Raw genomic sequence first — 61,220 nt, 5'->3', positions numbered from 1 at the left:
TCAAATTACTAATCACTTCTACATTTGATTGGGAATAGATTAATTGAGGGGAATGGTCAAAATCAAGCTTGAAAAGCTTCTTGTTTGAGGTATTAAGTTCTAAAATTTTTCTTTTCATTTCTTCTTTTTAATAATGTTTTAATCTATTTTCTTACTTTGTTTATGTTTTATAATGTCTGTTTAGTTTAGGTTTATGTGTTTTTTATGTTTTAAAGCATGATAGGTTGTTAGATTTACAGTTTTGAAGCTTTGCTTTGTTTTGCTGCGTTTCTGTTTTAGGTTAGGGTTTTTAAGTGTGCCTACATACGTAGGCCAAAAACCCTAATTCAGGTTTTTTGCTTCAGCTTCTTTGTTTCTTTCACTTAATATACCTCTGTTTTGTTCCTTTTTTATGCTTTTTAAGTCTTTGTTCCTCTATTTAAATGCTTGTTTGCTTTAACATGCTAGATTAGGGTTTCGTTCATTTTCTTATTTTAATACCATGAAGATGCATATAACATGATTATGCATTTATGCCATGGGTGCTGAGATGCAACAAGGTGAGTAACATAAAACATGCATTCACATGAACATGCATTTGTTTGTTATAAGAGCTTTATCTTCTTTTGATGAACATGTATATGCAAGTCTATATGCCATGCTTTGAATGATAATATGATTTGTTTGCTGCCCATTTTTTCTTCTTTGATTTGACATGTACATGTTTCTACCTTGGATAGAATAATATGATATATATCAGATGTATGCTAGGGTTTGGGATATGATGGAATGCCATGATAGATGTATGTTAGGGTTTGGGATGAAATGCCATGTTGTATGCTTAGATGTATGCTAGTGTGTGCGTGTGTTTAAAATGCAATGTTGAATATGCATTTAATAGGATTAAGATGTCGGACATAATGAGTGGAAGCCGACCCACGGATCAGGCAGTTTTAGGTGCCTAACAACTTCCCAAAATTGTACCTAAGCTCTGAACCCATACTTTGGTAGCAAGATTGTCCTTCCATGTAAGAGCGCTATATTCATGTTTCCTAGACCATAAAACTAGGTGGCGACTCCTTGTTTCTCCGCCCCAGTCCACTCGGCCGAGGCATACTCGCCAAACCATGTGTTGCGCCCATAGTGGCGACTCCACTGGGGATAGAAAGTTTGATTCCAATATGTCCTATTTCTTAATCTTAATAAAGACTTGTTCAATACTTGTTTGCACACACTTCGTTTGGCTCTTTTGTCCCTTTACCTCGGTTGGTGATGAATGGGAAGATAAGTGCGCTCCATTCAGGCCAAAATCTTTCGAAGTTCATCCTACCAATTCACAATGTGTCATTGCCTATGATGGGCTTTGAGTACGTTGATGGTTTGCCACCAATCCACGAAGGTCCACTTAGGCCCTTGGTTGAAATCATGGCCCACCTAGTTGTGAGTGACCTACTTATCTATCCTTTTAGCTCTTAGGAGCCTACCCACACTTAGAGAGGTCCTAGATCCAATCAAAAAAGTGTACCCTTAACATCTTTTTTTTGTTTAACCATATATCTTAGGCTCACCTAATTCTAAAGGAAAAATAAAAGGTATAAAATTGAAGGATGACCCAAAAGTTATGGCATACCCTAAGATATTTGGGATAAAAGAAAAGAAGTTATCACATATAAGAAACTTATCCCAAAGTCCAACGGTATATCTTAACTTGAAAGGTTCATAAGACCATAACCTAATTGCTAGCATAAGCTCAAATCAAAAGGCCTTTCGGAAAAAAGGGACCTTAGGCTTATGGTAACAAGTATGCTATGGACTTAACATCCAACATCCTACAAAGTCAAAATGAAATTCCCTAATCTTGGGCCTCCTTGTTGTATGCCTAGGCACGAAATGATGAGAAATTCATGGATTTTGAAGGAAAGGCTACAATATATTCTAGCTAGAATGCTACTTTAAAAAAAGTGTTGATAATAAATGAAAAGAGAAAAGCCCAAAGGTGATGAATACATTGTAGACCCATATTTGAGACAAAGGGTTGAAAATCTCTAAGTACATTCTAATGAAAGCCCACGAAAGTAAGATGAGAGGATTATTGTAAATGGACTAAAGCCTAAATGAAACAAAGGGGCAAGGTTCGTAAGAGGAAAGGGAGTGATTTTGTAATTGGGCTTTCATTAAAATGGACTTAAAAAATTTCTAAGAATATCTAAAGTTGAAAACCTTTTAATTGGGGGATGTACTTATTAAAATTTCATTAAGCCTACCCAGTTTTCCATGTGCCATGATGTCTAATAATCTGACCCAAGAGGATGTCAATCGAATGATGATTGAAGGGAAAGTCTGCCTTCTCCTACTAGAATTCTTGCCGCAACTGAGGAGCACTCCCGGACCATGGACTTTTAAGAGGGCCCATGTTAACAATTTCTTTGAATTAGGAAATGCAGGATTGTGGGAGAATCATGACTGGACGGAATGGACCTCAATGGTAAGGACAACTCAGGTCACCCTAGCTCACTTCTTGCTCGAACACGACATGGAATGATTATTTTTTGGAGTGAAGATAATGGCGACTAGTTTTTCGATGAGGCAGGAAGAGATTTCACTAAACAAAGGTGAAATTCTATATGGCATAACTGAGGCTATATGCATGTGAGGGCCACTAAAAGATAAGGACTAGTATGCAAAGTTGAAAACTTTGTTTGAAAAGGAAGACGAGAAGGAAAGCGACATGCCTTGAAGAAGAAGAAGGACAAAGTTCACTAAGGGGCACCCCAATAAATGGACTTGGGTTGGGTTTTCTAAGAATGATGGAAAGAATTTTGTAATGCAAGTTCCAATGTACTTTTCAACATTTTCAATAAGATGAATTCTAATTTAGCTTATTTTGATGTGTCTCATAATATTGAAATTCTGTACTTAAATGATTCTAATGAATTTGAAAATGAAATTAATAAACAATTGGAGAAGAAAATTGAACCTATGGAACCAAATTTTGAAACTCTTAATTTGGGCAATGATGAGAGTCCATGCTTAATTAAAATTAGCTCAACCCTAATTGAAAAAGAAAGGAAAGATCTCAAAAAGCTTCTCACAAAATTTCAAGAAGTGTTTGTATGGTCCTATGAATATATGCTCGACATCAATCCTGAGATGGCTCAACACCACATTGATACTCATGCTCACATGGTACTTATTAAGCAAAATTTAAGGCATATGAGAACCGAATGGCTTTTAAAAATCAAAGAAGAGGTAAAGTGCAGCAAGAAGCTTGAATACCCTATCTGCATAACATTCCTTCTCCCCATGCTCTCCATCTTCAAATGTACAAATATTAATATCTGCATGAACTAAGTAATCTAGTTCTTTAAGGAAAATGATATCGCCCAAATGACCATTAAACTGAAAGTACTCAATAGCTGGGGCGTGTATCTCAAGTTTGTAATTAAGTTCATTGTCTGGGTTTATCTCATTATCGTAGTCAAATTGTACAAAATCATATTGAGATATACTTAAACTTTTCAGCGTAGGTACGCATATTTTGTAATTGTTAACACCCTCTGAATATTCTCTTTCAAATGACAAATCTTCAAGTACAGGGCAGCCAGAGAGGAGCCTAAAAAATGAGTCGGATTTATAAGCAAGACGGAATAGACCAAGTTTCTTTAGGCTTGGGAATTGAAACGACGGAGGAGGATCAATCATAATTCTGCCTAGTAACTTCAGAACCACTAATGTCTTGCAATAATAAACTCTATGAGGCAACTCCAAAGGTTTCCATTCGTCATTGTCACGGTTAATCACAAGATCGAGTTCTTCCACTTCACGCGCAGCAACATTGTTAACCCATGTATCAACAAGATCGGAACAGCAATCAGCAAAGTCGTATGTAATGTGACAAGTCCGGAGGTACGGTGCTTTGTGTAGATCCAAAAATCTGGAAAAATGATCTGCAGATTCACACAACAATTCTAATTTGTTGATTTCGAGTTTTGGTACCAGACTCCAAAGGAGCTTCCACCTCTTTGACAAGATGCTAGTGGCCATTGACTCTTTGGTTGAAAGGAAATATAGGATGTGAATGAGAAGACATTCTGGAAGATTACTGATCCTGTCCAACACTGCGTCATTTTCAGCAGAAAGTTTCTGGCGCTTTGATTTTGATTCAGCCATCAAAGGCTAGTGTTTGTTAGAGGTAATGGTTTGAACTTTGAAGTAAGATTTTGCTAAGATTGAAGAGAGTTGGGTTTTGATTTATAACCGGGTCGTTTCATCGTGTGTCAAGGTAGAATTTAACAGGGGAGCCGAACCACTTTTTCAACATTTAAGCCTTTTAACTCTCGCTATTTTTCAATGAAGGTGGAATCCCTTTCAGCTTTCTAGTCTCTTTAACTTACTTTTATAGGAAGCTGAAACACTCTCTCATCATTTATGCCTATATCTCTATTTTTTGTTATTTTTCAACGCAGGTGGTCTTCCTTTGAAGTCCCGAGACAAAAGCCTTTATAACATACTAGATTTTTGTTTTTCAAGTGATAATGCCTTTTCTCAAAATAATGATAATAAATCTATAGTTGCAATAAATAATAGAGAAGAAGTGATTCAAACAAGACATGGCAAAACGGGTAGGTCGGGTCAAGTTGGGTTAATCGGGTTGCGGGTCAAAAACAGGTCATTTTAGGTAGGTTAAAAATGGGTTCGGGTCAATCAGGTTGCGGGTCAGATTGACCAGTATTTTTCAGATGATTTTTTATTTTTATTTTTTATATATATAAAGAAAACAACATGTTTTTGCCATTTAAAAAGTCATGCAACAAATTACTTAATGTAAAATGCATTACTTTGAATTCACTACTTATATCAAGAATGAACTCAGATAAATTTATTCATACTTATTCAATAATTTTAAAATTATACAAATCCTAACATTACAATCTAAAACAAAATAACACAAAGATAAGTGAAACAAATACACAAGTTTTATTTCTACACAAAATATAAAACAAAATTACAAATGACTTATTGGATTACTCATTTGACAAAGAATAAAAACATATAAGAAATTTACAATCTTGAAAATTAATTTTATAATCTTTTATCAATTGTGGTTAGCATTTTATTTCAATATGAGATTTATATTAAAATTTGATTGTTTACTTATTCATACATGGTTTCTTTTATGAATATCATATCATTGTTAAGCAACACACATTCTAGGTAATATAATAATTTATTTTGAAAAACCATTTATTTTGGACATAAATTGTTAAAAAATAGGTCTAAACATTCATAATTTATACTAATTTGATATTTTGGCTTCATTATTTTCTTATTTGTGAATATTTCTCACACATGTCCACAATTTTAAATCTATGTTTTTAACTCTACTATAACCAAATTATCTTGGCATATATTTTGCTATTTATATCTAAAAATCTTTACTTGTTACAGAATGCTCAACCTTCATCTTTTAATTAATTTGCATGCAGTTATGTAAATGTCTCAATTATTTCCTTAAAGCTCACAACAAACAATTAAACCAATATTGTCTTAATTTTATTATTGGATAACTCATTTGACAAAGAATAAAAACATATAAAAAATTTACAATCTTGAAAATTAATTTTATAATCTATTATTAATTATGGCTAGCACTCTATTTCAATTTAAGATATGTATTAAAATTTGATTGTTTATTTATTTATATATGGTCTCTTTTATGAATATCATATCATTGTTAAGCAACACACACTTTAGGAAATATCATAATTTATTTTGAAAAACCATTTATTTTGGACATAAATTGTTAAAAATTAGGTCTAAACATTCATAATTTATACTAATTTGATACTTTAGCTTCACTATTTTCACACTTGTGAATGTTTCTCACACATGTCCACAATTTTAAATTTATGGTTTTAACTCTACTGTAACCAAATTATCTTGGCATGTATTTTGTTATTTGATATTTAAAAATATTTACTCATTACAAAATGCTCAACCATTTATCTTTTAATTAATTTGCATGCAGTTATGTAAATGTCTCAATTGTTTCCTTAAAACTCACAACAAACAATCAAACCAATATTGTTTTAATTTTATCATTTTTTTTTACCAAAAAAAGGTTTTAAAAAATGGTTCAGGTTTGCATAGGGTCGGGTTAACCTGTAAAAAACATGGGTCAAGTCACAGGTCAACTCGTTTTTACTTCGGGTTAAAAAAATCGGGTTTGGGTCGGGTATTTTTAAGATTGGGTTGGTTGGGTCAGAAAAATTCTGACCCATTTTGCCATGTATAATTCAAACCCTAGTAGGAGAACATGCAATACTCAGGGCCCGTTTGGTTGGACGGGTGGAAACATGAGATGATAGAAAATTGGGAAAGAATAGAAAAATTGGAGGATATAAAAGATGTACTTTCTCTCATATTTGTTTGGTTGGGAGGATGAAAAAGTGGAGAGATGGAAAACTATAAAAATGAAATTGGTATAAATTTACAATTATGCCCCTATTAAATAAAACAATTGGCAATACAATTTCTTATACACATTTATTTATTTAAAAAATTATGTATGGACATTTCACTTTTAGTTTTTTATTTTTTTTTTAGTTTCAAATGCACAGGCCAGATCCAAAAGCTAGCGAGAAAAAAACAACAAGAAAGGAAATATCAGATGAAAAAAAAAAACCCCAAAATAATATGAACGCTTGCATATTAGTAACAGAGAAAAGAAAAAAATGGAGAAAGGAACTATGGAAGAAAGTAATAAAAACAAAAGAAAGAAGAAGAAAAGAAAAGTGAGATAAAACAAGAAATCCAAAACAACGTGAATGTGCATAGAATAGTAATAGAGTAGAAACAAAAAATGTTAGCAAAGAAGAATGTGCAAGGACATTTTGGGCAGCTCATGTTAGTGAGCTTCTCTCCCTAGTTTTCTTTATATTTTGGGGAGAAAACTTTTTGGTGGGCCTGGGAAGAAACAACTTATGCTCCACCACATTTGTTTCCAGTCCCCTTCCCAACCAAACACCCATTAAAATTTCTCTCTCCACTTTTCTCTCCTAAATTTTCCACCCTCCCTAAAATCTCTCTAAACAAGCAAACCCTAAGGTTCCATTCGATTGGAGGGGTGGAAAAATGAGAGGATAGAAAATGGTGAGAGGATAAAAAAGTGGGAGGATAGAAAATATTTTAATTTCCCTCCTTTTTGTTTGGTTGGGAGTGGAAAAATGAAGGATTACGCATATACCCTTATTAAAAAATGATGCCCAATTAAAAAAAAAGTGATAAACAACCAAAAAAAAAATTTATCACCGAAATTTATTAAAAAATAAAAATCATGTCCATAAAAAAAAAATCACAGCTAAACCAAAAAAAAAAAAAAAAAAAAAAATATGAAGAAGAGGTCGGGGACGTCTAGAGGAGGAAAAAGAAAATGAAAAAAAAAAAAAAAAAAGGGCAAGCAACATCCAAAGGAAAAAAAGAAAGAAAAAAAAAAAGTGAAGAAAAGTAACGTAGATGAAGCCCATGTGCAATTGCACATCGGCATTTTTGTCCAAAAATGATACTCAATTTTTTCTCATTTTTCTCTGTATTTTGGGGAGAAAACTTTTTGGTAGGTCCAGGGAGAAAATACCTGAACCCCAACATTTATTTTCCTTCGTCTCCACCCAACCAAATACACTCTTGAAAAGTTTTCCTTCCCATTTTTACTTTAAAGTTTTCCTTCCACTTTAATTATTTCACCTCTAAACAAATACACCCTAAAGGAGCTTTTGATCTCTTCAATGTTTAACTTAATGACTAATGCAGTGTGATAGAGGAGTTCCGAATTACAATTTATGTTCCATTTCGATTGGCTTTATCAATGCTAGTTGAGTTGCATATGCTTCGGCTTCCATTGAGCATTGCCCTATAATCATTAAGGTCCACGCGAAAATGACGTTCCTTTTATCTTTTCTTCCAACAATAAAATTAGATATAAAAATGACGTTTGACATAAACTACAAGCACTTCAGAGACACTTGCCATCAGGATATTTGTGGCTAAATTAGAATACAATTAAATGCCAAATTGGATTTTTGGAGAGAGAGAACAAATACAAAATAGTTTCATTTTGGTTTGGCAATGAGTAGTACTCAATAATTCGAGTGAGGTACTGTTCATTACTAAATTTTCTTGTTACTCTGTAGAGCTTGATGCGAAGCATTTTTTGGGTTGGTTTACCAAAATTATTGCTACTTTTAGCATATGGTGATGTTGTGCAAATACTCTAGGGGGGGGGGGGGGGGGGGGGGGGGGGGGGGGGTGGGGAGGGCATTTAGCTAAGTTAGACAAAGGTGAATGATGGGTTCCAGAGTCTCATAAATGCGTAGTCCTTCCTCTCATGTGAATGGTGGGTTCTACCATGAATTTAATTAGGAGGACCCACAATTCATGTGAGAAAGAGGACTACGTATTTATGATACTCTAGGAGTATATAATAATTTCCCGAGGAGGAGGATCTTTTTTTTTTTTAGGGGGAAAGCTAGAATTTTTATTAATGTAAGCCTATCCAATCGGCTTGTAATACAAAACATAGCTGTGTGAAATATCCTCCATCTATACTAAAAAATCTGGAATGCCTATTGCATATCTAGCAAGATTTTTATACTCTCGCACTAGGAGTGTGGGTGGGGGGGGGGGGGGGGTTCTTTTTGTGTCAGAAATTAGATAATGGAGAACAAAAGACAGAAAATAATAGTGAAAGAATTGAAGTTATTAAAAATGTGAAGAAGTATAAGAGTGAGATGAAAACCTGTCCTTTATGATCCATTAGGATTTAGGAATATATACATGTTGACATGATTTAAATTAATTGTTTTAGTTGCAATCGATGACCTAACAGGTTCTGCATCAACCATCTAACTGTATCACAATAGTAGACATCCAAACCGCTTTAACATTTTCGGATCTAGAAGCTTCCTTATCAAAATTCAAACTCATCATTTGAGATCCATGTGTTTAAATACGCAAAGATTGGGTCACTATGACCACTATAAACCATCCCTAACCTGAGTTCTAAATTAAAAATAAATCACCAAGAACTTTTTCCTCCAAGATTAAAAGGTTTTCAATAATAAACAAATGACTTGCAACACTTGATAAAAACAACTAGAAATAAGGCAGAACCTACCAAGAACATTTACCTTGGGGATATTTGACATCATTTCGTCTACATCAAGTGCATTTTATCATATCTAGCCCCTATTGGGTACATAGGGTTTCTTACAGTTTCTGCAACTTATCATACAAAATGAGAAAGAAAGAGAAAAACAAGTTCGAAAAAGGAAGGCAAAAAGGGAGTGGGAAGGGAGAGAGGTTGGCACAGTCATTTTAAGTAATGGAGGTCCCATATCACTAGACTGAAGTTTGCACCTGTTCCACCAAAGAGTTATATGTGAGAAAACATATATTTGTGAAGATTGATTAATAATTTTTTTTTTTTTTAAAGTATTTCAAAGGTTATAACATTTGAGGTCACAAATTGAACTAAGACATTCAATTATTTTACCAATTCAGTTGTCACAATCAAACAAAAAAACTTGAGAGAATTATATTTTAACTTTCAGGCATAGAAAGAGGTATCAAAAGTTTATTCATGAACATTTATTTAGCAATGCTTTAGCCTGATCAAAAGAAGTGACTTTGGATAATTGATTCTCTCTCCATCAATTAAATTATTTGCAGCGTGCATTCGAAATTAGTTGCTAAGTAGAAGTCAAAGAAGTTTACCTCATTTTTTAACTGTAAGAAGAGATGTCATTGAGCGCCTTCGGATCATTGATAGTTTCTGAAGAACACCTTTTTTTAGCTTAATATTTCTAACTCTGATTGATGCTGTCTTCAAGACTCTTGCCTCTTTTAGAATATATTTTATAAATTCCACTTCATCCTTCAATCCTCCAAATTCGCTATAATAAAAAGTTGTAAGGTGTGATGACAGAAAATTAGGATCATTTGGTGACTTCTTCCTGCATCTGCATAACTTGTGATTACCGGAACCATGCCTCTGATGACAACATACAAAGCATATCAATTATTCGAATTAATAACATCAAGATCAGCTAAAAATACATCACATATGTAAACTAACCGTATTAATAACATCAAGAACTTCTAGATTAGGAGTATTTCGGAGCAAGGCTTGTAGCACATGCCAGTTCAATGCATTCGCCATAAAGTCCAATCTGAGCAAATTTTGGAATCTGAAAGGATAAATAGAACCGTTGCAGAGACACTGCATAAAAAAATTATAATCAAAAGAAGCCAACATCAAAGCTTGTACTAGAAAATATCTATAAAATATAAATTCAATAAAGAATGGAGTGAGACATTAACCTCCGGGTGACCTGAAAATAATGACAGAAATTTGACATTATAGAATGCAGCAAGAAGCTTGAGTATCCTATTGGCAGCTTTAAGTGTACAAATATGAATATCTGCCTGAACTAAGTTGTCTAGCTTTTGAAGGAAAACGACTTCACTCAAATGACCATTAAACTTAAAGTATTCAAGCGCTGGGGTGTTTATCTCAATTCTGTAACTGCAATCAGAATCATCGTAGTCTAATAATTTAAAAAAATCATATTCAGATACTTCGATAGCTATACTTAAGCGTTTCAGCATAGGAGCACATATTTTATGATTGAAAACACCCCCCAAGCATTCACTTTCAAATGACAAATCTTCAAGAACAGGACAGCCAGAGAGGAGCCCAGAAAGAGAGTCTGATTTATAATCAACATAGAACAAACCAAGTATCTTTAAGCTTGGGAATTGAAACGATGAAGGAGGATCAATCACAATTCTGCTCCGCAAATTCAGAACCACTAATGTCTTGCAAGAGAAAATTTCATGACTGTGGTACAACCTCAAACGCTCAAAATCCCAATACTTGTCATCATATATCTCGAGATCAAGTTCTTCCACTTTCCGCGCTGCAATGTTGCTAATCCATGCATCTACATCAGAACGGTTACGACAACTGTATGTGAGGCGAAAAGTTCGGAGGTATGGGGTTTTGTGTAGGTGAAAAATTCTGGACACAGTATGCGCATGCTTGACAATGGGGTGGAGCTCTTCAGTGTTGATGTCGAGTTTTGGGACGAGAGTCCAAAGGTCTTTCCACCTGCTCGACAAAATGCTTGTGGTGATTGCCTTTTGGGTTGGAAGGAACGAAAGTATGTGGATGAGAAGAGATTCTGGTAGATCACTCATCCTGTCTACCTCAAGTTTCTGGCATTTTGATCTTGATTTTTCCATCAGTGAGTCCCAAACTCTCAATTGTAATATTGTGATCTTGTTTTTTTCAGAAGAAAATATTGTGATCTTGGTAGATATAGAATTAATGTTAACATCGATTTATAAAACCGACACAGAGTTTGTGTTTGATAGGGACACAAGACTTTGTGTTTAATAGGGACACAGAGTTTGTGTTTGATAGGGACACAGACTCAACATAAGAGATGTGCCTTAAATTAGGCCAAAGTTCATTACTAGCCAAAGCCCATGGAAAATCATATCTGAACTCATTCCAAGCCCAGTGCTCAAGCTGACCCAACAAAATCCCAAGATCAAGTTCGTTGATTTTACTTTTTGAATATCTTTTTTCGATAGATATGATATGAAATATATAGGACTTAGGAATCCGAGTGAGAGAGAATGAATGAATGGACAAAAACAACCGACCTATTAAAACAATCTGGACTAGGAAACCGAGTCAGGGTAGAAGTAATCAGGACCTAAATAGTGATTATAAATATGGCTTGTGAGTTTTGACACAAAACAAAAATTTCAGAAAATCTAGTAGTGATTCTAGTGAAGATCACAAGTGTCGTTTAACTCCGAAATTTCTTTTCTTAGCCTTCGGATTAGTTTTAGTTTATTTCTTTTCTGGTCGTGCTTAATTTTCCAATACTCAAATCATGTCGAGTTGGACAAAATATCAAGGACAAAGTCTCAAAAATTGGATTTGCGGAGGTACTAATCGTAACCAAGCCCAGGACGGAAAATATAGTGTGCCATCTTGGGAAAAAAAGTTTTGCTTTGTGGTAGGTTCAATGCCATGGATTAGGTTGTTGGAGGCCAAAAAGAACATATCCAAATTTGACAATGTGATGAAGTGGGACGATTCAGCAGGAAAGAAGGCCTTCCACGATGCAAAGAGAAGGTTTTGGGCAAAGTTTAATGGCTTCCCATGTAATATTCCCTTGCCTGATCCAGATATATATATTGATAAAATTGATTGGGACTCCAAGATTGATCCTCAACTTTTATTGGACGTGGAAGTTGCTATTTATTAAAGTGGAAGAGAATAATGTGATTGACAATTCTTTTCAATTAATTTTGGACTATAGTGATTTTTTAACAAGCCCAGAGTATTGACTGGTATGATTGTCGGAGTTGAGCGGATGGTGATGTTGAATGGAATCTACAATTTTAAAATTTTTTTTGTGTTAAATTTGTACTTTTTATGTAATTTTTGAAATTTTAGGTTATCTTTCAAAAGAAGTGTATTTTATTTCTTATGACTTTCTGGTTACATTAGTTGGTATCATAGTCTTGTCCTTACCATGGTCTGACAGTTTATTTATGCGACAATAATCACTCCAATGATGATGAAGTTAATGGAACAATCCTCGCCAGGGCTAAATTCCTCCACATAATGAAAAGGCATGTGGTTGATTTTTGGTTTCCTTGTAAATATAATGATATGTTACACACTATACAGTTGGTGTTTATAGATCATTAATTTCATATGATGAGGACTATATTCAAAATTTTATAGGCCAACCACATACATCAAGATTATCACCCAAAGAATTATATATATAAATATATATAATATATATATATTTATATAAAATCTAAAAACTGAAGCTTAATATTTATTATTGTTACACTTTTATTGAATCATATCAGTGGCCACATCATCTACCTATTTCCCACTAATTCTCTCAACTATTTGCAACCATAATGTGCTTTTTATCTTTCCATCTCCCCACTATTCTCAACCTAAATGTCACTCTTCATCTATCCCTTCCACTTCCTTTTATTTTGACTCTTCTTGTCCCCATTCTATTACTATAAATATGTCATTCTCTCTCCCATTTTATACACATTTTCTCACATGAAAAAGATTATTATTCTCTTTCTCTTTCATGTTTATTTTTGTGTGAATTTTTTATTTTTTGTATCACTACTTTAGATTGATGAATTTATGTGTTAATTAGAATTCTACTCTGAGTTGATGCAATTTGGTTTTGTGTTTTTAAGTTGTTATCATTTTTCTTTTCTATGACTGTTTAATGTTATCATATTCCATATAAAGTTATTTTACATTTTACAATAATATAATTTTATTCAATTATTTAGCATGGCTTGGATAATTTGGTGTTTGACTCATGACTATATTTTTTATTTTGACACCCTTTCTTCTCATTTTATTTTCTATTTATCTCCTGAAAAAGGTGATTTCTCTCTCTCTCTCTCTCTCTCTCTCTCTCTCTCTCTCTCTCTCTCTATATATATATATATATATATATATATAATTTATTCTTTTTTGCAACTTTACTTTAAGTTGATGAATCATTGTATTTTTTAAAATACTATTTTGGGTTAACAAATTTGGAAGTGCTTTTTTTTTTTTTTTTTTAACATAATACTTAGTTATTTTGGAAGTGAGATTTTGAATTTATATCAAAATACAGGCTTGGCCATGTATTTGTACATGTATATCAACTATTAAAACCATCCAAGATGAATATATATAGACAATATTTTTGTTTTAATTTTTCATTGATTTATTATTTAGTTATAACATCAAAATCGAAGTAGATGAATTTGTAAATCCAATATATTTATATATTTAATATTGTCAAAAAATTAAAAGTAAAAAATAAATAATAAAAGGAATAATAATGTGGCCAATGAGTAGGCTGAATAGAAGGGTAGCAAGAATAAATGCGATATGAAGGTCCAGTTAAAGACAATTAAATCTTAATAATTTAATTATAGTTTATGTAGCCTTTTTTTTTTTTTTTGTTAGATCACGTTCTCTTTACGTTGTTATACTAATTATTTTCTTTCATTTCAATAGGTGAAGTGTTCAATTTTAGACATAAAGTCTACTTTTTTCTACATATTATTTTAAATGTCAAATTTATAATATGACATAGTCTCTTAGAAATGTTTGAGAAATATGCAGTTCCAATTTCATGTATCTATATTAGTAAACAAACACAATCAATAGTTCGAAACTACTTCTACAATAAGCAAAATTATAAATATGATAATCTCTTTTAAGAGAATGAAAATTTTGAATAATATATTTAAAACTTAAACAGTTTAATTGTACAAGAATAAAATTAGGAAAATATTGCACACAATAACATAATTTAGCAAAATATAGACCGCCTAAAAAATGAATAATATCAATCAAACAAATCCAAATAATAAAATGATGGTATAATTTTTGAGATAGATATATGAAAAATAGTTTTAGAAATTGTTTAATTTTTTGGGAAAACAAATAATTTTCCACAAAATTTAGAGAACAAATTATATATTATATCATAACTACAAAATAATTATCTATTCCAATGCTTCGCATAGGTCTGTGACTAGTTTAAATAAAATCAAAGTTCAAGCATCAAGAAAAGAAATATATTTGGGATTGACAAGACAAAGCTAGATAATGAAAAGATTAAAGAAAATCTAGTTTTTTTTTTTTTTTTTAAGAAACAAAAACACACACACAAGAGAAGAAAATCAAGTTTACCATCACAAATTGAAAATTTTTATAATTTACATGAGAATTATCTTGAAGTCAATTGGAAAAAGGTGGATATTCTTGCTAATATTGATGAAGATTACTATAGGGATGAAGGGCCCAGGAATGTATATTGGGCTATGGGCCTTGTCTGAGGACGTTTAGCTATCCGAGGATGGTTAGACCTTAACGAAGACGTACAAATGAGTAAGTTATGAAAGGATTTTGGTCATAAAGATTTGGAAAGTAGTCCGAGGAGAAATGCCTCCTCGGCTAATAGAGTAGAGGCCAAAGTTTGACATGCCGTCAAGAATGACACACTAGACAATTTTACTGATAAGGATAAGCATCAAGAGAGAATAGGACAAAGGGGAGCTGAGAAATATCTAAGAGAAAACTGCTATCATCGCATTAAATGCTCTACACTTAACTCCTTGACCACATTTATGTGGAGATAATACCTGAATAGTAATATTCAACCTTATAGCTACCCCCAAAGACTTCAGGAAAGTGCTGATAGGACAGGGATCAAAGCCAGTAGCTTGATCTATACGTGGAAAGCTGAAATGAAGAAAAAGATGGTAATATAAAGAAGAAAGACCCCATTACAAGGGAGGCATCTGAGAATCTGCAGAAAGAAAAAACACTGTAGCAATAAGAACTGTAATCAAGTTCAAGAGAATTATATACACGAACTATTCTCCTCGGATTTTGCCGAGGAAGATTTTCCTTGCACAAAATTTGTTTATCTTTGTTTTCTTGTCATCTTTAACCTACTATGATTGTTGTTCAACTCATTGAAGTCTAGTTTCTAGCCCACTCTCTACAAATTCATTGTGTTGGGCTCTTTGGGCCTTAGTCCTTTTACTTTTTGGGCCTAGGAACCAAAATGTGCCCTTACAATTACAATGAAGCAAAATATCTTGAGGTAGAAATTGTAAAAAAAAAAAAAATTCAAAGATCTTAATGATATCGAATAAGATAATTGCCTATCTCAAGCTCCTATTATTTTAATGGGAGATGATACATTATAGATTTTATTTCAATTGAAAGATTTGATTCAATCGATCATTCATTTTTATTTGGTGAATCTTGTCAATCGCATGAAGACCAAGGAAAAATAATTTCAAGTTGCTTAATTGATGACTTGCAAGTTTGGAAAGAAGACAAAAGAATTAAAACATTCCAAATATTTGTTTGTTTGGCATTAAAGATTTCAGATCTCGAATATAAATTTGAGGACGACTTTTTCTCAAGTGGAGGGTTCTAATGTAGGATAAGATCTACAATTCAATTTTTGTTATCTATTCATTTTGATATTTTTAAAGTAATTTTCAGAATTTTAGGTGGAGGGTTACTGTTTCCTTGATTTTAAGTGCATCTAATGCCTTTCTAGTCAAATTTGGGTTTTAGAATGTTCTCCTAGTCACCCTAGGAGTGCTTTAGGCTTTTCCAAGCCTCTCCTAGGAGGCTTAGAACTACATTTCTATTTGAATCTAGGAGGCCTAGTCAATTCAGTTATCAAATTTAAAAATTTGCAGTAGAATTCTAGTAATGTACTTTTCTTGTGGATTCAAGGTTAATTTTTAAAAGCAAACATGTTTAATTCTTGCAAATTTCCGTTTGTGTCATATGGTGAGAATAAGAATTGGGAATGTAGCAATTTTCTTGGTGATGAAAATTTAAGGAATGGAAATGGTGCAAGTAGTTACCAAAATAATAATATTAACGACAACTGTAGGAAAGGTGTGAGGAAAAAAGAATGAGAATCATAGCAGAAGAGAAGAGTACTATATGGCAATGGATGTAAGTCTCCTAGGTGCATAAATCCAAGGTTTCAAGCAGATAGGTATCAAAGAAACATTGGGGGGGGGGGGGGGGGGGGGGTGAGAGTGAAAGAGTATTCGTGCATGCCGACCAAATAGGGTGATGGTGGAGCTTGTTATTAAAAAAGAAAAAAAAAAAAAGAGGGGGGGGGGGGGGGGGGCATGGTGGACCTATTAGAAAAACTAGTTGCTACTTGCTCATATCTTTTGAATTGTTGGCACTTCTATTATGATATTTTTTTGTTTTTACTTTCAACACTAATGTAGTTTCTCTTATTCTAATTGGAAGACATTGTAAGATGTTATATATATATATACATATTTGAGAAGAAGATGTTATTTGCTATTTGATTAGTAAACATACGTTTTTTTAATAATTTTAAAATAAATAAAAAACTTGAAGTTAAAGAGGTAATGTGATCTTCGATAATAATTATTAAAAAAAAAAAAAAAAAAAGGAGAAAAACTGACATATTTTAGCTCCTTTTGATGACTATAATCTATATACAACAAGAATCAAGGCTGAAATATGTGTTATGTTGTTGAGAAGAGCTTAGTAGGATAAATTGATGCATTTATGTTCACTAGTACCCTTAAAATTAAGGTTTTGTTTTATGTTTGGCCATAGTCTAGATCTCATTATCTTACAAAGGCCAAAGTCCTTCAAGGATAATATGGTCCATGGATGGCAATTTTTTTTTTTTTTTAATTTATCATTTTTTTAGTATTTTTCATGCTATGGTTTTGTCTCCTTTATCTCAACTTTATTTTGCTTTACACTAACCCATCCAATAAAAATTACAACATCCCAACTAGGGATAGCAATGGGGCAGGGCAAGGCCGAAGGATGAGGTTTTCAACCTTGCCCTGCATGGTTTTGTCTCGCTCCATCCCCGTCCCTCCCCACATGATGAAGAAAATTTTCTTACCTTATCCCCGTCCCTTAGGGCCCCGCAAAGCTCCTTCCCACCTCATAAAACTCTACTTTTTATTAATTTGCTCTTAAACTAATTACAATTAAAAAAAATTGTTTCATTAATAAAATTATACTTGAAATTACAGTTAAATTTATCCCATCAAATCAAACTAATTTTTAGTAAAAACTAAATGATATTATCCAAGTATTTAACAAGATAATATCACAACAAAAACAAAAATCTCATAATATAACAAATAACAAAATAGAGGCAGGATAGTCATATTGGGTAGAATAAAACAAACTAATATGAATATGTTTGTTTAAATAGTAGTATTTTAGGATATCAGAAATTTACAATTATAACCTTTATCAACGCAGGGGGGGTGGATGTAAAAAGTCTAAACCAATCCCCGTCCCGCCCTATGATTCAAGGCTAAAATCTCAGCCTATCCCTGCTCCACCACCATTGCGAGGCAGGAATAACTAGTGCGGAATGAAGTGGGAAGGGACTAGTCAAGTGGGGCGGGACAAAATTATCATACCTTCCCAAGAACAATTGTTTAAAAAAAAAAAAAAAATTCCACGCCCTTCACTTCAATTGCACGGTAGAATTTTTAGTTAAAATGTGATTAAGCTAGCCTCGATCAAACTTGATCAACTCTAAGATTTTACTATAAATTGATTAAGTTCACCGATATGCCAACATCCAATCTGCCAACACACATCACTTCGCCAATAGCAGATTCACTCCCAAAACCAACTGCCAAGTCTCAACTCCCAAGCCGCTTTGCTCTCTAACATAAAAAGGATAAATAACACAAGGGAAAGAAACGAAAATTTGGGAAAGAAGTCAGTCATTATAAATTCAATTCTTGAATCAAGACGATTAAATAGATTACTTAAGAGCGCATTAAGTTTGTTTTGATGCTTTCTTTGAAAGCTATATATGTTATGTTAGGGTCCAATAAAAAACTCCACATAAAAAATTAAAAAAAAAAAATCAATTAAAAACCAGTAAACTAACATAAAACCATACCTTCTCAAAAAAAAAAAAAAAAAAAAAAAAAACTGTAGTCCCTGAACTCTTCTTGTGGATTCATGGTTAACTTTCAGAAGCAAATGTGTTTAGAACAAAAATTTGTGTCATATGATTAGAACAAAAATTTAGAATATAAAAAAACCAAAAATCAAAACATACATAAAAGAGTTCAAGAATTAAGAATAAAAAATAATAAAGAAAAACTTACATAAGAGAACCAAGAATTTAAAAGGCCATCCTTTGTTTTACTTATTTATAGTAAACTTCTTTTGGCATAATATTATGCACACAAATTCAGAAGCAAAGATAAGTGTAGGGGATTTTTCCCCCGCAAAGAGGACAAACGACTTGCGGGGGAAAAATCCCCTACAATAAGTAAGTAAGATGAATTTATTAAATTAAAACATAAGTATTAGTCACATTTTGAAAAAAGAAATAATAATAATACAACAACTTGAGGTGTATTGTGTGAGATTTAATTATATAAATGACTTATTGGTTAAGTTCTAAAAATTTTGATAATAGATTTTTAATTGGAGTAGAATTTAAATTTCAAAAACTTAGATGATAAATATTTATCTAAATTAAATTATTGTTATATCTTTTTTTTTTTTTTTATAGCTTGTTATATCTTATCCCTTGGTCAAGAGCTCTGTAGCTTAATATTCTAATAAAATATTAATTTAATAAGATGCAACTTGAGAGAAAAAAACAAAAACCAAACCGTGGCATGTCTGAAATTTAAGTTTAGAAATTTTTTATAATAGACTTTTAGTTTGAATAGAAATTAAATATGTTTTGAATCATAGTTAAATCATGCAACTTGGGGGTGGGGGGGGGGGGGGGGGAGAACAAAAACAAAATGAAAGCGTGGGTTGTGTGTGGGATTTAAGATTAGAAATTTTTTATAATAGACTTTTAGTTTGAATAGAATTTAAATTTGTTTTAAATCATTGTTAAATCATGCAACATGAGGAAAAAAAAAAAAAAAAAAACACAAAGGCAAAAACGTGGGTTGTGTGAGAAGAAAGTTTAGAAATTTTTTATAATAAACTTTTAATTTGAATAAAATTTAAATATTGATAGGTTCCAATATTTGAATATCATAATATTAAAATATTGATAGAATAAATTTCATATTTTCTAATGTTTGTATTTTTAAATTTCACTTGTCAACCAAATTAAATAGTTAAACATGCATGACACTATACATGATTTTAGTACGACAACTATATTTATTTTTGAGTCAAGTAGGCATAATAGAAAGAAATCTCATAAAGTGGTCAAAGACATGTTAGTTTCTCTATAAGAAAATTTTAAATTCATTGGTTCATTCATTATTCTTAAAACGCATAGTGGATAAAAATACAGTTCTATATAAAATGAAGAAATAAAACTTTAAAAATTTTCAAGTATACTAACTTTAAATAAATTAGTTTACAAAATTTAACAAATCGAGTTTTAATTTAGAATGTTCATCTTCTAATGTTAACAAGACACTATTCGATGGTGATATTGTTTGTTAGTGCTCTAAATGGGAGAGTTTAAAAAAAAAAAAAAAAAAAGTTTATGAGTGCAAAACTATTCTCTTGTTTGTATATACGTTTATGTTTATATTTACGTTTATTTTAATTTATTTAAATGACTAGCTTTGGTTTCATGGTGCAAGCACGTGTTTTTTGTTATATTAAACAAATAACATAATTTGTAATGTTATATTTAATATTGAAATATAAATACAAAATATTACAAATTAATATTGATAATTTAAATTCAATAATAATGTTGATCATAGATTTTATATTAAAAAAAGAGCTTGAATATCACAAGCTTATAAAGTTAGTATACAGCGTACAAAAAGATGCCTCAAAAAAGAATTTTTACATATATAACATTTTATGTATACGTTTTTACTAATGTAGCATTGTAAATTGATTCCACAATGATTAAAAAAGAATATATATATATATATAGAGAGAGAGAGAGAGAGAGAGAAATTCCATTAGTGTTGTATAAATTAACCAAAGTGGAGAAAAGCCATTGATATAGACTTGAGTAAAAGGCCAAACAACACATAAATTATGTGCAAAAACTACTAAATGAAAATTTATATTTATCGTAAATTTTCCATTTTTTTTTTTTTTGGGTTGTTAATGAACTAAAAATAATATTAATTTTTTACACATGTTTTTGTATAATCTTTATTTGCATTACAAAATTTCATCTAATTATGCTTCATTTTTCCTTATCTTATAGGAAAATTTACAATTCTATGGAACTTTGGCCCACCAAGCTGTGTGAATATTGTAATTGTTGAAATGAGATTTCCAAGTTAATAATAAAATCCTGTAGTAGCGATTTATTTATTTATTTTGGTTGGCCAAAACCTATTGGCCAGTGTAGGAGAGCAATGCCAACGATCTCTCTCCCAATATACATTTTGACTACATCATTTAAGATTGTCATCATTATCGCCATGACGATTATGCCGCAATTAGCGTTAAAGAGGAAGATCTGAATCTTGTTTCTCATCTTGGTTGCTACGAATATCAGTGCGCCGATAAGAGTTCCTATATATTGAATAGGAAAATAACAAGTTTCTGATGAATGCATCTTTGTCCTTACCATACTTTGAAAACTAGATATAGGACTAGACAATGTTAAATTTGTATTTTCTAATGTTTGTATTTTTAAATTTCACTTATCAACCAAATTAAGTAGTTAAACATGATACTATGCATCATTTTAGCACAGCTATTATATTTATTTTTGAGTCGAAGAAATTTCAAAAGAAATCTCATAGAAGTGGTAAAAGACATGTTAGTTCCCCTATAGAAATAGTTTACAAAATTTAACAAATCGAATTTTAATTTAGAATGTTAGTCTTATAATGTTAACAAGACACTCAATGGTTATATTGTTTGTTAGTGCTCTAAATGAGAGAGTTAAAAAAATGTTTATGAGTACAAAATTAATCTCTTGTTTGTATATATGTTTATATTTATGTTTATGTTTAATATTAATTTATTAAATGACTAGTTTTGGTTACATGTATATTTTTTTATATTAAACAAATAACATAATGTGTTATGTTATATTTAATACTGAAATTTGTTTTAAATTATAGCTATATCATGCAACTTGAGGGAAAAAATAAAAAACAAAAACAAAATTGTGGGCTGTGTATGAGATTTAAGATTAGAAATTTTTTTATAATCGACTCTTAGTTTGAATAGAATTTAAATTTATTGAAATTTAAATGATGAAGTAACTTTGATTAATTTGTGAGAGTAGCCACTTTCTAAGCCCAACTTTTATGATATAGTATATGATATGATGATATAAGATGTTATTTTCTATTTGATTAGTAATCATATGCTTTTTTTAAAATAATTTTAAATTTAAAAAAAGAGGCAATGCAATATTTGATTAACAACTGTTGACACCTCATTTTGCAACCCACATTTAACCTCACATGGAGGGTAAAAGAGTAATTTTACCTTGGAAATAGGCATTTTAAATATGGCCACTAGTTCTTTAATTTCATTTCGTCAAAGTGATCTAGATGTTGTAACGATCAAATTGACTGGTCATAAGCCTTAATTGGATCATCATATTAAAAGTTATCATCTAATCAAGTTTTAATGACCAAGATGCACTATCACAAATTAAGTCCGACTATATGTGATTATGAACAATTGATTCCAATTTGTTATAAATCAATTTGAAATTAATAATGTGACATAATTTGATTGGCTAGGACTGTCACGCCCCAAACCCAAAAGGGTCCAATGTATGAGAAAAACATCTCAAAGGTATCTGTTGATTTTCTTTTTGACAATTCAATCAGAAAATCATTATCAAAGTACCAACATCAATAATTATAATAAAATTTTCATTAATGATACTCCCAAAGTAAGTCAGAGCTCTATGCAATAATTACAAAGACCATTAGCCACAAAAGAATGGAGGTCTGAATAAATACAATTACATATCATTAACGTGTCCCATCATGGGAAATAAAGTCATGACCACTATAACATACAAAAGAATGAATCAAGCCTACTCTAGGATATACATCATCTAAATATCTCCATCACAAAAGTCCAGCCTCCATCAGTAATTAGTCTAACTATTGCTAACCACAAAAACATGTCTCAAAACGATCATTGCCTACTCTGAAAATTTTGGTAAAATAATGAGATGAGACAAAGCCCAATAAGTAGCATAATTAATGGGGGTAGGGGAAATGCAAATTTCATGACGATGAACAGTTTACAAAGCATGTTTTAGTTTGAGAAATTTCTAACTAAATATTGCAAAATCATTTTCAATAATAATGTAACAAGAATGGTTAAATAATGAAACACAAAATTTCTCAAAGTAAATACCTTGAAACTATATACTATAATCTATGAGCACTAAAAATATAATTTCAAAGCCATAAAATCTAACATAAGGAAATTTATCACAAAGATAATACACTATCACATAGACCAATCAGGGGATCCACTCATTCACACTAGCATGATTTGTCCTCTCTGATATGCAGTCTCTTGGCCCCATGGATAGTAGCCTCACCCATACCTTGAAGATTTTTTCTCTCCCCCCATGGGTAGCAAGGAGATAGGACCTCTTTTGCATGTGGTCTTTTGGCCCCATGGGCAGCAACCTCACCCACACACAATCAAGGAACCTCTTTCCCCTATAGGTAGCAGGAAAGAACACGTCATCCAAAGTGAAAAAGCATTGACCTAAATCTAATTCCATTTTCATAAGGACTACGGAAGCCAAATCAAGTGATCACCAAGAAATCACACATGGCAAAGAGTCAAAACAACATAAAGTTCATAGGTTACATATACTTTCAAATACATAGTTTTTATCCAGGTAGTTTCAAAAAAACCTTAAATAACCAAAACCTCCACAAAGTTTGTAAGGTTTTCAAATTCATTCTTTGTCCAAAAAGATTTTCTATCGATTTCCCAAATAATACAAGACAAGATAAATAAGCACTTTTAAATTTTCCAATGTACCATAAAATCCATGAATTCCTTATCAAAAATTAAATCTAACATTGCCAGCCAGTTCCAATAAACACTCAACCAACTTATCATCTTCTTCAGCTGTCCATTGAAATTTAGTTCCTTTCTTTCCTTCGTTGACAAGTTCACTATATGTATTTTCCATGCCTATGCAAAAGTTGAACATTATACATAATTATCCAAATAAAAATGTAAGTACCGCATTTTTAAGAAAAAAATTATACAAGAAATTCATGATGGTAATTAAGGTCAACAAATTGTGTAAAGGAACAAAAAACATGACCAAAAAAATACCACCAACTGAAATTATATTATAAAACAAATGCTTGGAATTTTTAAATAAATAACAAAAACCATATTCCAAATTGAACAAAAATTGTAAATGAGAAAATTGCAAATTACATAACTATAATGTCAAATTGAGTAGCACCTAACTATATAATAGAATGAAAAGATACCAAGTAAACATCATCTCAAATTCAATGCCTAGAGGCCCTCCATTGTTCATACATTTCTTCAGCCAACTTATCTCTCCAATCACTCCATGCATCAGATGTCTCCACATACCTTATATGCTCACCATCCAACTCTTGAGCACTTGAATTGTCAGACAAGGGAGAGTTCTCTTGAGGGTCAAGTGACATCTCTCTTCTTATATAGTTGTGGAGTAGTGCACAAGCTGAAATGATCTAACATTGGGTCTTGATTGGATAAAATGATCTACTCCCAAGTATTGCCCATCTTCCTTTTAGTAGGCCAAAGGCTCTCTCAATGATATTCCTAGCAAAAGAGTGTTTCATATTAAAAAAACTCTTTAGAAGTAGGTTGGTGACCTTGCCTCCAATCATTTAGGTGATATATTTGTGCTTCATAAGGTGCAAGAAATCCCTCACCGTTGGTGTAACCAGCATCACACAAGTAGTAGTAACCTAACACCATTTTTAAACTATAATAATTTAAATAGACGTGTCCAGAAAAAAGTAGTGATTAATAAGTATTTATTTACCTTGAGGGACTTTCAATCCATTTCTCCTAGAAATTGCATCCCTCAAAACTCTAGAATCTGCAGCTGAACCCTCCCAACCAGGCAATAGATAGATAAATTGCATATCGTGCGAACATACTCCTAGCACATTGGTGGCTATTTCATTTTTCCTGGTTCGATATCTAGGCCTATCTTCAATTGACACATTGACTAGAATATAGGTTCCATCTAGCGCACCTAGACAATTCTATTATAGGACTTATTTATTAAATTTAAATCAATAATAAGAAATACATAGAAACACTCTAATCTAAATAGTAATGTGCCTTAAACCATTTCCACCTTTCATCAATACAGTTCTCAAGTATAGGCTCCGGTTTCTTAAAAAGGATGTTATGAAGATGAAGGACAGTATGCAATACAACATTGAAGTTTCTACTTATACTCTCACCCGACCGAGCTAATTGTCATGCTACAACTCTATTTTTTGCATGATGTGCAAGTACATGTAGAAAAGACGCTACCATCTCATCCATTTCCATATTCTTAGATGGCCTCAAACCCCCTGTATGTGGAGCATGTCACAAAGTTTTCTAAATGCTCTCCTGTCCATTCATACATTGTTTATGGATGCTATATCATCCATCCAAACCATTTGATTCATATTCACAACTCTCACATTTGCTCTCTCTAATATTTGGTCACCCCAACCTCCAATTCTTCCAACTCTCCTATTCCTAGAAAGAATCACTATTGCACACATGTGCACTAACATCATCCACATTTGACGTAGTAAATCTAATTGATGTAGCAACACAACTAAAATTTTCTTGTTATGATTCCATGGTGGTTGAGCCATCACTGCAATCATACACAAGAAATAAAAACTTGACATTTAAGAAAATTACAAATTATTAAAACAACTGCTACTAGACTAACTACCGGTGTGACATATAGCTGTGTAACTAATATAATGGAAGAAAACTACTTGGGATACTTACTAATAAATTCTTATTAGCTAAAAAAATCTATTGTTTTTAATCTTAGATTAGCTATTGTCTGTAAATGACCAATGCAAAAAGAGTAAAATGAGTTTCCTCCATTATATATTCTCACAATAATATCAAACCAATGAATCAAGGCTTGAAAAAAAATAGCATATACTGTGTTTAGGACTAGTTGGTTACACACCCTATGTATTCCGAATAGTCCTTATGCAAGCAGATCATTATCAAGCAGATATGTAGCTACCGTGAAACCCCCACAAAATATATAAGGCATCTACTCATAACATTCTTCCTAACTATATTATATACTCACAAAATCACTACCATTATGAAGCATCCCCCAATTAAATTCATGCAATTCATTAAGGAAACAATATAATAATATATATCCACTACAATAAAATAATATATATATATATATCCATTACAATAAATAACAATCACAACAACCACCACAGCCACAGAATAGCAAATTATAAATGTTGATTTAAATGAAAAATTAATCAAAATTATAATACTTTTGTAAAAATATTCCAAAGAACATACATACATACCAATTTATATCCACTGCTAACAAAATTCATGTTCACTATGTTCTAGTAGGATTTAAAATCTCCATACACACACCAATTAGACATTTCACAACACTCAAACCAAAGCATCACAAAACAGCCAAACAATTAATTATAATTTTGATTTAAATGATCATTTAACCAAAAATACATACAAAAAAGCTCACTCAATGCACAGACCACTCACACATTGGTACTCACACTACACTGCCAAAAAGCATGATTTTACCAATCTTATCATTCTCCAATCAAAAACGAAACTTCAACAAATTTAGGATCTTTTCAATAAAGACCCAATTGCAAACACACACACATCGGTAAAGAAAGCAAATTGATACCTATATGCAAACACACACAAACCCAAATGCAAGATCAACAAATCGGCGAAGGATGATGGATGAACGGAGCTAGGCTTTGAAGATGGGTGAGGAGGAGGATGAATCGGTGAGGATGATGGATGAGGAGGATGATGGGTGAGGATGATGGATGAATCAGTGAGAGTTTGACGATGAGAGAGAGGTGAGAGTCTGAAAGCTTTGAGAAGGAGAGAATGAGTGTGAAACAAAAACGGCTAAGTAAAAAGAAATAGAAAAAGAAAGAAAGAAATATTATTTGAATGAGAGTATGAATAAAAAAAATATATTTGAGTTTAGCTTTGAGCTATGCTTGTGCACTGTAACAAGAAGCTAAAGATTTTTAATTATGGCACCACCATTGCATACAAATATGATAGGTTGTTAAAAATTAAAAATCTACACATTCTGTATCGTTGTATAACAAACATCAAAAGCACTAGATAGGATACAAATTATTGACAATAGATAGGATACAAATTATTGACATGTACCGTAACATATGAATCTAGAAACAAAACCATTAATCTGAAAAGAAGAAGAAGATGAAGCCACCAATCCAAATCTATATTTCTAGCAACTAAACAAAATCAAGATTTGAGATATGAATAGATACATTAACAAATTTTCATGAAAATAAATTCATTAATAATTTGTTGAGCAACACACACACAACAGTAAAAGTGAATACTTGGCAATAATAGAGGGTTCCCTTCTAACTTTTTTTTTTTTTTTTTTCTACACATAAAAGCTAAATAGAACTTTGTCAAAAAATATATTAACAGAGTTGTCTATCCTGTTTATGTTGTTTAGGCGGGAAAAGATAAAGATAAGAGAAAATATATTGATGATTTATTTTATATTTTATCTTAATTGCTTAAATGATAAGGAAAATGGGTTAAAATTGTCAATTTATAAAAAATACAATTTCTTTTAAGTTTGGGAATCTAGATCCTGATTCTTTGGCATAATTTGCAATCAAACATGAGAATCTTTAAACATTCTTGGGAATCCTAAAACATTATCCCGTACCAAATGCCACTAAGGTATTGATTGAGACTCACTCTCCCTCTCCTAGTTCTTCTCTTCTACTTCACCTTTAGGACCTCCACCAAGATCGCCTCTTCCTCCACTGTGTGGATCTTGCATGCAAGTATAATCCATTTCCCTAACTTGTTTTTTATATTGCTATGATAAGAATTTAAGATTAAGGCATGCTAGTGATTATTTAAATTTCTTGAATAAATGATTATCTATGTAATTTTCAATCTCTAGATTGTACCTAGGAAATAGAGTCATGTACTTGATCTTAAATTGTATCTAGGGCCAAAACCATGTAATTTCCTATGATCAATGTACATTCATTCTCAAATCAATAAAATCATGAATTTTTCAATTATGGTTTTCTTATTTTTTCTAATAATTAAATAAGTGGTGACTTAATTGTAAAACTCTTAATCTAAAGGAAAAAATGTAATCAATCGAACCTCCATTTTGAGCGGTGATAATACAACTCCACCCATTCATATGAGTTTGGCCCAAATCAAATCAATTCCAAAATAGGCTAAGAGCGTAGTCTCTCACAACAATTGACATGTTTTAACTCCTTTTGATCACACACACACACATACACATATAGGCAAAACTACAATGTTGGTCCCTTAAGTTTACTTTATGTGCGCAATTGGTCCCTCAAGTTTCAAGGGAGCACAATTAATCCCTCAAGTTTTAAAATTGAGTTGCATTAGTCTTTTTACTAACTGCTGTTAGTGGTGTTATTTACGTGGTAAACGGAACAATGAACTGACATTTTTTTTATGATGTGGCATTTTTTATTAAAATTTACAAAATAAATTTACACGTAAGAAATTCACAAAACAATACCAAATTAAAACTAGTATTGCCACTAATTCACAAACCCACAGTTCTACAAAAAAAAAGAAAAAAAAAATCACAAACCCACCCACAAGTGAGAAGGGGACTAACCTGCTGGCAGTGGAGACCCAAGCCCTAGTCACCGTCGATGACAGCCCAAGCCCTAACCACCCGCCGGTGACAAGATTGACTTAATTACTGTTTGATGTTTCTAGACCTTTGCTATAGTGGCTGGTCATCTAGATTACTGTTTGATGTTTTTTTATGAGGACATAAGAAAGCTATCATCTCCGATTGCAATTCTCAAGGGTAACTTGGATGCCATCGGATCAAAGAAAAAAATTTGTGTGTTTTTTTTTTTTTTTTTTTTTTTTTTTTTCAAGAAGACCTCCGAGCTTGGTAGGTATTTCAAATTCAGCATTGTGAATTAGGAATTTTGGTTTATTATAAAAGAATTTATTCATTGTCTAGCTATTTTGTTGCTTTGTTAGTTATTTGAATTTTCAATAACTAGTTTGTCCAGGTTTTGATAACGGGCTGCACTCAAACTGTGTGTATTCCATAAGCAAGTTTGCCACACCACTTACATGAGGACAAGCCATTGAAGTACCAGAGTGTATATTGAACTCAGTCCTTCAGGTATTGGAGTCTAATCCGGTTGGACCAATTGCATTGATCCACACGGCTAGTATGTTCTCACCAGGCGCAATCATTTCGGGTTCGAGAATATTCGAGTCCAAACCGTTTAATCCTCTAACTGAAAACGAAGCTACGATCAGTGCCGGTTTGATTCCGAGCAAGGTGCCTTGGAAATCAATGGAAATTAATAAAGAAGAACTAGGAATTAGAATAAGACTCCCTATTTTTTTTTCTTTTTTTTAGAACTGTGTGGTTGTGAATCAGTAGCAATACTGGTTTTAATTTGGTATTAGTTTGTGAATTTCTTATGTGTAAATTTATTTTGTAATACAGGTTTTGGTCTTTGCAATACTGGTTTTGGTCTTCGCCATAAATTGTTTAAGTTCGCCTATAAGCCAACATTCAATCTGCCAATACACATCACTTCAACAAAATTCATAGATATCCAATAAATAAAAAACTTCAATAAAATAAAAATCCAATTAAAAACCAGTAAACTAACGTGAACCATACCATAATCCATAAACCAATCCATCACAACTAAACCTAAAAATAAAGACGAAAAACAACAAGAACCAAGAAAAACAAGAAAAGAAAAAACATGCCCAGAAATTCTTAACAAAGTAGTAAAGTTAAAGAACTCTAACAAGATACTGATTAGGAATAAGAGTATTAATCAACTAATCCTCATCGACTCCCTCGAAAGCCCAAGCATACTCTTCGCGATACTTCTCCTCCTCGTGGGGCTCGTAATCGTTCTTGATACCAAAGAACTTCCGAACATACTCAACGCTCTTGTTCTGGATGTGATCAGCCAAGGCCTGGTTGAAGAACTCCAGCCCTTCCTTGAAGTCCAAATAGTTAGCAGCAGATATTAGGTCTAGGAGTTCCCCAGGCATCAGGTTCTTTAACAACCCTTGCTCGTATTTCTTCCTCTCTTTCTTCTTCGTCTCTTCCTCCTCATGGTTGTCTGCGACGGCATTGCTCTGGGGAAGTTTCTTGCCGTAGGAGATGAGCGTGGCGAGGACGGCACTGTGAACGTTCGGGAGAGGGATGACGGTGGTGGAGCCACGCGCGGCCACATCGCTGTCTTTCTCGTCTTCAAAGTATTGCTTGACGGTGCAGAATTTCATGGCCACGGCTTCTTCAACCTCGAATAGTTCGTTGTCTGAGGTTTTTAGGGTCATTTTGGCTGAAGATGAACTGGGTTTTGGGTTTTCGCTAGTGTTCGACATTGTTGAAGAGAGAGGGATTCGTTGCTGTTGTAGTAGTAGCAAAAGACTAATAATAAAAAAAGTTGGAGTGAAGCCAGGGTTCTTTGGCCTTATATAGATCAGTAGATTTTCCAAACCGAACTAGAATAGAATAAATATATATAACTTTTATTTATTTATTTTTTTTTTATGGGAGAAAGAAGCCGAGTTTGTTACGTTATGTTTGTGGATTCCGAGTTGGAGAAGGTTATCTTTTATTTATTTTTTATTTTTAAATAATGCTATAGTCATAAGTTATTTTACAATATTTTTAAAAATTGTATACGTGGTCAATTTTTACTGGTTTTCATCAGATCTCATCGTTAACATCATTTTTTCACTTACTAATAATAACTTACGATATCAACAGTTTGTAAAAAATATTGTAAAATAATTTATAACTTTAGCATTTATGCAAATAGAAATGTCAAAATGGAATTTGTAAAATGCTAAACGTACTAAAATTCTCACTACATAAAACTTACAAATTAATATGACAGTGTGATTGGTGGAATTTAACCACCTCATAGCAGAATATTTAAATTTCATCTTTATTATTATTATTTTTTTTTTTTTTTTTTTTTGAGAATCAAATTTTGTCTTCATAATTGTTGACACATTAGTTTGTATGTTTATTGTAATAAAACTTGTAGTACCTGTAATACCAAAGGAGGCGTTAGGCAGTTTCCACTTTCCATGGGTTCAAATGAACTCCCTGAGTTGCCCCCAAAAAAATTATATTTATTTTTTTAAAATTTTTCTTATTTGACCCTCCTAAAATAAAAATTTGAACACTCTAAATCTAAAATTTTTTTGAAGCTCAAATAAAATAAGGTTGAATATAATTCTCTTAACAATATCTTGGTCTTTTTCAACAAACCAATTTGATCTAATTTTTTTTTTTTTTTTTTGGGGGGGGTGGGGGGGGGGGGGGTGGTGGTGGAGTAAGTCCAACAACAAAAGTAAAAATTTGTTCCTCTTAGACCTCAAGAAAAAGCCCATTTAGATCTTAACAAATTTGAAATAAACTAACAAATAAAAGTTTATTGTATTTAGATTTCGCTTGCAATTCAATTAACAACACTAATTAATATATTTATTGTATATAGAAATAATAGATGATTTCCAAGATTTAATCTTAGCAACATTAATTAGTATGCTCATTGTATTAAGAAACTATGTACCACCACCACGCACCCTTAACGTGTTGGTCACTCCATAAGTATAAGTGCTTGTAAGATGTAGGAGGTAAGGGCTGGAGTTCAAGACTTCAAGAAGGAACTTCACACACATAAATATACACTTAGATTAAACTAGAGTAGAATTTCTATTTTGTGTGTATATATATATATATAAATAAATAAATAAAAACAATTTTTCAGTGTTTACTCACTGTTAATGATGGGCAAAACATAGCACTTCTCATCTTTTATTTTATTGCTAGTACGTATTATGGACAAATTTGTAAAAAGGAAACCACATAGATCATGAAATTCATCTTCTTACTAAGTCCCCTAAAAAAATCCTAGAGCCACCTCCTTGTAATACTACTCTTTATAAATGTTTCTCTTCCACTTCATTGGATTAATGCTTCACAAGTGCTACTGGATTCGATTTTGGATTCTCCACCTACCATTTAAGATTTCAATTTTGTTCTTTTAAATTTTCTACAATTCATTTTTTTTTTTATTGCAATCCTTTTTTTTTTAATGAAATTTTTTTTTGACAATTTCAAAGTTGTTAATGATATATAGCCTTTCGCTAATGATTAAGGACAAGAAAATACATATTTTCATTTTCTACTTGTGAATTTCAAACTGTTATTGCCAATTATGTTCATATTGAATGCTGTTAAATGCTTTGGGCTTTAATCCTTTATTTTATTCCCTTCTCTCTCTCCGGCCCCCCAAGCCTGTGAAATAACATAGTTGGATGCAACAAAAAGAAGCTGAGCTTCTTCTACTAGCAATTCCTCTTTCTTTGGCTTAATACACGCAATTTATCTACTGGTTGAACTATAGCTCATCCACGCCAGAGTAGTAATGACACAAAACACAAGAGAAGTCTCTAGTTTCATGGCCCTCCTAGCAAAGTTCTATATATCTGCAGGAAAGAAATGGTTTATCAGCTTATGATGATTCAACGTAACATGAAGCATTAGTAACTCAAGCTTCACCCTCTTGTTCTTGTTGTACAATTGCTTAGCTTTCATCAGATTCTGTAGAGCAGAAAATTGATGTGGCATTGTGAAGTTATTAATTTGACAAGATGTTAACACCAGCCTATATAAAATTTTGTAATAGCTTCAGAGTGTAATTAAAATACTAATTGCTTAAGTTAGAAACATTTTTTGGTAACCATCCAGATTGCTGCAAATGAAACTTGGATATGCAACTGGTAGCTCAATTCCTACAAAATGGCCTTGTAATAGCAATGTTGAAGATAATTATAATAAGAATTCTAATGACGATAAATTCAAGCCAAAACAAGTTCGTCCAGTTCCAAAAATTCAAGTACGAGAGAAGACTGTCCCCACATATGAGGAAAAAGGAAAATGGAGTTTGAAATTTTTTGCGGATAATATTGGGTGGATAGGTAATTGTTACTAGTCATGGCGGCTAGATAAAGGGATTATGTAGTTCAAAAATCACTTGGACTGATTTTTGAGGAAGGACCTTTGTTCAGATTGAAAAGGTTTTGATGCCTATTTGTTGTGAATGTATCTAATACTAATAGGTTTATGGAAAATGGAAACAAAAAAAAAAATATAATTACACACAAGGAAGACAAAGTTTAAGTGATTCAGCTTCTAGCCTATGTCCACGGGCTGTGTTGAAGAGATCTCTGAGACCACAACTAGCTAAACCTGAGATGTAAAGGATCAAAGTTGTGTGTGAAAGTGAAACTGAAGTCTGGCCGGAAATATACAGTTGACTGCTGTTGGTTTGGCTGGGACTTTGTGCTTTGTGCACTTCCACATGCATTATTCAAGCCACTGACTTAACAACCTTAAACTGTATAGTTTTGTACTCCACACAGAACCACATCTGAAAATGAGGAAGAAAAAATAGAAGCGAACAGGCTAAACCACTTGCCTTAAGTTAGGATGCAAATCCACAATCATAATTACTTGAAGAAGGTGCTCCTTCCATCACTCTGGGAACAGGATTATAGCTTTCACTGTTATTTGCATGCCCTTAGTAAATAAATTTTGATTAACCCAGGTGAAATGCAGAATATACTTAAATTTGATCCACAACCTGATAATATGGTCCACTGGTAGAAGCATTTTATTATAGTCACCTTTTATATCTCTCCATACCACTATTGAACTACTAATATCGCATGATCTAGAAAAGCCTTATTCCTGATTTGTTTCTGTTTGTGGTGGTGATTGCTTGTCATATATACATTGTTCTCACACTTCTTAACAGCTTAGCTTTTGGGATATATGGTAGGGAACAGTTTCTACAACAAATGAATGGACATGTTTATCCATTCGATGAGGGTTTGTTCCTAAGCCATAAAAGGAGACAAGTCTGGGAAACTATGTTATGTTTCTCCAAGGTACCTTAAAAATAAAAGGTTTGTCTTAAGCAAATTCCAGCACAACAAAGTTTTATTTAAGGAAGAGGTTCCAACCTTAATTCTTTTTTCTTTTACAGATCCATAACTTTTAGTCACGTTGAGATCATCTTTCAGCACGAACATCAGCACCAGTTTCTTCTGTAGGATTAGTTATTAGTGGTTATATAACTTAATTCACATAAGACTAATTTATGACCCAACAAATATGTCAGAAGTGTTTTATCAGAGTTGCATATGGAAAATTTTGGTGTGTAAAGAGGGGTCAAATGAGTTAGATATAGAGTAGTGTTTATTACACAAACTGTTTTACATAATTTTACACACGCCCCAACTATTTGATCCCTTGGTTAATCTTCCAATGCCTACTTCATCATGCACCAGCAACAATTTTCTTAGACCCAACAAGCCTTGCCCCTCTCTTGCTTCTTATTCCCCATTATGACCCCAACACCAAAAATTTTCCATTGCCAATGTTATTGATTGTTCGAGGTGGGGACGCTATCCAGAACTAGATTGTAAATGTTATGAACTTGGAAAGATTATGAAGGTATCTAGAAAGATGTAATTGGGGTTGAATAGTTTTCTGTGATTGGATAGGAATAATGAGGAGTTGATGGACACCTGATATAACTGGGAATAAGTAAAAGATATGGTGAAGAGGTATTAATAATCGTGAGGTTAGGTAGGTTCAATAACTTAGTTATTTTAGAAATTAGAGCTTTTGCATAGTTAGCTACCACTTGGCGTAACATTAATCACTCTTTTAAGGTTTTTAGATTTAGCTTTCTGTCAGATTTCACTTTTATTTATTAAAATAGAACGTTAGTTCAATAGGCAGAATTATAGAAGCTCCATTTGAAATTGTAGTTCTTTTCAAATATTGAAAACGACTGAGGAGGGAGCATATTTCAGTAGAAATTAACTTGAAAGTTCGTATTTCAAATACTCCTAGATCATCAAGGCTACTTCTGCAATTGGAAAAGGTGAAACCAGAGAAAGGCAACCCTCTTTTGTTTTATACATGGAGGCAACTAATTTTCGATCTAAGAGTGAGAGAATTCATCTTTCCAGAAATGGAAAAGCATAAAAACTTTAATTAGTGAACATTATCAAGGAAAGCGAGAAAAGAGTCAACATGCTCATCAACATTCGATAACCAAATAATGATAGAATAATTCATTGTTTAAATCCTATGATTAACTCAAGCATAACATAGTTGTGGAACACTCCAAATTATTTTTCTCACTCCTTACAACATGGCAATCAAAGAAAAAGTAACTCTTGGGAACACAAGTGCTGCAGGGTGAAGAAAAAGAAATGAAATCTTGATTATCAGTAAAGATGAACACATTTTTGTCATAACCATTTTAATTTTTTGGATCTAGAAGCTTTCTCATCAAAATCCAAACTAACTTAAGATATAGCTGTGTAAACAGCCTCAAATGGGTCCTCATGACTATAGGTGGAGGCCTCATACCACCTGTGAATTGCCAACTGAGCTTAAATTCACATCTTGAACTCACAGTTTCAACTTGAAATCGTGACTTGAAGATTCAATTTTAAGATCTACATTATTTTCATAAATTGTTTCAAGATTGCAGTATTTTTCTAATTTGATATTAAGTTTACAATTTTGATCAAAATCACTTTGAGTGGATATGTTGTTATCAATTGGAAGATCTTGATCATAAAACGTGCTAGAGAAGAAACATTAAAGCATACAAGTATATCTTGATCCAAATTATTTGGTTGCACAGCATGGGAAAGTAAAACCAATCAATGCAATATGAAAGCCATCTTCTATGATGTGAGTTTGATGCAGAACTAAATAGGATTTTTTTAAATTTATGTATAAGTAATAAAATTTACTGAAGTAAGAAGAAACTTGAGTACAAAATGAATGAGTATACAGGAGAATCACCTAAAAAACTAAGAAAGAAGAAGTGGAAACAGAGAGAAGCATTAGTGCAGGTGAATATGGAACATTCTGATCCAAAATAATCACAAATTTTTATTTTTCCTGTAGTTGTAGGAAAGTAAGTAATCTTTCAAGTTGTCCACAGCGCAAAAGGAGGACAAAAGACGAAGAGAACAATACCAAAAGCATTAATCAAAGTTATAAAAAAATATGAAGTATAGGAGTAAGATGAATAGGAAACCTCTCCATTATGGTTCCAAGTTAGAATATACATATTGACATGATTTGAATTCCCTGTTTCAGTTACAATGGGTGACCTAACAGGTTCTGCATCATGCATCTAACCTTATCACAATAGCAAAAACATTTCACATACCTCATTTTTCTGGCTCTAGAAGTTCCTTATTAAAATCCAAACTCATTTAAGATACATAAATTCATAAACTAAACATGGATCACCAAGAAATTTTCCTCCAAGATTGAAGAAGTTCAAAAGTAAACAAAGGACTTGCTATACTTGATGAATACAACCAATAATAAGGCAGAACTGCCCAAAAACATTTACCTGAAAAATATTTGTCATTTCATCTACATCAAGAAGTGCATTATACTATATCTAACCCCTATTGTGCTACATAGGGTTTCTTACTGTCTATACAACTAAAATACATAATGAAAAAGAGAAAAACCAGTTCCAGAAAGGAAGGCAAAAGGGGAAGGGGGTGAGGTTGGCACATAGTCATGTGGCTCATGTTAAGTAATGGACAGTCATGTCACTAGAGTGAAGAAGTTTGCACCTGTTACACCAAAGAGTTATTTGTGAGAATACATAAATTTGTGAAGATAAATTAAAAGTAAAGTTTTGTAATAATAAAAAATAAAAGAATTTCAAAGGTTCTAAGGCTTTCTTCCAAAATATAATTTCTGAGATTACAAATGTGGCTGAGACAGTCAATTATTTTACCATTTAAATTGTACAATCAAACAAAAATTCAGTGAACCAAAATCTAAAAGTGAAGCATGTAAAGAGGATTCAAAAGTTTATTCATGAGCATTTCTTTATAAAAGCTGTAGCCTGATTAAAAAATCAACTATACTTATCTTATGATTGTCAAATGGACGTTTTGTACATCGATTATTAGAAAGCCAAGAAACAATTTTTATCACAAGGTACTTTGGATGGATAATTTAGAAGGGGGAAAACATGAAAAAAAAATTTAAAAACCAGAAAAGAGTTATGTAACTCTGCAGCCATGCAAAGAGTGTCTGTTATAAATTTGTTAAGTACTAGTCAAAGAAGTATACCTCATTTAACTGTAAGAAGACATGTCATTGAGCGCCTTGGGATCTTTGATAGTTTCTCACGAACAATTTCCTTTAGCTTAATATTTCCAACTCTAATTTTTGCTGACTTCAAGACTCCTGCCTCCTTTAGAATATATTTTACAAATTCCATTTCATGTTCCAATCCTTTAACTTCACGAAGATAAAAGGTTGTGAGGTGCGATGACAGAAAAAGAGGATCATTTGGTGACTTCTTCCAGCCTGAAAGGGAACCGGTACTCTGATGACAACATACATAGCAGTTCATTAGTGTAAGTTTTACCGAAGAACAGCTAAAAATAAATCACATCAAGTAAACTAACCGTATTAGTAACATCAAGAACTTCTAGATTAGGAGAATTTTTTAACAAGTCTTGCAGCACATGCCAGTTCCACGTATTCGCCTTAAAGTCTAATCTGAGCAAATTTTGGAATTGGGAAGGATAAGTAGAACCATTGCTGAGACACTGCATGAAAAAATTATAATCACACTGACATCAAAGCTTGTATTAAAAAATGGCTATAAATTTAATGAGAGTGGAGTGAGACTATAACTGACTATTGAGCCTTTAATTTATGACCTCACCTCTGAGTGACCAGTAAAAATTGATAGGAACTTGACATTGTAGAGTGCTGCAAGAAGTTTGAATATCCTATCTACATAACATTCCTCCTCCTCATGGTCTTTAGGTTCAAATGTACAAATGTTAACCTTCGCCCGAATTAAGTTGTCTAGTTTTTCAAGGAAAACGAAGTCGCCCAAATGACCATCAAACGTAAAGTACTCAAGAGCTGGGGCGTTGATCTCCACTACGTAATGAACTTCAGAATCTTCTAATCCCCCCATATCAGCATAATCATCAAAAAGAATTTCATGGTGAAGTATACTTAAACGTTTGAGAGTAGGTACACAGATTTTATAAATGGAAATACTATCAGAAAAATCTCTATCAAATGACAAATCTTCAAGAACAGGGCAACCAGAGAGAAGTCTAACAAAAGGGTCAGATTCATAAAAAACTTGGTACAGATCAAGTTTCTTTAGGCATGGCAGTTGAAACGATGAAGGAGGATCAATCCTGACTCCGCTTAAACTCAGAAAAACTAATGTACTGCAAGTGAAAACTCGATGAGGCAACTCCAAATAACTTTCGTGACTTTTGTGACCATCAGTATGCATCTCGAGATTGAGTTGCTCGACATTACGCGAAGCGAGGTTGTTTATCCATCTCTGAACAAGTCTATAACAGCAACTACAGAATTTGTATGTGAGGGAACAACACTGGAGGTACGGTGCTTTGTGTTGATCGAAAACACTTTGAACGGAGTCAAGATTTTCACTTTCGATGTCGAGTATTGGGACGTGAGTCCAAACATGCTTCCATCTCCTCGACAAAATACTAGTGGCCATTGCTGTTTGGGTTGGAAGGAAAGAAAGGATGTGGATGAGAAGACATTCCGGTAGATCACTGATCCTGTCGTTTTTATTATTATTTTCCGAAGAAAGTTTTTGGCGTTTCGATTTTGACTTTGGTTTTGGCATCAGAGAGCGTACGAGGTTTTGTTAAGATTGGAGAAAGATGTAAACGAACGACAATGATCTATGGTCACTTTTATATGCAGCCCATCCAACTTATTTTAGGATTCAGATTCAGTTTCGGAGTGTACTTTGGAGTTCTTTAAATTTTCACGATTCTTTTAAAAATAAATGGTTAAGATTCTATATCAATCTTTCCAAAGACAAAAAAAATATTACTCCTATCCGCGTTAGAATACTAAACATCGTCTCATGACTCTCATCACATCTTCCCTTCAATTTTTCTCTCAAAAAAAAAAAAAAAAAAAAAATTTCCTATTCAATTTATTTTTATTTTTTAAATTTCATCAACGCAAAAACAGTTCTTCTGAATCCAGATTCATCAAAGTTAATCTAAAATAAAATCATTAATAGGGAATTTTTTTTTCTTCTTAAGAATACGAATTTAGAGATTTACTAGTCGCTAACCCGTGCGATGCACGGGAAAGCACAAAGAATATCTACAAAATCTATATAACATTATTGTTATATTTTTTTAGGTTCAAACACCCTCTTCTTGAATTATCAAATTATTAAAAAAAAAATTAATCCTCTTCTTCACTTTTTACTCAAACCTGTTTTCATAGCTCATATTTAAACAATCGTAGTAGGAAATTTTCTATTAATAGTAAAATATGTGTAAAGACAAATTACAGTTTCATGTAAAGTGTACATACCCATACTCTATACCTCTAAGGAAGGAAACATCACAAACCCTTTACATATGTAGGTTAGATTTAAAACAAACTACATATATTCCAAGTCTGATACGCCAACTCAATGGTAGAAAAATGTTATTTATAAAATTAGATAGTAACATATTTTACAAAAGGGGGCAATTTTTTGTAACTCTATCTTGCTACTCATATTCTGTAGTATATAACAAAGTAATTTATATATCTAGGTACAATGGGCAATAGCATTGGCTGTTCTTAAGCACAATTCAATATAGACAAATGAGATAGAAAAGAAAAAAAGTAACATAACAAATACAAAAAGTACCACTGTTCCAGCCCTCTATAACTCCATAAACAGAATCCTTTCCTAACCCAAAAAGACCACCAACAACTCTCCACAACAATCAAACCAACCTCTCAAAGAAACCCAAGGAAAGCACGACCAAAAACGTATAAAGCTTCCTCCTTTTTCTTATTGAACCAAGAAACCCAACAAAGGTAGCTCCTTTTCCCATTCACCCTGCACAACCAACGGGAAGAACATATACAACAAAGCAAGCAGCAAGACATGGGAGCAAAATATAGAAAATAACTCTATCTCTACCTTTCCCAACATCCTTGATTGTAGGTCCTTACTTTCTCTTAGCTTCTGTTTTAACATATATAGTATTAGATTAGATATTGATTTGAAATCACGTGAATAAACTGATAGTTTTCCATCATTCTTTGGACAATATTCTCCCCCCTCCTTGCAATAGGATTTCCGAAAGAGCAATTAAGAATTTTGATTGAATGATTAAATTTATTAGTTTCTAACAATTTAAAATTTTTAGATAAGTGGTAATTTATTTATAGTATCAAGGCAGATGGAATTGAGTATGAAATATCTTAAAATTTAAAGCCACACCATTGCCTGAAGGAAAAATGTTATACAGGTCTTGCATAATGATTTTTTTACTTCTTTGGATTACCAAAGCATGGTTGAAAAGAAATAATATTCATGATGGCTTATACGGTCTCAAAAGATAAATAAATTCATGATGGCTTATAATTGCCTAAAAAGTATATCTTGGTACATAGTCTCAAGAGATGAGATTAAAAGGCTTAATTATATTATAAATTTCAATACCAGAAGACTTGAAAAAATAACCTGAAAAAATTAGCAAGGAGGAGAATCTTTCCAAACTTAGAATTTAAAAGTTTAGGGAACTGGAGGTAGAAAGCTCTAGTATGGATCTAGGAACTAAGTTATGTGGGAAAACAGATAACCAAAAATTAAAGAAAGAATCTTCCACCTCTAGAGGAAGAAGCCAGAGTTTGAAAACCCACTAAACTGTTCGAGTTCTACCACAATAAAACCAAAACAAAAAAAGCAAATACTTTACCGGTTACGGGGATACGGCCTATCTCTCTTTGCTTGTGGTTCCGACAAACCTTAACTGAACAATAGACCTAAATAAGATTAAAAAAGAAAAGCAAATATCAGCACAACATTCAATCCTACACTTATTTGATCCCCAGGATTTCATTAAGATTAGTTATAGAAAATTGTTTTTACTTTGAAAAAAATTGTCAATAAGTCTAAACAATAAACCCATCTATTGTGACCAAAGCATCCAAATTAAATTACTAAACCCAGTTCCAAAGCAATAAATTCAACTTGTCACCATTTAGAGAGAACTGCGATTCCAAAGGAGCTTCAATTAGAAAGAAAAAAATAGAATAGGAAATATTTCCAAATTAAAAAATCCAGGCCCAATTGTCCACTGCCCTTTGCTCTTTGCCCTTTGCATCGTGTGTGTGGGTTTTGAGTTTGACTTGTGGTGATAGAGTCCTAAACCAAAACACGATGCAATTCCACAATAGTATACCCATCAATTAGCACTGTTTCTGGCAGGGATAGAATGGAAAAAATAAATTTAAAAAATTTAAAAAAAAAAATCCAAGGGAAAAAAACAAAAACAATAAAGTCATCTATTTTTTAATAAGGGTGAAAGAAGAACCCTAGACAATTCAGAAGGGGAAATTTCTTTTAAAATATATACAGACGATTTAAATTCAATTTTGAATTATAAAAAGAACCTCCCTATAGAAAATTTTAAAACGTTGCAATTACCTACATGAATAGTTATGTGTTTTTCTAAGCACCAATAAGAAGTTCCAGGGAAAAATTCGTAACACATTGATAGATTTAACAGTAATAAACAATTAGAGTGAAAGATTTACAGAGAAAACAGCAAAGATCGTAACGTACCTCAGCGGAGCAACCACGAACCTCGCGGAGAATGACCTTAGGGAAGCCATTGACGTTTTCATCATCTTCTCTCTCTCGCTCTTTTCTTTTTTCCTGATTCTGGAATAGGGTAGGGACGGCCATTGACGTTTTCATCATCTTCTCTCTCTCGCTCTTTTCTTTTTTCCTGATTCTGGAATAGAGTAGGGACGGCCATTGACGTTTTCATCATCTTCTCTCTCTCGCTCTTTTCTTTTTTCCTGATTCTGGAATAGGGTAGGGACGGCCAGGTTTTGTTTTAGGTTTTGTTGTTGTTTTTTTTTTTTTTTTAATATATATATATATATATATATTTTTTTTTTAAAGATAAGTATCCGGTGTTTTTGAGTGAATAGAGTTTTTAACAGAGTGAAAAGAGTTTTTAATTTTATTATTTAAATATTGTGCTGAAAAAATTATTATTTAATTTTTTAAATATTGTGCTAACGTGGAAAATTGTGGAAGTTTCAAAAGTTTCGGTTTTATATATATATATATATATAGATTAGCGGTGCTTGTGACACGTACACACCACTACTTCGTGCTTATATATACTGGTTCAAGTCGGTTAAGTCACCGACTTAGATGTTTCTTTTTTTTTTTTTTTTTTTAAAAGGAAGTTATATATCATAAAAACAATAGGCCCCTAGGCCAGATACAAAGAGTCGCTATGGACAAGCATAGAAACAGCAGGGGGAGGAACTCCATTCCACAAGCAAGTGGATTCCTCACTCCGAGCCAGCTGAGCCAACTCATGTGCAACAACATTAAAATCTCTACTTACATGCTTAAAAATGCAAAACTCAAAGGAATCACACACAAGCTGAATTCCTTGTAATATGTAGCCCCATCAACATTAACTTTGAAAACATCTTGAGGAGGAGCCTCCCATCTGTTTTGAGAATGCCTTGGGGGAAGGATGTCTAAGGAAGCAGCAACATTTTTGAAGTCCTCCAAGGAACTGTTTGCCAAAGTCCAAACCTGAGGTGCAGAAAGTGGAGAATCATTATGCACTAATTTGTTTCTCTTTGACCAAATGGCCCATGATAGTACAAAAAAGAAGTCCAGGGCTTGTGGGGCATTAGAATGGTTTAAATGTAAGGCCATGTCTAAGAATGACCAATGGTGACCTTGAGGAGGTCTGGGATAATCTAGCCATAAGCTCCATACTAGGGAGGCCGCCTCACAATGGAGGAGAGCATGATTTATATCCTCAGGTTCCAAACCACAAATGGGGCAAGCAGTACTACAATTGATCCTTCTTTTGCTTATATTAGCACAGGTGGGCAAACCATTGACACAAGCCCTCCAGGCAAAAATTTTAATTTTTGCCAAGAGGTTTAGATGCCATAAATTCCACCAAAGCTGTCTATAAGGATCCCCAGAAGAGCTTTCACCCTCTTCAGAAGCATCAACTATGCTATGGGCAACATGATAAGCACTTTTCACCAAAAATTCACCTTTCCTATTTCCAATCCATATAAGCTTATCTTCCGGCAAATTATAACTTAGCGGAATCCTTAGAATGGTATCCACCTCAAATGGAAGAAAAGTGGCACGAAGAACTTCTGCTTTCCACCATCTAGTGGTCGGATCAATGAGAGAGGAAACCATTGGAAATTCAAAATTTTGGATCTAGGGAGAGATAACTTTATAGGTGGAAGGCGTTGGGAGCCATCTATCCTCCCATATATGGATTTGCTTCCCATTACCAACTCTCCACCAAGATCCCTGCCTTATAACTTCTAAGCTACTGTGAATACTCCTCCAAGAATAAGAAGAGGAAGAACCAAGCTTAGCATTTAATAGATTAATTGTGGGGAAGTATCTGGCTTTAAGCACTCTTGCAACCAACGAGCTCGGATTATTGAGAATTCTCCAAGCCTGCTTGGCCAGCATGGCCAGATTAAAAGCTTTCAAATTCCTGAACCCCAACCCACCTCTTGCCTTAGGATTGCACATCCTCTTCCAGCTAACCCAACCCAATTTTTTTTCTTGTTGCCTTTGGCCCCACCAGAAGTTTTTCATCATTCTTTCCATATCATCACATAGGCATTGAGGAAGTAGAAAGCAACTCATAGTATATGTTGGGATAGCTTGTGCCACCGCTCTGATAAGAATTTCTTTCCCACCCATAGAAAGAAGCTTACCTTTCTAACCCGCAAGTTTTTGACCAACCCTCTCCTTTAAGATTGCAAAGACTTGCTTTTTTGACTTGCCAATAAGAGAGGGAAACCAAGATATTTAGTATGTCTCAAATTTTGCATAGGGCCAAGGATATTAAAAATCTCATCTCTAGTTTCTTGGGTTGTGTTAGGACTAAAGAAGATAGAGGATTTGTCCGTGTTTATTTTTGTCCCGAAGCTTCTTCATATTCCATCAAAGTTGATCTTAGCAAGTGGCATTCTTCCAACGCTGCTTTACAAAAGAGTATGCTGTCGTCGGCAAAGAAAATGTGGGTCACTTTTGGGCAACCCCTAGTAATGGAGATGCCTGTGATGAGCTTATTCCTAGTAGCCTGGTGAATAAAGGCTGAGAGACCTTCAGCACAAAGAAGGAAAAGGCTCGGGGAAAGAGGGTCACCTTGGCGGAGGCCCCTCGAAGGATGAATGTTTCCATGAGCTACCCCATTAATAAGAACTGAGTATGATACTGATGTAATGCATTGCATAACCAAGTCTCTCCATCTATTACAAAACCCCATTTTTTCCATGACTTTTGAAATGAAACCCCACTCAACCCTATCAAACGCCTTGCTCATGTCAAGTTTGATGGCCATAAAGCCCTCTTTCCCCGCTGTTTTGTGAACTAAGTAGTGCATCAACTCAAAAGCAACTAGCACATTATTTGTGATGAGCCTGTCAGAGGTGAAGGCACTTTGATTTTCGAATATAATATGGGGTAGGAGAGTTTTTAGACGGTTGGCAAGAATTTTTGAAATGAGGTTATAGACAACATTGCAGAGGCTGATGAGACGAAAGTCTGTCATTCTTTTGGGGTTATTTATTTTCGGGATTAGGGAGATGTTGGTTTTGTTGAGCTTCGGTATGGGTATGTTGTGGCTGAGGACTCTAAGGACCATATCAATAATGTTGTTGCCAACAATACTCTAATATTTTTGAAAAAACACAGCGGACATGCCATCTGGTCCAAGGGCCTTATTAGGGTGGATTTGTTTTAGAGCCACAACCACTTCATCTCTAGTGAATTCCCTTATTAGGCTCTCATTCATTTCATTTGTCACCTTAGAAGGAATAGCATCAATTACTTCCTCAATTCGGCTTGGGTGGGAGGAGCTGTATATGTTATCAAAGTAGGAAATAGCAACTTGGGCAATGCTTTCTTCATCATCACACCATCGCCCCTGCTCATCCCAAATGCCCACAATGGTATTCTGTTTTCTCCTTTCCAATGCTTGCGCGTGGAAAAATTTAGTGTTTTTGTCTCCCTCCTTAAGCCAATGGGCTTTTGCCCTTTGCCCCCAATACATTTCCTCGTCATCAAGAAGATCATTGATATCTCCCCTTAGTCTGTTAATCTCTAAGCTCAGATCCTTATCTTTTTCTCGCATGGCAAGGGCCTCCAGCCTATTTCTTTTATCCTGTATTTTCTTTGGGATCTGCCCATATACCGCTGAATTCCATCTGGAAAGTTCAGTAGCACAAATTCTAAGATTTTCAGCTATGCCTTCCGATGTACTCAAATCCACCCCAAAACCCCAGGAGGCCTCAATAATGCTTTTGCAATCCTCTCTTTTAGCCCAATGAGCTTCAAAGTGGAAGCATCTTACCCTCAGTCGGTGTTTAGCTCTAGAATCTGAGATAAGAAGTGCACAGTGGTCCGAAGTTGAGTCCACTAAGTGGTGCACTTTCATTCCTTCAAATCTGCCCAACCACTCTAGGGTAGCCAATGCCCTGTCCAATCTAAGGAAAATTCTATTCTCCCCCTCCTGCATATTACTCCATGTATAATCCAGACCAACATAACCCAAATCATGGAAACCACAATAATTTACAATTCCCCTAAAACCATCCATCTGTAGTTGAGAGCGATTTGCTCCCCCAAATTTCTCATTCATTGAGAGTATTTCATTAAAATCACCTAAACATAACCAAGGTAGTTGGAATTGATTATAAAGGAAAGCAAGAAGGTGCCAGGATTTGTACCTTTTATATGTCTCTGGATGGCCATAGAAACCAGTTATTCTCCATTTATAATCATTGCTGGCTTCTGTGATTACTGCATCAACGTGAAATCTTGTGTAGCTTTTAACCTCCAAACTAATTTCCCTTGTCCAGAGAAGAGCAATCCCCCACTTCTACCAACACTAGGCACAATCAATCCATTTGCAAACCCAATTCTATTCTTTATTCTTTCCATGCGATTCTGCTTTGATTTTGTCTCCATAAGGAAGACAATTTTGGGGTTCCGATATCGCACCAAATCATGCAATGCCCTAACTGACTGGAGATTCCCCAATCCCTGACAATTCCAACTTAAAATCCTTAGTGCTCCTGCCCTTATAATAAATTTTCTATACCATACATCATATAAAGCCAACCCAAAAAGGGATAAGAAAAACCAAGGGTACAACCAGAGCATCCAACCCGCACCAAGAAACAAAGGGAAAATCCAAAAAAACCCCCCTAATAAACAATAGGGAATTACTAAACATATAGAAACTATTCACCTCTTACTTGGGATATCCATCCCTAACCAAAATACGCCCGGTCCGACAAAACCTTCACTAGCCAAAAATCATGTCACAGAAGCTTCAGGCAGCCTCAAAACACCAACTCCTACAGCTTCGAAATTCCACAGAGGCAGACAAAATAAACCACGAGTAAACCAGTTGGCAAATAAACCTCTGATAAAGAGGGGAAACCCACCAAGAGCGTGATGATGAACAGACAAAGGAATCTGATCACTTAGCAGCGGCCAACGGAAACTTGTGCGAACGCAATTGAAAAATACCGACAAAATCTAAGCTCTGAGAGGGAAAGCTTTTGATCCCACAATTCAGGGAAAGAAAGAACAAAATCCTTGAAAACCAAGAACGATTGATTATACCGACCAAGAAAAAACCCCTAGATCGACCGATTAGAACGATTGTTTGGGGAAGAGGGTGCTCGGACTTGGCAAGAGAGATGTGCTCGAACTCAGCTGAGAGAGAAGTACTCCTACTTGGGAGAGAGTTTCGAGTGCACTTCAATTTATCAACTTTTATGTTTCTAGCCCATATTTTTTACTATCAATAAATAATTTTTTTTCTTCTCAATCTACTTGACTCTTCCTTTGACTAAATGGTTTTGGTTGTATAGGCTTCTAGATTATAGTTTATATTATTTCTTGTCCAAAAAATCCTTCTAGAATAATAGTCAAACTGTGGCTGTAGTTTAAGCTGTTAAGGCCTCTATTAAAATATCTTGTATAGAATTCCGAAGAGAAAGAGATTGAAACTTTAGAAATTTCTAGAGAAATGCAATGCTTGATTTTTAACACAACATTGCAACATCTTTTGTTAACGTATATAGTGTTGTAGGCTTTAGGCCCAACTAGATTACTTGTATAGCACACATTCTTATACTATACTTTTGCTTGTACTGTATACATATGCCTATTATATGAAGGTACTCATGTATATTCTATTATTTTGAGAAATACGATACAACTATTCAATATTTCTAACATGGTATTAGAGCCATTGCTCTAATCTTCTAGTGTACCGCTCTTAAGCAGTCTTGTCTTCTTGGGTGTCATCCACTGTAGCCATTGTTGTGAGTAGCACCACTACCTCCACCGCAACTCCAGTACATCAAAGACCATTGCCTTGCCACCACCACCACTTCCGCTTCTTCGATTAGACCACAGATTGCACCATCAGAAAGTAATCTCTCCGATCTGCTCTTTTGTGAAAAATCTTCTTCTTCATTGGACCTTTCACGCGCCTCCACGTGCTACTACAAGTCTCAACGTTAAAATCACGCGTCACCACGCATTGCCAATCCTCTTCACGCGCTTCCACGCACTAGAACTCGATCCGCTAATGTCATCGATTGCGCCATGTTAGCCCTAGTGACATCATCAAGCCATGTCATCACTGCTTATGTCAGCAACACGTTAGCTTGCTTACGTCAGCACTCAATCAGCGATTACGTCATCACGCTGACATCATCATTATTGACTTTTTGGTTGACCGCGGACTTTTTGCCTAGGTTGACTTTTTGTAGTCCAAGTGCTCCTTACCCAGTTTTTCGTGTAGATTTCAGTTTTGCAGTCCATTTTTGCATATTTTGCTTCTAAATGAAGAATAAGGACAAGTCTTCTTCTTTTTGTAATAATCGTCGCCGACAATCCAACAAACGTTTTTGCAATTTTTGCAAACGTTTTGACCACAATATTAAGACTTGCTATCATTACAACAAATCAGCTGTTTCAATTTCTGCTGCTACTGTTGCTAACACTGAGAGTGTCCAGCCAATGGCTCCCATCTCTGCACAGTCTAAATATTCAAGACACACCTTCACCATGTCCGCAGATGACCCTAAAAACATCATCGCTAATGTCATTCGTATGGTTGGTAATCATCTTATTCCTCTTCTCTCTCAGGTTTATCTAGTATGTCTCCTTCCTCTTGGCTTATGGATTCTACTTCCTTATTTTTTGAACTTAAACTTGCACCACACCCTCTTAATATTCGCATAGCAAATGGTTCCACAATGTCTGGTCATAATATAGGTTCCGTTTCGACCTCTAACCTCTCGGTTCCCGAGGTCTTTAATGTTCCTGACCTTTCTTACAATTTATTTTCTATGGGACAATTAGCTGAGTTGAGTTATCACATTATCTTTGATTATTCTGGGTGTATTGTGCAGGATCAAAGGATGGGATAAGAGCTTGGAACTGGTCCCAAAGTTAGGCGTATGTTTCCCATGGACAACCTTCGTCCTCCACTTGTTGCTCCTATTTTTGTTGTTACAGCTACTACAATTTCTTCAATTCCTTCCCTTGCACTTTGGCATGCTTGACTTGGTCACGCATCTTCCTCTCAAGTACAACAATTGGCTTCTAGAGGTTTGTTAGGTTTAATGTCTATAGAAAATTTTGATTGTGTTTCATGCCAATTAGGAAAACTACCAGCTTTACCTTTCAATACTAGTGAATCAATATTCGCTGATATCTTTGACCTTATTCATTCTGATGTTTGGGGGCCTTCCTCTGTCTCTAGTATTGGTGGGTCTTGATATTTTGTTGTCTTTGTTGATAATTACTCTCGCTATAGCTGTATTTTTAATATGAAACATCATTCTGAATTATTGCAAGTATATTCTAATTTTGCAAAAATTGTTGAAACTCAATTTTCCAAACGCATCAAAATTTTTCGATTTAATAATGCTCTTGAATACACTCAATATGCTTTCCAAGCTGTTTTACATTCCTATGGCACTGTTCATAAACTAACTTGTCCAAGTACCTCTCAGCAAAATGGTAGAGCCAAACAAAAACTTCATCATATTCTTAACACTGTTCGTGCTCTCCTTCTCTTTGCCAAAGTTCCTGCTCCTTTTTAGGGCGAAGTTGCTCTTCATGCTGTTCATGTTATTAATCGCATTCCAACTCCTGTTATACAAAATCAAACTCCAAAGGGGTATAAGTGTTATGATCCTGTCTCTCATCGTCTTCATATCTCCCACAATGTTATCTTTTGGGAACATCGCTCCTTTGTCGAGCTCTCTCACTTCCATGCCTCCTTATCTTCCTCCTCTATCTTCGATAAATTTCCAAACGAGGAACATATTCCTTCTGTAGCTACTCCTGATCCTCTTGTAGCTGCTCCTAATTCTCCTGTAGACTTCTCTGTCCAACCACCAGATATCCTTGATCCCTTTCCTAGTTCACCTTTTAATGAACAGGTGGAAGATGAATAGGTCGAAGACTAGCTACCCAACCTTGAGCTTAGGTCCCCTGCTCCTACTCCACCTGAAGATCTTGCACAAGACATTCCACCTCGTCACTCAACTTGGGTAAGATCCAGTCATGCACATTTACTTGACTATCATTGTTACACTTCCACTGACCCTTTATGGTAGATTGCAATGAAAGAGGAACTTGATGCATTATCTAAAAACCATACTTGGGATTTGGTGACTCTCCCCCCTGGGAAATTTGTGATTGGTTGTAAGTGGATCTACAAGGTTAAGACTCACTCTGATGGATCCATTGATCGCTACAAAGCTCATCTTGTTGCAAAAGGTTTTACACAAGAGTATGGGATTGATTATGAAGAGACGTTTGCCGATTGCTCATATCTCATCTATTCGTGCCCTCTTAGCTATTGGTGTTGCCAGTAAATGGGACCTTTTTTAGATGGATGTCAAAAATGCATTCCTTAATGGAGATTTAAGTTAAGAAGTTTATATGCAACCTCCTCATGTCTCTCTATTGAATCAAACAAGATTTGTCACATTCGACATGCACTTTATGGCCTTAAATAAGCTCCACGAGCTTGGTTTGCCAAATTCAGGTCTACCATTTCTTGCTTGGGTTACATGGCCAAACATTATGATTCTTCCTTATTTCTTTGTCGCACTAACAAATGCACTATTTTACTTCTCCTATATGTGGATGATATGATCATAATTGGTGATGACCTCAATGGCATTCAAGAACTCAAGGGTTTTCTTAGTGAGCAATTTGAAATGAAAGATCTTGGACATCTTAGCTACTTCTTGGGTCTTGAAATCACTCATTCTACAGATAGAATTTATATTACTCAAGCTAAGTATGCCTCTGAACTCTTGTCTCGAGCTATACTTACTGATAGCAAGACTGTTAACACCCCAGTTGAGCTTAATGCGCATCTGACTCCTTCAAGAGGGAAACCATTGTTTAATCTCCCTTTTTACAGATGCTTGGTTGGCAGCCTAATTTATCTCACTGCCACTCATCCAGACATTTCCTATGTTGTTCACTAGGTGAGCCAGTATCTATCTGCTCCACGATCGACTCACTATGCTGCTGTTTTGCGAATTCTTCAATACCTAAAGGGCACTCTCTTCCATGGTCTTTTCTACTCTGCTCAATCTCCTCTTGTTCTTCATGCATTTTTTTCTGCTGATTGGATAGGAGATCCCACTGATCGTAAATCCACCACTAGTTATTGCTTTCTTCTTGGTTCTTTTCTGATTTCTTGGCGAAGCAAGAAACAAACTCATGTGGCCCACTCTAGTACTGAAGCAGAATATCATGCCCTTGCTAATACCACATCTGAGCTCCTTTGACTACGATGGCTTCTCAAAGACTTAGGTGTGTTCACATCTTCTACTACTCCTCTTTATTGTGACAACCAGAAATTCATTCATATTTCTCACAATGATGTCTTCCATGAACGGACTAAACATATTGAGATCAATTGTCATTTTATCCGTTATCATCTTGTCCATGGTGCTCTCAAGTTGATCTCAATCTCTTCTAAAGATCAACTTGCAAATATATTCACCAAGTCAAATCCTAAGGGACGCCTTCATGATTTGGTTGACAACCTCAAGCTGGTCTCACATCCACCTTGAGTTTGAGGGGGGCAATCAATGTATATAGTGTTGTGGACTTTAGGCCCAACTAGATTACTTGTATAGCACACATTCTTGTACTGTACTCTTGCTTGTACTGCATACATATGCCTCCTATATAAAGGCATTCATGTATATTCTATTATTTTAAGAAATACAATACAACTATTTAGTATTTCTAACATCTTTGAAGAGCAAAAGGTGTAGCAGCAGGTAGAAGAAGATATTGATGAAGGCTAATGACGATGCAAACAGTGTCATATTTAGTTGTGTGAGTGATACGCACCGTACAGTGGTGACTTCAAGAATTCTGTTTAGGGGGTCATTAAAAAATTTTCATAAAAAGAGAATTTGAATATATCGAGTTATCAGAAAAAAAAAAAAAATGCATGAAGTTTTACAATTTTATTTTACAAGTTTTCAAATTTTGAATGTTACATGATTGTTCATTATGAGTCTCTATTGCCAATGTAGGTAGCTATGAGCCTATGACTATTTTATTTTGTTAAGTTTGTCTAACATTTTTTATCTTTATATAGTTGTTATTATCTATTTGACTTTTTTTTTAATTATAAAAATATTTTAGACTAAATGACTAATCTCAACTTATTGGCTCCGTATTAATTATTGACATACACAATCACACTCATTCATACATAAAATTATACACTATGTGTCTACTTAACCAATCAAATGCTTGAACAATCACTAACTTTACAATTTTTTTTCTTTAATTTATCAACTTTATAACAAAAAGTTATTATATATGATAACAATACACACATATGTTAAAAAAAACCCCTTTATATTTCCTAATTATTAAATTATATAAAGTTATATTATATTTATATTTGAAAGCTCGGATTTGTGTGAATACACAAGAGCTTGTTTATATCGACCCCCAATAAAATTACGGTTAGATTACTTTTACTCTTACTTAATCAAAGTGTGGAAACAAGAGCAAATGTGCGCAATGAACCAATACTACTCTAAGGCATAAACATGAACAACAAACAATAAAACTAAAGCACAAGAGTAAGGGAAGAGAGATGCAACCACAAGATAACACCAAGATGTGTTATCGAAGAGGAAACCAAAGAACTTGGCGAAAAAACTCTCGGCCGCTCTCCAAGCGGCAAATCGATCCACTAGAGAATAAAGTTGGAGTACACGAATAACAAAAGACCCTCAAAGTCTAGTCTACCCAATGTACTTGAGCCCTCCAAGCTCCTGCTACCAACGGACTTCTCAGAGTCATGTCTTCTCTACACATGTATGTTAAATAGTGCATGAACACATGAAAATCTTACCTAAATACATGTTATTTATGCCACAAGGGCCCAACATCCAAAGCAAATCATCATTTAAAATAAAAACAAATCAAAAGATTGACAAAAATTAAGTTTTCCAACCCCCCATTTGAGAAAATTTCCAACTATGAACATAAAGCCCCCAAAAACGTAATTTAAGGATCAAAATCATTGAAAAGAGTTAAAGATTACCTTAGAGACGTTTATGGAATGCAAAACACTTGAAATTAGTTGGGTTTTGATGTTGAAGCATTAAAATAGGGGTTTAGGAGAAGATGGGAGACATTTAAAACAAATGTCCCATGAAATGTCACTTAAAAGGTGATTTGGAAATTTTCGCTAGTAATTTCACTAGTAAGCTTCCCTCGAAATTTCGCTGGTAAGCCTTACTAGTGAAATAGTCGTGAAACTCTCTGTCCAAAGTTGAAAAACTTGAGAATTGGACCATATAACTCGCGATTGAGTTTACACATAAAATAAGTCATGAAAACACCCAAAAAACATGTTTTTCACACAAAAACAACTTGAAGAACTTTGAAAAAACATAGGTGATACAAATCACTTCCAAAAGCAAACAAAAAGAACAAAAATCTTTTTGGTTTGATCTACATGTGGTTTAGCACACACACATCACATTTGAACATGTACAAACACACAAATGAAATAGGCATTCATTGAACATTAAACTTATATGCTGTGTGTGTGAATCAAGTATGAGCTAGTCTATAGTCTAGTATAAAGCTTCAATGATCAATTTAATCAAGTCATACACGACTAGTACGAGGTCAAGTGACCTATCTCACTTGTAGAAATGAACATATATGAACCCTCACCAATGTGATTACAATTGATTGAAAGCTTTTTATTTTGCTTCCATTTTTCATACTTTTGAACAAAAACAACTCAATTTTTGAGAAGCGATGCCATAAAAATTTTGAGATAACTTTGACAATTGAGCCTTTGGCTTTGGCACCATATATTTTAGTACAAATCACTTTCCCTTTTTCCTAGTCAAATACTAGTATGTGCGATGGCTTTTCAGCTCAAAATTCTCTTTTCAAGATTGACATTTGTAGAGCTCTTGAAAAAGAAAAAAAAAAGTGAGGGGATATATAGGCATAAGTCTACACATGTATCAAGATCAAGTAAGTCTATTAACCAATCATTCATGACAAGCTTGAAGATTTATTTACAACAATCAAAACATAGACTTAGAATATGTGCATACATAACAACCTAAGCTCGTAAATGCACTATGCCATTAGTACAAAGGTACTAGGCCAAACTCACATGTGATATGTGCTTAAACATATACAATCAAACTTTTTGAATTTTTTGTGGTTTTGGATTTTTACACACACAAAACAAAGACATAAAAGTAAGATAAAAAAACAAAAACAATGCATACAAATAAATGCAAGATGCACAAAAGCATGAATATATAGCATCTGATGCATGAAGGGTCCTACAAAGATCGAAAGAATTAGATCAAGGACCATAAGAGCATAAGCTCAACCATAGAAAACCTTCCTCATCCAAACGGAATGATTGTTTGGAATGAGTGTCTCATGAGAAGTGAGACGAGGGTTGGAAGAATGAGAACTGGAGATGCACATCGACAAGGAGGTAAGAACATTGAAAAAAAAAATTCAACAACTTACCATTTTCCCCCAAAACCGTTTCGCTTTCATAGCACAACTTCCAAAAAGCTCAAGTTTCTCTTTTCTTTTGATTCTTTTAAGAGCTTGAAACTTAGAATAATGAGGTCTTAGATGACCAAAGGCACCACAATGGTGATAAACAATGTGTTTAGGTCCATTAGGCTTTTTAGGAAGGGATCTAGCAACATGGTTTTGTTCTCTCTTCAACTTTGGACATTGAGGTCTTATATGACCAATCACACCACAATGGTGGCAAGTTGGAACAAACTTAGATCCATCCAAAAACTTAGATTGAGACCTAAACGGAGGCTTTGGCTTAAGAGCCTTTCTCTCCACCTTTTGATTTCTTTCGTGTGGAGGAATGTACACCAATTTGTCATTTGAGGTAGAACACACAATAGGCACAAAATCAGGTACCACAACATGATTACAACAAATATTTTCATCCTTTTTAGCAATAGGTTCAGCAATCAAACACTTGGCATGCATCTTAAGAGATTCATTTTCACATTTAAGATCATCAACTAGTTTGTTAGATAAAACAAGTTTAGCATCCAAGTCCATATCCAAACATTCAAACTCCTTTAGTTTTTCAAGAGAATGTTCAGTAGATTTCATATACTTTTCAACCAATTTATTAGATTCATTGAACTTAGCAATCAAATCATCCTTTTCACAAATGAACTCACTCAAAATCTCATGAAAATTCTTAGCCTTTTTCTTCAAGAGTTTGACATTTGGAATTTTAATAACACTCATAGATTCATCTAACATGTCATCACAATTATGAGAACTAACACTCATAGAGGCATTTTCACAAAACACATGGCATGTTACACTTAACAACATCCAAAACATCTATAGAAGCATACAAAGAACTATCCATGATAAAACACACAAGGGGTCAAGGATCACATTTAGGTAATGAAACCAAAACAAATGTACCTACTCTGATACCAATTGAAAGCTCAAATTTGTGTGAATACACAAGAGTTTGTTTAGAACCCTAATAAAATTACGGCCAGATTTCTTTTACACTTACTTAATCAAAGTGCGAAAACAAGAGTAAATGTGCGCAATGAACCGATACTACTCTAGTGCATAAACATGAATAACAAATAATAAAACTAAAGCACAAGAGTAAGGGAAGAGAGATGTAACCACAAGATAACACCAAGATGTGTTATCGAAGAGGAAACCAAAGAACTCAGGCAAAAACCCTCTCCGCTACCCTCCAAACGATAAATCGATCCACTAGAGAATGAGTTGGAGTACATGAATAACAAAAAACCCTCCAAGCCTAGTCTACCCAATGTACTTAACCCTCCAAGCTCTTGTGTCCAACGGACTTCTTGAAATCATGTCTTCTCAAGCTTTCCTGATCCCACAATACGCCCGATTACATCCACCAACCTTCACCGGGTCCTTTTGGCAAATACCCAAAGCTTCGCAAGCTCCAAAACACTCTTTACACTTTGAAAATGTGCAAGTTATGTTTAGGTACAAATCTCCTCTCAAGGTATGACAATGGGAGATGGAAGGAGAAGAGGCTAGAATGATTTTTCACTAAGGATATGTAGCTCTCTCTCCAAAAAATGGATGTGTGTGTTGTAGAAAACCTATCTAGAGTTTTTCTCTCTGAATGGCCTCCTTAATACTTTTGCGGGTAATGAGGGTATATATAGTATGGGTGAAGGGTAAGAAAGTCACTCTTAAAAATCCTCTAGGCAAAACGTTTTGCGAGTATTTTGCGAGAAGGCCTACACTCGTAAAAAACGATAGCCTGGCATGACTTTTCAGTTTCTAGCATGTGCTTCTCATGTGCTCTTTTCGCAGGACCCTTCTCGCGAGCTTTTTGAGAACTAGTCGCGAAATTGCACTGATTCTTCATTTCATGTTTGATTCTTTACCAACTTAATACTAAACTCAATACAATAAAATCCCACAAAATACAAGGAAATAAATTAATACAATTACAACACTTTTTGTCATGGAATAAAACCAACATAAAACATAGTTATAAATCACAACTTTACAATATTGTACACACAAACATCCACACACATCATAATTTACACTAATAATATTATAACAAAAATTAATGTACACAATCAATATTAGACACACTCATACACATACAATATAAATTTATAAAAAAGAATTACACTTACTCTTTACTCTTAGAATAAAAAATACTTGTAATAAGGGTGTGCAAGAGTTAAGTCAGGGTGTGCAAAAAAATATTTTTGAGAATAAATTAAAGTATTAAAATAACAAAAAAATATTTCATATATATATATATATATATATGTATATATATATTGGAGTTAGGGGGCTCATTTTAAACCCATGAATAGGCTATAGTGCAACCCCTAGCACTGTATCATTTTAATAAAATGCACTATGTCACTTAGATCGTTATAAGCTTGTAATTGAGGCTAGAAAACGCAGCGTTTCATTATTCTACTAGTCGTTTAACCCATGTGATGCACAGGTTAAATTATTGAATGAGTTTGAAAAAAAAACATTGTATTTGAGTTTAAATGGTTACTATTAAGACTTTAAAAAGAAAAATAGTTAGCAACGTAGCATAGATGCATGAAATACTTGTGAGGAGATGGGCAGATGGCTATATCTATCCATTAGAATCATTTTTTTTTTTTAAATGTAATCATAAATAGGTAATAAATAACACTATATAACTAAAAGAAAATAAAAGGACATAAAAAAAATGACTTAATATTTTAAATATATATTCATAGTTAATTGGAAAATTTTTTATAGAAAGTAATTAATTGATATCAAGAACACAATACATTTAGGCCTAAAAAACTAACTAAATAAATAAATCTTTAAATTATCATTTTTTTTTTTTAAAAAAAAATTTGCGATTAATGAATCAGCAATGTACAAAAATCTATGTAGTATACATGTCTAAGCATTACTCTAGTCTTTGTAGTATATTATATGCCCATACCAATTTAAAAGGAAGCTGTGTAGATCTAACTGATAGAGCACGTAACACAAATATTCTAACAAAACTATTGGGGGATAGTTGGAAACCAAAACCCAAGTGAAAGATGAAATAAATAAATGAAAATTTTAGTTTTTTTTTTTTTTTTTGGTATTTTATGTGCACCTTCCAAGAAGTTGTTTTTTTGCTTAAAAGTTGCTAAAGTAGCAAAACTCAACTCTCCCACATGACTATCATCTCCTCTTCTACAACACCACTTTTTCTTTTTCTTTTTAATTCTTTCCCTTTCTTAATTCTCTTTATTCTTATCTTTTCTATGACATTCCTTTGTCTCCTTCTATTTTTGATCTTGTTTTCTCTTATAGTGCCTCTGTAACTCTCTCCTATGTTTTCAATTTTTTATTTTATTCATGTTTCTTTTCCCCATAGTAAGATCATCCACTGATTTTATTCTCATCTTCTTCTGGCAAATGCTATAAAAGTTGAAAAATGGGAAATTGTTGGGTTTGGTGGAGTTTGGACCTGTAAAGTTGAAAAGTAGAGAGACGCATCAAATCATGAAATTAAGATTTTATTATTTTGGCCTTCCTTTTTTTTTTTTTTTTTTCTTTGGTGTTTTCTGTGTCTTTGTTTTACAATTGTATGGTACTTGTATCCATGAAACAATATGGTTTTTTAAAGAAAAGTCAACTTCTATTAGTGTCAGATAATTTTGAGGTTAATAAATATAAATAGTGTGGCGTACCATCATCGCTACCAGCAGTAATTGTTCCATTTTCTTCAATAATGATTCAAGAGTACCCCTTGAAAAACAACATAATCAATAGCCAAATATAAAAGAAATAGTAGAAAAACAAAGGCAATCAAAATATAGTGATAAATAAGGACAAAAATGGCAGACCACGAAAATGCACCTCCAGTTTACTTAGTGGTAATGACTCAGAAGCGCCGGTGATTTTCATGAACATGTTGATTGCTTGCTGTATTGGCATTGAGAATGTCAGTGATTTTTTTCATAGACAGAGGTGTACGGTTGGAAAAGAGAAACTGCCTACAAATTGCAGTTTTTTTTTTTTTTTTTTTTTTTTTTTTTGCAGTCCAGTTATATTTATATGTACCAAAGGGAAAACAACTGTATGATATAGTGTAACGACTTATTTCTTTTGGTTGTGGTTAGTTATTTAAAATCCCAAAAGACATAATCGTTTAGTGTCTTATTCTGCAAAACGAAAAGACACAATTGTTTAGTTTTTAAATGTAGGTGTGTGGCATAAATTTATGTAGCCACGTGGTATAATGAGACATAGTCAATAGAAATTCAAACATTTCGACTATTAGTTATTATATAGATATAAATTATTTACTCTTAATCTCTGTTTTGCAAATGTAAATGGTTGTTAGTCTGTTAAATATGTTATAACAGATTTCCACCTTTTTAGCTAGCCTTTTCTCTCCTCTACGTGGGTATATAAACATAGTTGAATTCTCAAATGTATTTGGTTAGCCATTTTATGCAATAAAAAAATATCTTCTATTTAGAATTGTTCACGGTATCAGAGCTAAGCTTTCATGGCATCTGCAAATCCAAATTCATCTTCAACCTCGTCTCCTACCTTTGCTACTATACCTATAATGGCTAATTCCATCACACACATCAATCCCTCACTAATAATACTCTCAAATATGTCATCCATGATGACTGCAGCGAATTAAAGTAATTTTGGAGACTTACTCTATGATCGATGTTGGGTTAAGATAGATTGACTTGGTTAATTAATTCAATTACCCAAGTTAATTAATTAGGTCAAATTACATGCAAATCATGGAGGCACCAACAAATCACCAAATAAACTAAATGCAGCATAAATTCACTACAACAAAATGTATTTCAGTGACGAAAAAATCCGTCACTAAAAGTCCAGTTTTTCATCACTAAGGACCTTTAGTGATGAAATTGGACTTTTAGTGACGAACCTCATTTCGTCACTGAAACCCCGTCACTAAAAGTCCTAGCGACGAAAAATTTCATCACTAAAAGTTCGATTTGATTTAAAAAAAAAAAAAAAAATCTTTTAGTGACGAAAACGTTTTGTCACTAAATGTTTTCCTCGCTAAAAACACTATTTAGTGACGAATAATTTCGTCACTAAAACTATATTTGGTTACATACAGTGACGAAAAACTTTGTCACTGAAACTATTTTAAAGAAAATTCAAGCACATATAGTGACGAAAATTTTCGTCTCTAAAACCATTTCTTACAAAATTTTTCTACATTTAGCGACGAAATATTTGATCACTAAAACAATTTTTTGTTCCTATATTTGTGACAAAAAAATTCATCGCTAAAACTTATTTTCTATTTTTATTTTTTTATGGCTTTGATATTAACCTGTAACCTGTCATTACATTATTAAAACCTCACATTTGAATAACACATTTATTTCAACAACACATTTATAAAAAAAGATCCATACATTCCACAAGCAAAAAATAAAACAAGTATCCAATTCAAACTCCTTCCATACAATAATTGTTTGCAATACATACAATAACTCAAGAGTTTTATAACAATACAAAAATGATAGCATGATATAATTAGAACTAACGGAAGATGTCCTCATATGTCTTCAAGTAATGCCAAAAGTAAATCCCCTAAAAGCCACCAATAAGAAATCTGCACAAATATAAAAACAATACAACATTAAAGTCCACACCATTATCCATATCAAGCAATTCACAAGTGCAGAATTTGAACACAATTGCTACTAACACAACACAACAAATGACCACATCAATATCCATATCAAGTTCAAGATAAGTACAAAACATCTCAATAATAATGACTACTAACTTTACATATCATATTCTACACCATTATCCATATCAAACAATTCACAAGTGCTAAATTTGAACACAATTACTGCTAACTCAACACAATTGCTACTAATCAACAAGTTTCATTCACATTTGCAAGAAATTAAAAACACTCCCAATATGAATTTAAATCACCTTATAACAACATGCAAGCCACCTATTTGCTCCAACACAACAACCCACCACAAAACCAATCACAAACATCACAAGTACAATGCTTACAAGTATTGAAATCGAATAAAGGAACATAATTGCTACTAATCAACAAGTTTCATTCACATTTGCAAGAAATTAAAAACACTCCCAATATGTATTTAAACCACCTCAAGCCACCCGCTTGCTCCAACACAACAACCCACCACAAAACCAATTTCCAACATCACAAGTATGTATAGAGTTTTATAAGTTTTTAACTAGAATTTACTTACTTTGCTCAAGCTAAGTTTACAAATTTCAGGAAAAATTCAAAGTTAACTTGTGTTCTTCACCTTGTTCCTCACAATTTCTTCAGCAACAAAAGAGAAAGAGAGCTGGAGATAAAAGAAAGATAACTTCTAGTTAGCTTTATCCCACATACAAAAAAAAAAAAAAAAAAAAAAAAAAAAAAAAAAAAGAAGAAGAAGAAGAAGAAGAAGAAACTTTTAGTTTACTAAGAAATAGATAACCCACCAAAGAAAAAATCTCAACCAAAATTAGCTCCCTACTTAAGCTTAAGCACAAACAAAACCAATAACAAACACATAATAACCAAAGGGAGTATAGAAAAGCAAAACATAAAAAGACCCATGAATAATCTTACCTTTATGATTATATATGACCAATGTCCAGTTCTTGTTCACAACAACATTTGAGATCACTTCACTTGTGTCTGTTTCAAAGCAAAGTGCTGGGTTTGGCTCTCTCTAAAGACTAAACTCAAAAGTAGCTTAAAAAAAAAAACAAGGAATGTAGGTTATGATACTAAATAACTTGGACAAAGAAACACTCATCTCTTTTTATTCTCAAACCACAATCCCACCTCCCAACTCAGATCAGACTGGGGGAATTGGGATATGATCTCTTAATTCATTATCATCAATTCAGCCAAGAATGCAATTATAAATCATGAACAAAACATAATTGCACCTTAAAAAGAGATATTGCCAATAACAAAGAAGAAAGCATAGCCACCGTTA

The 61,220-nt window shown here is 33.5% G+C and overlaps 3 protein-coding genes and 1 long non-coding RNA gene across 4 annotated transcripts; all 4 read right to left on the bottom strand.

Annotated features, from left to right (window-relative positions):
- Positions 1 to 29,530: 29,530 nt before the first annotated feature.
- LOC126729143 (SKP1-like protein 1A) lies at positions 29,531 to 30,321 on the bottom strand. Its single transcript, XM_050434839.1, has one exon. It carries the CDS (start codon positions 30,281 to 30,283, stop codon positions 29,729 to 29,731), a length of 555 nt encoding a protein of 184 aa, XP_050290796.1. The 5' UTR covers positions 30,284 to 30,321; the 3' UTR covers positions 29,531 to 29,728.
- A 6,792-nt stretch (positions 30,322 to 37,113) lies between these two features.
- On the bottom strand, positions 37,114 to 38,673 carry LOC126728553 (F-box/LRR-repeat protein At3g26922-like). Its single transcript, XM_050434355.1, has 3 exons — positions 37,717 to 38,673; positions 37,454 to 37,597; positions 37,114 to 37,371 (listed from the first exon to the last, which is right to left on the bottom strand). Exons 1-3 carry the CDS (start codon positions 38,671 to 38,673, stop codon positions 37,114 to 37,116), a joined length of 1,359 nt encoding a protein of 452 aa, XP_050290312.1.
- Positions 38,674 to 39,487: 814 nt separating this feature from the next.
- On the bottom strand, positions 39,488 to 41,793 carry LOC126726694 (uncharacterized). Its single transcript, XR_007656041.1, has 4 exons — positions 41,638 to 41,793; positions 40,769 to 40,835; positions 39,988 to 40,032; positions 39,488 to 39,903 (listed from the first exon to the last, which is right to left on the bottom strand). It is a non-coding gene; the product is annotated as an uncharacterized LOC126726694 (long non-coding RNA).
- Positions 41,794 to 42,435: 642 nt separating this feature from the next.
- Positions 42,436 to 43,269, bottom strand: LOC126728552 (uncharacterized). Its single transcript, XM_050434354.1, has one exon. It carries the CDS (start codon positions 43,267 to 43,269, stop codon positions 42,436 to 42,438), a length of 834 nt encoding a protein of 277 aa, XP_050290311.1.
- Positions 43,270 to 61,220: the final 17,951 nt, after the last annotated feature.

Source organism: Quercus robur, chromosome 5, assembly GCF_932294415.1.
Source record: "Quercus robur chromosome 5, dhQueRobu3.1, whole genome shotgun sequence".
Taxonomy (NCBI): Eukaryota; Viridiplantae; Streptophyta; class Magnoliopsida; order Fagales; family Fagaceae; genus Quercus; species Quercus robur.
This window is presented reverse-complemented; position numbering and strand designations above follow the sequence as displayed.

Bases quoted from the DNA above. Each gene is read 5' to 3' on its own strand.
- LOC126729143 (XM_050434839.1), bottom strand. From the start codon at position 30,283: ATGTCGAACACTAGCGAAAACCCAAAACCCAGTTCATCTTCAGCCAAA.
- LOC126728553 (XM_050434355.1), bottom strand. From the start codon at position 38,673: ATGCCAAAACCAAAGTCAAAATCGAAACGCCAAAAACTTTCTTCGGAA. The intron at 37,598-37,716 runs GTGAGGTCATAA...TTTTTCATGCAG, and splicing joins TTTTTACTGGTCACTCAGAG to TGTCTCAGCAATGGTTCTAC. The intron at 37,372-37,453 runs GTTAGTTTACTT...TGTTGTCATCAG, and splicing joins TTCTTGATGTTACTAATACG to AGTACCGGTTCCCTTTCAGG.
- LOC126728552 (XM_050434354.1), bottom strand. From the start codon at position 43,269: ATGGTTTCCTCTCTCATTGATCCGACCACTAGATGGTGGAAAGCAGAA.